General features: G+C 39.6%; 1 protein-coding gene and 1 long non-coding RNA gene across 2 annotated transcripts; both read left to right on the forward strand.

Annotated features, from left to right (window-relative positions):
• The first annotated feature begins 10,647 nt into the window (after positions 1 to 10,647).
• On the forward strand, positions 10,648 to 16,963 carry LOC131496471 (uncharacterized). Its single transcript, XR_009254497.1, has 2 exons — positions 10,648 to 10,760; positions 16,716 to 16,963. It is a non-coding gene; the product is annotated as an uncharacterized LOC131496471 (long non-coding RNA).
• Positions 16,964 to 33,058: 16,095 nt separating this feature from the next.
• Positions 33,059 to 56,088, forward strand: EDNRB (endothelin receptor type B). Its single transcript, XM_058682330.1, has 8 exons — positions 33,059 to 33,244; positions 34,039 to 34,568; positions 50,006 to 50,118; positions 50,253 to 50,457; positions 52,055 to 52,204; positions 52,607 to 52,740; positions 53,268 to 53,376; positions 54,818 to 56,088. Exons 2-8 carry the CDS (start codon positions 34,089 to 34,091, stop codon positions 54,950 to 54,952), a joined length of 1,326 nt encoding a protein of 441 aa, XP_058538313.1. The 5' UTR covers positions 33,059 to 33,244; positions 34,039 to 34,088; the 3' UTR covers positions 54,953 to 56,088.
• The last annotated feature ends 16,001 nt before the right edge of the window (positions 56,089 to 72,089 follow it).

The following is a 72,089-nucleotide window of genomic DNA, read 5'->3' on the forward strand; positions in this document are numbered from 1 at the left end:
TTAATAAATGTAGTAGCACTTAGAAAGCAATCTTTCATCTGAGTTCAGATGCAACTCTTGATGAATGAGGGAATGAACTTGAACTGTTATGGCCCACCATCTTTTTGTCTCAGGTTAATATGAAAATGCATTTGGATGCCTTTTTAGTTCTAAATCAGATATCAAATTTTAATTCAGTATCTCTTTGGAAAGGAAAGACATTTTAAATACAAACCGATATTTTTAAGCCACATTTGTTAGTGGGTGGACTATTTAAAGATATCCTAAGAGTCTTGAATAATAAGGCATGTCATCCAACAAAATCTTTGCTGTCCCTTTGGGACTTCAAGCTATTTAGGGTTACATAATACTACTTCACTACATATGTAGCTGACTGCTAATAAACTGCACAGATGTCACCATTTCAGCTAGACATTCTCAGAAGAAAACATAAATATCAGAGATAGAAAAATAATTTTATTGCCACAACAACCCCGGCCAGATCTATGCTTATCTATGTTGAAAGACCAGTTGTGTAAAGAAGTTCCAAATTTTATTTTTAGGAGGCTATCAGAAAAGTATTCAGAGGGACATCCGTGGGACATTTCTCCCACGTTTTCATTTAAAATGGGCATTTCATTGCTTAAGAGTTTAGTTATTCTGTGCATTCTGCATAATACCATTTTCAGAAACCTTGTTAACATTAGTTGTATTTTGTCATTAAAATCTAGTTTGGATCAGTTCCACTGCATTCGACAGAAACATGTGTTGAGCACTTACTATGTGCTAAGCACTGCTGTAGCCACAGGCTGGGGGTAGCACAAAGAAGCTTGCACCATAGTGGGGAGAAAGACATGCACTTGATGTCGGGACAACATAGTTTGCATAGTTGCATAGTTGCATAGTTTGTGCAACATTCGAAGGATAGAATGCTTCTGGGAGGTGCTGCGGGGGGCCGGGGTGGGGGTGGGTGGGTGGACCACCACTTCAATGCCCTCAAACTGAGCAGATCAAGAAATACTTCCTGGGACAAGTGCACCACGCCTGAATCCTAGAGGGCAGAGTCTTACTGAGTCCTATGTAGTTCTATAATCAAGCCATCCCATTACTTTCCCTACCAAAGCCTTTCTTGATTACCCTTTAAAAACCCATTTTCAATATTTACATCTTTATGTTTCCCCTTCTCACGTTTTCTTTGCCTCGTAATGATTTCAGGCACAATATTTCCAACACCTGCAAACTAACAATCCATGTCCTCACTACTACTTTTCACAAAAGTTGTTGAAAGAACAGATGTTTGGTTTGCCCATGCTCTTCTGATTGTTACTTGGGTTGCTGGAATCTCCAGGACATATTTAAAGGATCCTAGAGTTCTGGAAAATAACAGAATTATATTTACTAAGCCTCCACCCAGTTCTCTGGTTATTCTCATCTCTGCCTTCTTTCTGCACTTGACTGTGTTCTCCTGTTCTAAGCTTTGATCACTCTACCTGCATACAAGTGCAGTATTCTCAGGCATTCTCACCCTCCTCAAGAAACAGTTAATTTAAAAAAAATTTGTAATGTTTATTTTTGAGAGGGAGATAAACAGGCAGCATGAGCGGGGAAGGAGCAGAGAGCGAGGGAGATTTAGAATCCAAAGCAGCTCCAGGCTCTGAGCCATCAGCACAAAGTCCAAACCCAGGCTGGAACTCATGAACCGTAAGATCATGACCTGAATGGAACTTGGATGCTTAACCAACTGAGCCACCCAGGGGCCCCAAGAAGTAATTTATTTAAATGAAACATGAAAACAGTCTTTTTAACTAATGTTCATACTTGTAACGCTTACCTTTCGCAAAAACTAAGATCAAAGTATTTTTTTAATGTTTATTTATTTTTGAGAGAGAGCATGTGAGTCAGCAGGGGAGGGGCAGAGAGAGAGAGAGAGAGAGAGAGAGAGAGAATCCCAAGCAGGCTCCACACTGTGAGCACAGAACCCCACATGGGGCTCTAGCTCCCAGACCAAATCACGAGATCATGACCTGCGCCAAAATCAAGAGTCAGATGCTCAACCGACTAAACCACCAAAATATTCTTGACTCTGGACATTTGGCACAGCAACAGCTTATAGTGAGATGAGGCTGAGAAAAAGTAGCCAGTGATTTGGAGTTGTGAAAATCGGGCAGTCTAGTGATGACTCCAGGAGGACTCTAAAGAAACGTTTTTGTGCCTGAGGGCACATGCAATTTTTGGAGGAAAAATCCAGAGCTCTCATCAGATCCTCAGAGAGGTCCAGGACATGGAAAAATGGTTAAGAGCCAGCTGATGGGAAGTCATGACGTTCATATAATTAAGGGCACTTAATCATCCACATGGTGATTATGGGGATCCATCTGTCATCGAATCTTCCTTTCTCTTTCAATACTTATTTTCCCTTTCTGGTGTTCATTTTTGTCTCCTGCTATTCATGAGAGCATCCCAGGAGCCAAACAGTCGGAAGATCATCAGGCACATAGGTCCTAGCAAATCTGTGTGACTCTCATGTAATGGAGGATGACAGAAAAGAGACTTGACTACAGGAGGACCTGTAGTATCCGTGCTCTTCTTCTGTCCCTTCGTCAATATGGCAAGGTACCTGCACAGGATCATGTACTTCCTCCTCCTTGTCTGAACAATGCTTTGCCTCCACAGAAAGTGCCCTTCGGCTGCAGGCAATGCACAGCCGTCTTGTAAATGCATATCCTATGCTGCATCCCACGCAAAGCACTCAGATCACAGAGGCATAAAGTAAAGATGGTGAACTTCTGGAAAACACACTTGGACATAAACCTTCACATTTACACGAAGCTCTTCTTTCACAGCGCTCATCTCAGGATGGCTCGTTGCTCAAAAGTGCTTTTTTATGACTTTTTTTTAAGTTTATTTATTTATTTTGAGAGAGAGAGAGAGAGACTATGCGCAAACAGGGGAAGGGTAGAGAGAGGGAGAAGCAGAACCCCAAGTAGGTCCCGTGCTGTCAGCACAGTCTGTTATGGGGCTCGAACTCACGAACCATGAGATCATGACCTGAGTCAAGATCAAGAGTCTCACGCTTAACCAACTGAGCCACCCAGGCACCCCTCGTTGCTCAAAAGCTTTGTAGAACATCTTCAGATCTCATTTAAACTTGTTAGTACAAAGCAAAAGTTCTCAACGTTGGTCACACTTTGGAATAACCTAGGGAAACTTAAAAATTGCTGACATCAGTATTCCAACATGAAGATTCTGATTTCACTGGGCTAAAGCATTGATTCTTACTCTAGGTCATGCATCAGAATTACCTGTGGGTAATTTTAAAGATACACATACCTGTTTCCTAATTCCAGAAGTCTGAATATAAATCTCTGGGAATAAGATCTATACACAATTTCCAAAACTTCTCAGGTGATTCTAATATGCAATATGGGGTTGAGATTCGATACTCTGCATACACACATCATCACTGGTCCAAAATATTAATAGCTTGCTCCATTCAAAGAAATGACCTCCACGTGGATCCTGGCTTTTTCCAAAATCTGAATCTACCTCTCAGAAATTTTCTTAAACGTTTTTTTTCTTGCTCTTTTTTTTTTTTTTTTTTAATGTCCATTTACTTTTCAGAGACAGAGAGAGAGCGCACATGCGAGCAAGCAGGGGAGGGGCAGAGAGGGAGGAGGACAGAGGATCTGAAGCAGGCTCTGTACTGACAGCAGAGAGCCAGATGTGGAGCTCGAACTCATGAACCATGAGATCATGTTAAGTTGCACACTTAACCCACTGAGCTACCCAGGAGTCCCTACGTTTCAGATTTTTTTTTTTAAATTTGCCACAGACCCTAACAATATAGCAAAAACAAAAAAGTAGCCTTAGTGTGAATCCATTTGTAACCCTCCCAGGTGATTTCTTTTGAAAGGCCAACACTTCACTGGTTGCAAATAGATATTACTGATCAATATGCCCTGTTTGGAAGCCTTCAAAGTTACCCAAATTCATGGATTCTGCCAAAATATATGGCTTCTTCCATAAAACATAGAATATGAATGAACAACCATAAAGCCATATGAAAGAATACCAAAGGACAGTTAATTCAGGATCTCTCACTTGCCTATAAAAATAATAGTTAATATTTATTGAACAATTACTATGTGCCTAAGGTTCTCTGAGAACTTTACATGCATTCTAAAATTTATTCTCATAACTGCCTTCTGGCATAGATAATATTATTATCCCCAAAGTACACACCAGAAAAATAAGGCTTAGAGATCCAAGTGATGCTTTTGCTTATCAGTTTCATAGAACTTGATGTCTAAATAAAATTATAAATTACTACATGACACTGACTTTCAGGATAAGAAAATAGAATCATCACCCTTATGCCTATAAATGCCAAGATTTAACTGCTTGCATCTAGTGAATATGGTAAAATACCTGTCTGTTAAATCTGTTTTTACATCACATAAACCTATTGCCTTCCAAACCTCAAGCCTATGGTGAGACCTTTCCTTCTCAAAGTCTATTTCTTTCTTAGTTCTCTCAGCAAGGCTAGAGCAGACCACAGCAATTCAAAGGAAATTTACAGTGACTCAAAATTTCCACAGACGAGTAGATTCATATTTAAAGAAAATGCACACAGGGGCACCTGGGTGGCTCTGTTGGTTAAGCGTCTGACTTTGGCCCAGGCCATGATCTCATGGTTCATGAGTTCGAGTCCCACGTTGAGCTGTATGCTGGGCTCTGTGCTGACAGCTTGGAGCCCGGAGCCTTTTTTTTTTTTTTTTTTTTTTATTCTGTGTCTCCTTCTCTCTCTCTGTCCTTCCCCTACCCAAGGTCTGTCTCTCTCTATCTCTCAAAAATAAACATTAAAAAATAAAAATAAAAGAAAACGCACACACATGACCCATTCTCTAGTGACAGAATTCATTGCTTAATGATTTATCAATATTACATTGTTACAATTGAATCCATATTGGCTGGAAACAATGTATTCACTCGAATAATAAAGACACTATTGTCGTAGTCTACAAAGGCGCCATAAAGATATCCACATCTAATCTCTAATACCGATGAATATGTAATCTTGTGAGGCTGAAGAGGCTTTGTAGATGTGATAAGGGTTAAGAACCTTGAGATTGCAAATCATCCTGAATGATCTGGGTGGAATCAATCTAATCACATGACTCATTAAATGTAGAAGAAGAGACAGATAAAGGGGTTAGAGAGATGTGGTTTGAAAAAGAGTCTACTCACCTTTGCTGATTTTGAAGATGGAGGAAATGGATAGGTGGCGAAGAGTGAAGGCAGCCTCTAGAAGCCAGTAAAGGCAAGGAATAGTTTTCTTAGAGCCTCCAGAAAAAAAAACAAAAACAAAAAAAACAGCCCTGCTGTTCCCTTGATTTTAGCCCAGTGTGACATGTGTTGGACTTCTGATTTACTGTACAACAATATTTTTGCTGTTTTAAGCAACCTAAATGTATGGCACTTCATTATGGCAGCAATAAAAATCGAATACAGGGGGGCACCTGGGTGGCTCAGTCAGTTAAATGTCCCACTTCGGCTCAGGTCACGATCTCACAGTTCATGAGTTCCAGCCCCACATTGGGCTCGAAGCCATCAGCTCAGAACCCCCTTTCAGATCCTCTGTCCCCCTCTCTCACTGCCCCTCCCCTTCTCACACTCTCTCTCAAAAATACATAAAACATTAAAATAATTAAAAAATAAATAAATACAGATACAGTCCTAGATCTGCCATGAAATCACCATTTACTGCTAAAGAATTCTTCAGATCCCAATGTCTTCAACTGCAAGTGGAGATAATGTAGCATTTTTCAGAATTAATATACCCCTTTATTAATTCTGGTGATTTTTAGTAATTATATGCTATTCTTCACATTCACCTAAAGTTATCATCAATAGTAACATCAGTTGAGGTACCTGGGTGGCTCAGTTGATTAAGTGTCCAACTCTTGATTTCAGCTCAGGTCTTGATCTCAGGGTCGTGGATCGAGCCCCGAATTGGGCTCCACACTGGGTGTGGAGACTACTTAAAAAAAAAAAAAAGTAATGTCAGTAGTTACACTGTCATTTGTTTAAATTCAGCCACTACTTGAACCCCATTTTTATTGTTATTTCAACAGTCAATTGAATACATGTTTACACAGGGCCTGTACTTGCAAGGCATTTTCATTACATATAGATGGAGGTTTCTAACCTGTAATTACATATCCCATAAAATAGCGATTTTGATCCCAAATAGCAGAAACTTAGGTCATTTTCTTGAATTTTTCTAAATTTCACCTTTGTGGCTAGGACTGTTGAATGCTTATTAGTGTCTTCATCTCATGTTTATTTGAAATGAGAATATGCACCATGAATTAAAACATTGAACATTGAAATAAGCATATTATAAAAGACATATATTTATACATTTTGATATTTAAAAATACTTATGTGCATATTTTTCATCTTAAGAGGTTCATGGTATTTACTTAATTTGACCAATTTGATGGTGCCAATTACTGAGGAATTGGTTATTTGAATATTCAAAATGAAAGATCCTAGTAGAGTTCTTTGTTTTCTTCAATCCACTTTCGGGGACTAAATCTAAACCAAACTTGATAAATTCTATAATTTTGAGGTATTATATAGAGGTAGCGTTTTACGTCTTGGTAGTTTCAAAGTATCTCAAAAGATCAACAAACAAACGATAAAGATGATGAAAAATATAAGCTGGATGTTCTTATTTCTTTCTCTTATAGTTTGGAATCCAGTGGCCTTTGAGATGCTTTTGCCTGTTGAGGGCTAAGGCTGCCTAGAAAGTGGTGAGCTAGCTGACTCCCTAAGCATTTACTCTGGGGCCATTGTCCCTTTTACAGTGCTTTCCATAAAGCCCTACTTGGGTTAACCTCAAAGGAATGCAGTTTGCCTGGGGCCAAGACCTCTACAGCACATCCATGAAAATCAGCAATGTAGCAGGCTGTACAATATCAATCTACAGAGCAATACAAGGGCCCCTTGATACGATAAAAAAAACATCTTCGGTCCAAGGCATCATGAGATTAAGGGCGGATCGCTGTCCTCATTACAAGTTTCGCTTCACGCAGAATATTTCTAACCTAAAAACACTAAATATTATAGAACTTGAATTTATATCAAGTTAAATTGGCTTTTTGCATATGGGCTTTACCATTCTTTTTGCTTTTCTTGAAGACTTGGTTGCTCAAATAGACAGAGAACTAGGAAAATTTGTAAACAACCTTGGAATCTATGTGTTGGTGGGCTACCTTGAAAAACCTTTATGTGGTCTGTGAGCGACTTCTACATGTAATTGAATAAGCCCCCCATAGCCGCCCCTTTTTTTGTAAACTCTTCCTTTAGCATCCCTGACTTTCCTCTTCACGTTCTCCTACCTCTTTGACTTCAAAATGCTTTCTCCATTCATCCATCCATATGGATTGCTACAGACTATAGTCCTAGACACGTGCCCGACAAGCTCTCCCACGCTGTTCACTTTTAACTACCTTTCTGCCTGATGCAGCTACTAAGCCCCGTACTTTTTCTCCTGGTCTCATTGTGCTCGCACACCTCTGAGATATGCTCCCATTCTCACTCTCAATACCGTTTCTTCCTGATGAGGATGTGGAACAACGGGAATTCTCATTTACTGTTGGTGGGAATGCAAAATGGTACAGCCACTTTGGAAGACACTCGGCGATTCTTACAAAACTGAGCATACTCTTACCGTGTGCCCCAGCAATCATACTGTTTGGTAATTACTCAGATAAATAGAAAAGTTGCAAAAAAAAAAAAAAAAGAAAAAAAAAAAAAAAAAAGAAAAGTTGCGTCCACACCAAAGCCTACACATGCGTGTTTATTCATGATTGCCAAAACCTAGAAGCAACCAAGATGTCCTTCGATAGGTGAATGGGTAAACACACTGGCACAATGGATATTATTCATTGATGAAAAAAAATGAACTACCAGGTTGTGTTTGCTAAATAAATGAGGGAACAAATGAATACAATGAATAACAGTGTGGTAAGCACTATGTCTCACCTCCAAAAGTATGCTTTGTCAGCTTTGTGAAAACATTGTAAACGATAAAGAAAGCATAATTTCTACTCTGATTTCCACTTGCATTGATTTCATCTCACCAACTATTTGGCTGTGGTTTTCTTAGGTAAACTGTAGAGTCATGAGTGCCACAAATCCTGAGAAACCAGAGTATCAATAGCCGTATAGTAAAGATACCGAGCTCATGGAGACAGGGGCACGATAGCTATTCTAAACCTTCATTTCAATCTTCATTACACTATACAGTCTTGATAAGCTCCCACTTCACTGAGAAAATAGAAGCTATCTATCCGATGTGAACTCCTTCAAATTCCCTCATTATCGACCACACATTTGAAAAGCTCCTTAAAATCATAGCTTATGAAAAAACAAACAAGCAAAAAGAGCACTATCATATTAAGGCAAGGAGAATTGCAGCACCTTATCATGTACCAAGCACAGCACTATGCAACTGCCCCCAAGTTTCATTAAAACATGGACCTCAAGGGGACGCCTGGGTGGCTCAGTCGGTTGGGCGGCCGACTTCGGCTCAGGTCATGATCTTGCGGTCCGTGAGTTCTAGCCCCGTGTCGGGCTCTGTGCTGACGGCTCGGAGCCTGGAGCCTGCTTCAGATTCTGTATCTCCCTCTCTCTGACCCTCCCCTGTTCATGCTCTGTCTCTCCCTGTCTCAAAAATAAATAAACGTTAAAAAAAAATTTTTTTTTTTAAATAAAACATGGACCTCAGGGAGGCTATGTGCGTGTCCAGACCCAAGGTAAATTTTATTTTTCTTAAGTTTTTAAAAAACATTTTAATGTTTATTTATTCTTGAGAGAGAGACAGAGTATGAGCAGGGGAGGGGCAGAGAGAGAGGGAGGCACAGAATCCACAGCAGGCTCCAGGCGCTGAACTGCCAGCACAGAGCCCGACTCGGGGCTCAAACTCACAAACTGTGAGATCATGACCTGAGCCGAAGTTGGACGCTTAACCAACTGAGCCACTCAGGTGCCCCCAAGTTAAAATATATTTTTAGAGCAGAGATTTAAGCCAAATTTCTCAGACTCCCAAACCCACGTATGTTATTACCACACCATTGACTCTAGTTTAAAAGTTTTTTTTGAACCCAAAAGAAATGTAATTTAATCAAAAGCAAATCTTACTTGCATCTTTCTAGATTTTTATCCAGTACATGAGAAACTTAGGGGAATTAGACTAGTTGATCACTGAAGGCACTGTTGAATATGACTTGCAAGGCACCTTTAAGTAGTTAAGACTGAGATAACTTTAGGACAAAATTAGTTAAGTATTCTCTGGCAACCAGTAACCACTCCTTTCTAATTGCTATTAAGAAGTTCACCACACATGTTTGACAGAGATATGTTTAGAAAGTTTTATAAAACTAAAAATAAATTTGGTTTATCTTAAATTTTTTCAGATGGTTATCTAATAGGAAATCCAATAAAAACCAACCTCTTCATTGTCAGATGAAGGCAAAGACAGTATTAAATCAATTAAATTATCGTTAGTGTTATTACTATGCATGTGGTCATGATAATAAAGGGCTAAAATAAATCCCCAAATTAAACACATATTCTTGGGGGCACCTGGGTGGCTCAGTAGGTTACGTGTCCAACTCTTGGTTTTGTCTCAGGTCATGATCTTACAGTTCATGGGTTTGAGCCCCGTGTTGGGTTCTGTGCTGGCAATACAGAGCCTGCTTCTGAGTCTCTCTCCTTCTCTCTCTGCTTCTCCCTTGTTCACGCTCTCTCTCTCTCAAAATAAATAAATAAAACCTTTAAATAAGTAAATATTCTTTAATTCGTCATACTTGGAGTTGTGAACGATGTTGACTTTAGTAGGATGTCTTTTCATTTAGAAAAGCTTCCATAATTATGTTGAGGCTTTAAAAAATGGTCTTAGAGTGCCTTCTCCATCCTGTATCCCCATAGGACCTGTTTGAAAATTTTTTCAAATAAATGCTTGTTTTAAAGAACTATTTCTCACTCTTGCAAGTGTGGAAGTAAATCATTTGTATAAACTTGAAACAGCCTAGTGTGATTTTTATGGAAATAACAATGGCAGTTCAACAATGGAACCGAGGGTGGGAGTACTGGCTGTTCTAAATACATCGCTAATAACGTCAGTGCATTTCCCTTGTCTTCCACACAAGTATCTCTGGGGAAATAGAAACTCTGTTGCATGCTAACCTGAATTCCTGTCATTGTACTCTGCACATCAGTCTCTTGAGTCTCAGGCTTACAGCCTACAGCTGAAGTTATCATCTAATGAGCCACACACAGCCACTGATATAGAAGGGAAATCAATACAAAGAATTTTTTTTTTCTTATATGGGTGAGACAAATGATTCATGAGCTCAGCAATAAATCAGAGTGAACCAAAACAACTGAGCAATAGGACAAATCTTAGCTGGAAAGGCTGGAAGTTTCCAGGGGAAACAATATTAAATATAAACCCTTTCCTATGTGCTGATAACTATATTGGCTTCAAGTTTCTGAACCATTGAAAGTGATGACAAATCTAGCTTTACAACATGCCAAATGCATCATTTCCTTCCCTTTCCCCTCTACACCACACCCTCCCCCACCCCAACGTTTGAGAAAATAGCTTAGGACAGCAAACTCTACAGGATTATACTCTAGAGCTTTAGTCTGGCTTCTCCGGGGAGATGTTGGCTTTTTCTTCAGATAACAACTGTTCTGCAGGGAAGCAGGTATGTGATTTCTCTGCAGAACGTCTGAATTTGGTTCCTGTGATGTTTCTACATGTGTACATTCATTCATATACTTGTGGCTTTTAAGAGTCTTATTTTGTAATTATTAGTGCTTCAAACATGATTCAGGATTTGTGGTATGTAAACCTCAAGGAATGAGTAATAATGCCAAATAGTGACAAAGCATGACCGACTGTCTTAGTCTGATATTTCCAACAACTGTGTCATATCTGAATCTGGTTCTGATGCTTGCTTTGTCTCTTCAGACTGCATTTTTTTCTTGGGTTTCCCAGGCCTTGTAGTACTTTGTTGTAAACTGGAATAATGTCGGAGATAATAGGCACTGAGAGAAATAGGCCTTTAGTGTGAGATAGTCTATTAATCAATTTAGAAGCTGGGCTCTATTTAACTCTTGCTATTACTGTAGGTACCAGAGGCTTCCAACTCCTCCAGCATCCTTGATTTTTGTGTCCTCTACTGACGTGGGCTTCCCTAAGTATTCTTCCTGAAAGGGAGTCTGACTCTTGCAGCTCTCAGTTATAATTCACTGTTGTTACGAGGACCCCAGTTTATGTGACTCCTGTTCTAGGAAAGCAGATATTGGCTATGTCTCTAGGAAAGCAGATTTGCCTACCTCTCCACATTTTGGTGTGTTTGTCCTGTGATTTTAGTTCTCTGATGGGTTCTAGAAAAGTTGTTGAATTGCAATGTTTGGGGCCTTTTTTTTTTTTTTTTCCTCTCTAAGGATGGGAGTGATGACTTCCAAACTCTTTTCAAAATATTGGAGCTGAAACAATGAGTGCATGGTCTAGTCTTAGAAATCCACAAACAGGTCCATTTGTTTGTTTAATGTGAAAGACCCAAGTGATCGTCCCAAGATCTTCCTAGAGTTTTTTGTCTTTTTTTTTTTTTTTTTTTTTTTTTTTGCTTTTAGCCTCAGCGAGAAGGAGTTATATGTTTTCAGAGCTAAAACTGAAAATTAACTATATAAAATCATATGTACAACCAAGTCAATAAATCCATAAGTCCCTGAGAGCAAAGGTATCAAGACAGGACAACAGCACTACCACAGCCCCTGGTTGTAATTCAACACCCTTCTAAGATAAAGAGCATCGAGTTCACAGTAACCCTAAAGTACACACTCAGTCACGCCACAGCTGTATCCTTTCTAAGATCTCACACTTGGAAATTTCCCAATCAAAACACAGAACCCTTAGCCCGCCAATACTTCCACCTCTGTACCTGAGGCAGCTATAGCAAAAGTATTTTATTACTGGCTTCTTAAATCGACTCCATGGCCTACTAGTTAGGCTAAATTCATTCTAGATACCTAGTTTCAGTGGATGACTGGCTATTCGCTAAAATATGCCTTCGCACTTCTGTTCATGCAGCCTCTGCTGCCTGGAAATCTCTTCCACTCTGCCTTTTGAAATTCGATTCTGCCTTTTAATTAAAACAACTTTATGAATCTACTCAATTCAGTGACTTTGTCTTTAAGCTACATAGCCCTTTATTTACACCTCTATTATGCCCTTAACATACTCTGCCTTTTATTTAAATTCAGGTCCACCAACTTCATCTCCTCTAGAAAGTGAGTTCTAATTTCTTCTTTTTTAAATATTTTTTAATGTTTATTTTATTTTTAAAAGAGAGAGACAGAGGATGAGCAGAGGAGAGGCAGAGAGAGAGAGAGAGACAGAGAGAGACAGAATCCAAGGCAGGCTCCAGGCTCTGAGCTATCAGCACAGAGCCCGACGTGGGGCTCAAACCCATGAAATGTGAGATCATGACCTGAGCTGAAGTTGGACACCTAACCAACTGAGCCACCCAGACCCCCCCTAATTTCTTCTAAGAAGTAGTTTATACATGGTGCCTTATAGATAGTAGGAAAAAATTCATCAGTCTAATGCGTAAAGGAAAGATATCATGTTTGTGCTGGGAAGCTGGGAACAGTGAGTTACTAAGGCTCATTGAGTTATATCATTTCAAAGTTGGGAATTCCAACATGTCGAAAGCAACATGTTAGATGAATACAGACAGGGAATGGATTCTACTGATAATCAGGTCTCTATTGTAGATGGGTTCAACATCCAGAGCCAAGAATTTTCTAACATTCTTTGAGTGATATTACTTTTGGAGTTATTATTACTCATGCTGAGGCTCATTGCTGTCTTCCTATTCAGTCACATAACCTGGTAAATCTTCTCAAAGTTTACTCTCATAAGATTGGCCTTTCAGCATCCAAAGATCAGGGAATTTGAAATATTAGAGATTTCACTTTGTAGTCTGTTTAATTAATGATTAGTAAACAAGACTGGTTGCTTCATGAGCACTGTTTAGATTCTGTTAAGTGGTCATGCAGCCTGAGATTGACCATCTCCAGTGAGTATCAGGATTTCATTTTCTCAGGTTTTCTGAAATTTCCCGTGTCTCCACCAAATTTGTTTCAATGTGAAAGAAAAGAATTACATTACAGAAATTTAGCAGAGTGCTAGTAACTGTCTTTTTAGAAACTTTCTAGAAAAAAATGGAAGGAATATTTCTAGAAGTTTTCTAGAAAAAAACCTATTTGCTTATTCAAAAACAAAAACATATTGTATCATAACCCAGAATATTGGATATATCTCTGATGGCTGGGGTCAACAAACAAACAAACAATGAAGCTGGAAAATTCCATGGAAGAAAAGATAAGATAATGAAGGGGAAATTGAGGCTTCTGTGAGGAAAGGCCAAAAATAATTAGATATCATAAATCCGGAATGATAAAGTCTGAGAAGAGGATGAGAGGATGAGATAAAAATGCTTAAGACCACTAAGTTATTAAACAGAGCAAACATGGCTGAGTGACTAAATTTTAGAACAGTAAAACTAAGAAATATCTTTTGAAGTTTCACTGAAATCAAAAGCAGTACTATTTGGGAAACATTTAAACAGGCAAAAATTACCTCAGTAAACTCACATGAAAAATTAATTAGGCTAAGCAAGAGTTTCAGTAAAGCAATAGATGAGTTCCAAGGATTATAAAGAAAGAGATGAAATCATGAGTGTGTAAGAAGCCTCCATTATGGAGATGACTCCAAACAGATTTCTTTAACGCCATGGATTTTAACAACATTCAAGGCCCTACATAGACATTTAATCTGATGAGAGATGGATAATCTAATAGGTTCAAGTCTGACCGTATACTAGAGATAATTTAGGTAAATCACTGTTCTCAATTACTGTATCCACATGGCAAAATATTGCTGTACAGGACAGAGTGTTATACATTTTCAGGCAAGTTAAATCAAAGAATAGTTTTTGTAAGAGAAGGAGTGTTTAATTTTTTTTTTTAACGTTTATTTATTTTTGAGACAGAGAGAGACAGAGCATGAACAGGGGAGGGGCAGAGAGAGAGGGAGACACAGAATCTGAAACAGGTTCCAGGCTTTGAGCTGCCAGCACAGAGCCCGACACGGGGCTCGAACTCACGGACCGCGAGATCGTGACCTGAGCTGAAGTCGGCCGCTTAACCGACTGAGCCACCCAGGCGCCCCGAGAAGGAGTGTTTAAATAGAATGTAATAACTACAATATGTAGCAGTTGCTCAAGTCAGGAATCAATTTGTATTTTAGACTGATGTTGCCTTAAATGGTAGGCTAACCATTTCCATCAAAGAAAGAACTTCTATGAGAGCAATGACAACTCCTATCAGGCAGATCTTTTGCAATCACATAATACTTGCTCAACTAATATTATCCGTTAATTTAAGCTGTGCAAAATAATTTAAGGGTAATTTAAGAGTCTGTTAAGAAAATGTTTATATGACAGAAAACAAATAATGTGGCTTAATCATAATATTTCTGAAATTGCCTCCATTCTCAATTTCCTTTTTCAATTGGTTTGAGTCAGCATCTTCCCGACTATCTAGATAGCTTCAATAAATAGGAAAAAACTTACCGATATGTCAGTTTTTGTCTGAATGTTAGACATACCTGAAATCTAGTGATTAATCAATAAACATGTCATGAATGCATGAATAAATTAATGAATAAATAGCTGTATGAATGGTCAGTGCCAGCATGTTGTGCATTCTGGAAGAACATAGGTCTGTGAATGAGAATTTTAAGTCCAGTGTGCTATCATAATTTAAAATATCTAGGGAAGAAAAACACATACCTTTGTTGAGTCCTCACTGTGTGCAAATTCGTTAGCATCATTATTCATTTAATTTGCTCAACAGCTTTTTACAAAAGGCATCGTGGAGCATCGACAATGTACAAGGCATTTTTTTATTCATGGCCTCATTCAATCCTCCCAACAAATTTCTGAAGAAGGTATTGTTTCGACAAATATACAAGTGATAACACTAAAGCTCGGAGAGATTAGAAAATTTGCTAAAAGTCACACAAATGAAATGTGCCTAGTTCTCTGCCCACCAGAACAAATGTTCCACAAGTTAAATTTTGAAGTTCAACATTTGCATGATATCATAAGTGTTTTAAAATCAGCATACCAGTTGTTAGCATTTTGAAGTTGCTACAGAAACAAATATTTCCAAAAAAGGATATTGCAGAGCCTTTAAAATAGCCCTGTCATCAACATTTCTTAAATGTACATAATGCAGCACGAGAGAAATTTGCATGTTTTAATGCTTGGCAAAACATGAAAGTTTGCTTCTTTAATGTGCTGTATCCTTTAGTTGGTCATGACAGATTTATGACAACTGGATGTTTTCCAAAAGTCATTATGCTTTCTGATTTATTCATTTGTTTTAATCTTGGAAAAATTTGAACTGAATTCTAAATTTGTGTAATTATAACATTAAAGTTAAGATCTGTCTAAAAAATGATTGAAAAAAAAACCGCTTCGACCAACATCAATCATTGGAAAGATTCACTTAATAATTTTGGTGTTGATTTTATTCATTGTCTTTTCCAATAAGTATGTCAGTGGAAGACAGACAAGGAAGCCGTGAACAGACGTTGACATGTAGTGTCAGTGTGAGTATGATCAAAACATTTGGTTAAGAGCATGGGATTGGAGTCAGACGGGTTTGTTCTCAGGTTCTCAATCTGTCACTTACTTGCCCTATGGCCATAGGCACAGACTTACCCTCTCTGAGCTTCAGTCTCTACATCTTTAATGCTGGGGAAATACCTACTTCATTGTGTTTTTTAAATAAGATTTTAATAAAGCAATACACATAAGGAAATTAAGTGACTGATACATCATTGAGATCCCACTCAATAAATGGAAATATTTCTACTGTTATTTTTAAAAATAAACCTTGTTAAATAAGCAACAGAAATTGGTTGATTGGTGATTCTCATGTCTTTTTCATATGTCAGTATGTAGGTATATTCTGATAAACTGGATCCAGGGAGAGACACTGAAAAGATTGCAAAAGAGGTCAAGCTGTCTCTGATACCACTTTACTGCAGAATCATCTGCATATTTGAGCATCTTTAGTCGCCCCAGTCCTGGCTTCATCCCCTCATGTTTGTACCCTCTTCAGCCTTCCTTTTCTGAGACAGTGTCTAAACTTCAATACTTTAGTCCCTACCTTTGGATCTATTCCTACCCTATTCTCAACTGGCTCTCTCTTCACATTTTTCTGATAATCTAATTCACCAAGATAGTTATGTCTGTATTTTAAAATTGGACACGGATATTATTTTGTCTTATATTTCATAAAGGAAACAATCGAATCTTTCAGGACACAGTTGAATAAAAATTAGTTTGTGATTTAATGTCTCTTAATTAAAGCGAGCTCTTATTGAATGGTCCAAGCTACTACCCTAACCATTATATTTAAAGAGATAACTATTTTTAGATGATGACAGGATATTTAACTCCTAGGTAATAACATGGAAATTACTTCATTTCAATGAGACATAACAAATAATCCTATATTTTCAGGGTAGAGAAAACCCATATGGTTCCTTCCTCTCATTTTCTTCCTTTGTCTCTTAGATACTGAGAAAGCAGCTCTTAGAAGAAAGAACAGAGATGACACTGGGAAAGTACTAAAGATCAGATACCCAGAAGTGCAAACAAATGTCATCTATTTAAGTAACCCAGACAATCCAAGAAGCAGTCTGAAGGGAGTTTGATGCTAAATTGCTCTGAAGACTTGGGAGGTAAATCCTAATCGTGTCAAAGATTTGGCACAAAGACATGTTTCAGGGTGAGTTAATAAACAAACATGCTGATGGATAGTAGTGATAAGATCATGGTGAAGTCTTCTTAATCAGATAGGGATTACTGACCAGATTCCAAATATTTCCTACATGCATATTTCTTTAAATATTTGTTTTATAAGAGGATATTCCATGCCATTTTGTGTTTGTTCTGTTCAGATGTTTCAATAATCTTATTTTCAATGTTTGTAAGTCGAGGACAATTTACTGTTGTATTTTGTGTCTGGGAAAGAATCTAGTTGTATTGTGGGTCATACCTATGTAGTGTGTGATCTGAGAATTCAAAATAAATCCTAAATGATAAGGGATGGGGCACCTGGGTGGCTCAATCAGTTTAGTGTCTGACTCTTGATTTCGGCTCAGGTCATGATCTCATGGGTTTGTGACATCAAGCCCTGTCTTGGGGTCTGTTCTGACAGTGTGGAGACTGCTTGGAATTCTCTCTATGGCCCTCCCCCACTCAGGCTCACTCTGTCTCAAAGTAAATAAACATTTAAAAATTTTTAAAATAAAATAAAATAATGAGGTAAATTCCCATCTGAAAATTACTTAATGTAAGTCTTCGTAGGAATTTTCACAAGAGTTCCATGACAGTAAAATTCTTGGCATCTCTGTTGAAGGCCAGAATCTTCAAGTATCACTTATGTCCTAAAATGTTGTGGCACATCAGGTCTCTGTTCCCTCCTAACACCCTACTTTTTCACAGTGGACCTTGATCAAAGGCACCGCATTTGTGATTGGACATATTTTCCACCACAGGTAAAGAAGAAACAGATAAAAGCTTCAAAATCTAAAAATCCCCCCCAAATTTTATTTATTTTTTTTTAAATTTATTTATTTATTTTAAGAGAGAGCAAGAGCAAGTGTGCAGAGCTCGACATGGAGCTCGATCTCACAAACCGTGTGATTGTGACCTGAGCCAAGATCAAGAGTTGGACCTTTAATCTACTGAGCCACCCAGGAGCCCCTAAAAATCCCAAAAGAAAATTTATTTTATTTTATTATTATTTTTTTTTATTTATTTATTTTTGGGACAGAGAGAGACAGAGCATGAACGGGGGAGGGGCAGAGAGAGAGGGAGACACAGAATCGGAAACAGGCTCCAGGCTCCGAGCCATCAGCCCAGAGCCTGACGCGGGGCTCGAACTCACGGACCGCGAGATCGTGACCTGGCTGAAGTCGGACGCTTAACCGACTGCGCCACCCAGGCACCCCCCAAAAGAAATTTTAAACTATAAGGTATAACAAAGACACTCCCAAATATGAACATAATTAGCACTATGTAAATTGATCGTCTTGGAGATAGATTGACTTTCTAGTAAGTGATCAAAAAATACACATAATTAAGTCCTGGAAAGAAGCATCATCTAATTCAACATGTGTCAAAATCCCACAGCCAACAATAAGAGGCAGAAAAATCCTTGTCAAACCTATGAAATAAACAAGATCTAATGGCTGTGGGAGTCTGGAAGCTTCTAACCAAGAGAGAAGTGTTCCAACATAAAATGTCAGCAGAGATATGAAGATACAGCCAAGGACACATTAGTACGATTGAGCTCCTGAGCAGCCTGGACCATGCCCGCCTCATCATCTTATTCCTATGGGGCATGTGGATAGTTAACACTCATCTACTGAATACATAATTAAAACAAAGAGATGGGGAGGAAGGGTCTACAAGAACTGCATCCATTGATTGGCTAGTCAACCATTGCCCAAGTTCAGAAAACAGAGTGATATTAAAAATAAACAAAAACAAAAACTATCTGTGTGTGGTTCATTAGCTATAATAATTGGAGATCTTTATAACTAGTTACATTTGTTTTATTGGTTTTTTGATTGTGTAAAGCACTTAGGACCAGGTAGAATCTCTTCTCAAGCCGGGTTTTCCCAGATAAGAAATGATCGCCCCAGGGGCTCCTGGATGTCTCAGTCCATTAAGCATCAGACTCCTGATTTTGGCTCAGGTCTTGATCTCATGGTTCATTCTTGAGTTTGAGCCCCATATCAGGCTCCTCACTGACAGTGCAGAGCCTGCTTGGGATTCTCTCTCACTTCCTCTTTCTGCCACTCCTGTGGTCTCTCTCTCTCTCTCTCTCTCTCTGACTCTCTCAAAATAAATAAAATAAACTTTAAAAAAAAGATGAAAGATAATTTCTTAAAAACAAACAAAAAAGAAATGATCACCCCAAATGGCAGGGCATGTTCTCTAACGTAGAGTAGATACAGAGAGAAAGATATGAAAGGAAGCAGGTAAAGAAGTAGCATCTAATCAGGAACAGCTACATGAATAATTATGGGCCCAAGAGACACTCAAAATTGTCTCAGCAGACACTCAGAATAATAAATAAGTGAATGAGTGAAATGAATGCATGAATTAGATCCAATTGGATAAGAATTTTCTTAGGAACTTAAGCATCAAAGAAAATAATTATTAGATAAAGGACAATTACAAAGAAAAAGTGTAACAAACCATTTCTCCCCCAGGTACGAAATGTAATTTAAAAACTGGTAATCAAGCTATCATTCATATGCCACCCCTGCTGTGCTGCCTGTTGGCACTCCCGACTCCCTACTAGGGCAACCCAGCATCACAACAAACACACACATTCGGTTTTAATCCACTAATATTTCTCAGAGATAAATACCTCCTCCCAACCCCCAGAAAAGAGATATGCTAATGGATGCTACCTTTAAATTTAGGCAATTTATTCACTTACCAATATTTACTGAAAGCCTACCATGCACCTGTCACTATTCTAGGCATCATGAATTCGGTGACGAACAAGAAAGAAAAAGCTCTTACCTGTGTAAGGTCGTATTCTAGTGAGTGGGATAGACAATCAAATAGAAGTATAATTAGAGTAAGAGGAGACAAGTATTAGAATAGGATTTATTTTAGATAGGGAGCTATTACAGCTCTTACTCATGATTTTTGCATCAGTCATAACTTTTTGGATTATTATATTTGTTGAATAATAATTAAGCCACGCTGAAACTAATTTTGTAGTTTTGTGATTCTCTACAAAACTGATTTTGAAAGAAGACTTCACTACGCCCAGTCTAAGGAAAGGGAGGGCTATTGCTAGGCTTCAAAAAAGCCAGATGGAAAAACTCAAAGGTAAAAAAGTTCTTCCCCATTGCTCTTGACTAGTTGGCTAGATTATCCTAATTGTGCACTGACTGGTGTCATTTGATGGAAGCTACCAAGGTCTCCTATGAGAAAATTATCTCCCTCATCTATTCGAGACAACAACAACAAACCAAAACAACAACAACAACAACAACAACAACAACAACAACCATGACACTGTGAGAGGCATTGTTAGGACAGCTTAGGTCTTGCTCCTCCCCATCAGTCACCAATGGCCACCAAGGCTGGGCCATATGGTACACAATGGACACTTGGGGGATCTCACCCTGTATGTCCAAGAAAGTTCCCAGAGAGGAAGAAACTCGGATGGCTCAGAAAGCTTCTCCAAGTATGTCAATTATAATCAGGTTGATTAAAAGGTTTTGGGCTTTTTAAGAACAGGACTTGCTATAAAAAATTTGAGAAATTCCTCAACACTGTGAAGAGAGTCGCATTTGGGGTCATGACTTTAAACATAAAGTCTAATGAAACTAGCCACTTCATCAATGTGCTTATGGTACTTAAAATTTCATCTTATTTTAGTCTCAGTTATGCATGTAAGTATTTTAGATGTTGTATTACAAAACAGAAATCTGGCTTTACATAGCGGCTGTAGAAAAACAGGCTGGAATCATCTCAGTCATCAACTACCATGACATTGGGCAGCAACTATTTAGATGCTGCTTGTCAAAAACAGCATCTGGGGGCAGAATTTCTGTTTCTCTTTGGCTTGCAAAAATCATTATTTTGCTGCTAAATATAGGCCTGTGTATAATACACATTTAGAGTTTGGATCTTACCTTATAAGGTAAAAGTAGGTGTGGAAGCGTTATAAAATAGAGAGTGCTACAAATTCCACTGATGCCAATAATAAGACCCAGCTGTGCATGTTAAACTCCGCAAAGACCAAACTTTAGGCACTGCATGTATTTAGCAAAGTCTCATTGTTTCTGAGAACAGCTCGGAATTGCTAAAAGCTCCGTTTTGGCACATAACAGATGAATCAATAAATCCTGGATTTTTAAAAATAGTGTTTTGTATGTACTTTTCAGTCGTTAATGAGTTACAAACTATCAAAATTTCTGACATGATTTTCATCTCTGATATACCCTAATGTGGATGGTCTGTGTCCGCCATTGTGGAAGTTTCTATCTGAAACCATTTCTCCATCACAGCACTATTGTCTTCCTGAGAACAAACATCCAAAGAATGAAGAAATCATTTATACTAATTTCTGGTGCCACACTACAGATATTTAATAATATTAAATATAAAATTAAAAATATTCTGATGTATAAATTGGAACTGATACTGTTGTGTTCCAGTTATCCATATAGTCCTCTCCAAAAGTAGCTTATTGGGATTACACTTCATGCATGATAGTACATTTTAAGAAGTTGCTGAAATTAACAAGGCATCTGAGTCTATGTAGCTCTGTAACTGATGCAAAATATGCTACTTACATAACTGGCTTTCACTGCTTTCCATTTCCTTGGCTTCCTTGGTTATTGTTGAGTTGGTCATAAAGACCTTGACCACATCTTTGAAGACCAGTAGAACATTCACTGAGGTGGTCAGTCTTGCTCATTTCATGATCATTGCATAGTTGCTCATCAAAAGACGGTAACCCGGCACAATGGCCAAAAACGATGGCACAGACTTACCTATCCATCAATTCAAAATACATCATGTCTATTAGAAACAAGCCTTTGCTAAAGAGACTCTATCATGCAGTCTAACAAGTGTACCCACCTTAATATCTACTTTTGAGGAGCCAGAAAATATATTAATAAAAATGATCTCTGATATTTCCTAGACAGTCATTTTATTCCAGGCACTGTACTGAATGTTTACAACCATCGTAGAATTTAAACCTTTCAATGGAGGCACTATCTTATTCTCCCTTTTACCCAAGAGATACATGGAGGTAAAATGAGTCACATGAGGCCTCTCAGCTAAATAAATAACCAAGGTTCGTTCTCTTCTCTTTTCCAGGCCACCTCTTTTGAAAAAGACATGCTCCTCTTCTGTTTTTAGTTCAGAGGTTTAAAAGGAAAGTTGTTATCAGAAATCTTTTAGAGAATTGACCTGCCATGTACAACTCAGTCTTCAGGGCCTTAACAAATATTTAGCCCACATCAGAACTAAGACAATTGATGCCTCATTGCTCCAACATAGATAGGTCTTAGTTTAAAAAATTAATAGCAAATACTAGCCACAGAAGGGAAAGTCTGTTGTAATATGCTTTAAAAAAAATAAAGGTCACTTAAAAAAATGGAAGCTATATTATAAGACCAAGCTGAAGCCAATATAATGCTAAATATCAAAAGAATATTCACACGTATGTGTGGATGGAAAGGTGCATCCTACCATGACCAATCTTTATATGTTTATCTTATTCTCTTCCCCTTGCATCATATTTGTGACTGTCTGGGAAGATAGAGTCCTATATATTTCGGTTCTCTCACTCATATGCTATGAGTGACTTCTATGAGAATTTCTAATAATCAAAACATTTCATGGTATTGGGCCCACATTATATTTACTCATGCCATACAAACAAGACCTTTGCATGATTATTTCCCTTGTCAGTCACTTCCAGAAATCTGTTGTAACAAGCAGCATAGTGACAAGTGCAGGAAATGAATCACTAACTGTTGACCTTCATCAGTGTCTGCACCTAAAATTTAAAGCTGATACATGTTGGAATATAACTGGGTTTTTCAACTGAAAATGCTTATTGTTGAATCAACCATTATGACTTTGGATCCTAGTTCATCTTTTACTAATGGAGTAGGGTCTAAGTAAATTTGATACTTATAGAAATTAATTTAAAAGTTGGAGTTTGGAAAATGGTTGTTATTGTTAAATTAAGCATTAGAAATATTTTAAGAAATCTTTAGGAAATTATACTTAAATAATTTGGTGAAAATGTTACTAAGACAATGACATTTTTGCCTTTGCTTTTTATCCCTAGAGCAAATTCAGCTTTTCCCTGGAGTAAAGGTAAAGACAGCACTATTCTCAGACTTGATTTTTTCTTGACTTCGCAGAAGCTGTGTTGTGTCTGGAATTCCAAAGGAGAAAGGGCATTTTTGTTTTTCAGGCAGATCCATTTGCATTTATATATTTTAGAGTAAATAACTTAAATGTGTGTTTTTCGAGCTAATTTTAAGCCAAACACGTTCTTGATGCCTCCACTGGTAAACATTTTCAGGAAAAGACATTCCCCTTGAAAACAAAGCTCCTTAAAATATCATGTGCTCTAGCTAATTTTATACCAAAAAAAAAAAAAAAACTGTCATGAAAAAAATATATAAAATATTTGGTAACAATACTGAAACCACCCTGTGGTAAACAAAAGAGATGAAACATTTCCTCAGAATATCTCTTGTTGGTAAATGAAGACCACCAAAGATCAGGTCACTTGGTTCTTGACATAAAATGGTGGTTAACATTACAGCTTTGAAAATATGATACGTTTCAGCAATATAGAATATTAAATCCACACACACGTGTATATATATATATATATATATATATATATATACATACATATAATAAAGTGATATCTTACTTACCCTCTAGATTTTTATAAAAGATTAATTCAATTGCTTTTTTATTTGCTTGCAAATAAAAGATTAGATATACCTAAGTAACAGTGTTGCTTTTTTTTAAATAAATACTTGACTTCCTCACAAGATCGGGATTATTCACCATGAATATTTGGATGGATGGATAAAGGTGCTAGAAGAAAAGAAATTGTGACAGTCTTAAGAAATTATAGCTTTTACTGAAGATAAATTCTATCCAGTGCTCCCGTGATAACCATCACATAGTTTTTCAACTAACTTGAAATTGAAAAAAATACCATGAAAACATTTCCATGAAGTTCTTGATTGCCAAATTTACTAAATTCCAAGACTAGTCTCTTACCAAATTCTCAAGAAGGGGGAATTTCTCTTAAATTTGCCTCGAGCACCCCCACCCTTGGTGGCCCTTGACCTAGTTCCTAGACACAGATTTTCCCAATCCTCACCCTTCCCCCACAATGGGTCAGCTAACACCCTTCTTGTGTAATTTCAGGTCTGTCCAGTCCCCACACCAATCCAGAACAAGGCAGGATACAGTTCAAGCGTCTAATCCTCAACCATGCCTCAATGGATACCTCAACCTGGTATCCATACCTTTGTGCAATCTCCTCCCCTGGAGTGTGAGCTAGCTCTAGTGTCTTGCATTAATAAATAGAATACAGAATAAGTGATGAGATGTCACTTCCAATATTAGCTTACAAGAGACAGTGAATTTCATATTGGACACTCTCACTCTCTCGTTTGCTCACTCTGAGGGAAGCCAGGTGCCAGGCCGTGAGCTATGCTCTGGAGCAGCCCACAAGGCAAGAAACTGATGTCTCTGACCAGTGAGGACCTGTGGTCTGCCAAGAGCCACATGAGTGGGCTTGGAAGTGGGTCAGGTGGGGCCTGCCACTGAGTGAGCTGGAAGTACATCCTCCATCAGTCAAACCTTGAGATGGCTACAGTCCCAGGTGATACTTCATTGTGGCCTAGTGGGGGGCTTGGAGCCAGTATGGACCATCCCCAGCTCCCCTCTGCTATATCCTCCCAGCTTGCCTGGTATATGGCACACAGCATCTCAAGGATTCTTCTCAAACTCCATTGTCACATCACCCGGCCACTGTCTGACTGCAGAATGGAATTCGTTTTCTGGCCCTGTCCACCCCACCTCCCACCCAGCAATTTTCCTATTAGGAAAAAACTTGCTCTCAAGAAATGATCATGAGCACATTAGTTCCTGAATGTGGAACTCCAGACCTCAGGAAGCCACAGGGAAAGGTATGCATTTGAGGGGCAGTGAGGACAAGGGGTAAATCTTCCCAGAAGTCCTGATGTCATACCATGTTGTCAAGTCAATCACAGGCCACACTGCCCAAGGGTAAATCCCTTCCTGTTGCCACAATCAAAAGATTTTCTTTTCTCATGTAAGCTCTAGAAGATCAAGGTTTGATGTTGCGATTTACATCGGAAATTAACTTATTTATTTGTTCATTTGCTTGGCATCAATCCTCTCCATTGTATAAGAGTCAAAAATGAGAGGGGGCAAAGAAAACAGCAATTTCAATCCTGACACATTTCGACATAGATTTATTATGTCATTTTATATTTTAACCATTCGTACTTTTCTGTGCAATGATGTTATGAACTGTTTCCTGAAAGGTAGTTTACTTCAATATAGATATGTCATTGTATATGTCATTGTCATCTTTATGACAATATAGATATTGTCATTGTAAAATGGTACACTGCTATGGAAAACAGTAGAGCAGTTCCTCAGAAAATTAAAACTGCTGTACTATCCAGCAATCCCATTTCTGGGCGTACGTCCAAGAGAATAGAAAGCAGGTTCTCAGAAAGATATTTGCACACTCACGTTGGAACTGCTACAACAAGAATACCATGGACTGGGTAGCTTATAAACAATAGACATTCACTTCTCACAGTTCTGGAGGCTGCAACATCTAAGATCAAAGCTTGCAGATTCGATGTCTGGTAAGAGCCCGCCCCCTGCTTCATAGACCACCGTCTTCTTGCTGTGTCCTCCCATGATGGAAGGGGCATGGGAACCCTCTAGAGTCTCTTTTATAAGGACACTACTCTCATTCATGAGGGTTCTACCTCCCAAAGGCCCCAACTCCAAACACCATCACCCTGGGGACTCTACTTCAACATACACCTTTTAGAGGCTCACAATCACCCAGTCTATAGCACACATTCAGTCCAACACTATTCACAATAGCCAAGAGGTGGAAGCAACCCAAATGGCCACAGACGGATGAACGGACCCACAAAACGTAGTGCACACACGTACAATGGAATATTACAGAATATTATCCAGCCTTTAAAAGAGAAGAAGTCCTGTCACATTCTGCCATATGGATGAAGCTCGAGGACATTATGCTAAGTGAAATCCGCCGGTCACAAAAAGACAAATATTGAACGGTTCCACCTGTAGGAACTATCTAAAGTGGTCAAATTCATAGAAACAAAGTAGAATGGTAACTACCAGGGCCTACAGGGAGCACAAAACGGGAGTTGTTTTCTAAGGAGACAGAGTTTGAGCTTTGCAAGATGAAAAAAATATGGAGGCCAGCAGTTTGGATTACACAGCAATATGGATATACTTAATACCATTGAACTGTACACAAGGTGGTACATTTTATGTTCTGTGTGTTTCCACCACAAAAAAACCAAAAACAACGTCGATGTTCAAAGGATTAGCCGCTCTCTGGATTCCCTATTGCTGCATCCTGCCCGCTTCGCTGCCTACTACTGGTACACCCCAACCTCCGCAGTGGTCCCTCAAATGCCAGCCTCGCACCACCTGGCTGCCCTTGAGGGAAGTGTGGCTCCTGTGCATCTCCTGTAAGATTACGTGAACGATTTCATTTGGATAATCCGTGGTTGATAAAGCCATGTCAGAATCCAGCAATCCCACCTCTGAGTGTACGTCCAACAGAATTAAAAGCAGTAGCAATAAGTGTTCTTCCTAGAAGGCCTAAAAGAGAAGAGGCACTTTCCTGTGTATGCGTCTCTAAGAGATGTCCCCAGAAACAGCCCCATAAACATTGGGCACAGCTCTGAAAGCCCCTGATGATCCCCCACCTTGGCAAAGAGATGCCACAGCTGAGCTACTTATTTTAGGTGAGGCTGGAAATCAAAGTATTTGTCTACTGTACAGTAGAGAAGCTTTCAAGAATACCACTGTTTCCCTTGACATTTTGGTTCAAGTAGTTCTATCTTCCTACAACTAGGTTTTTCAAATTAGGAAACTTTTCAAAGATGTCAGCAGATTTTGACTAAAAAGATTTCATCAAATCCAAAGTTTAACTATTAGCAGAAATGAAATAAAAATATCTCACTGATAAAATACAATTGTTTAAAAAGTAAAAGAGACCTGACGTGGAAATTCTTTTCTGTGCCTTCTAGCATATTCTATACGGTACTGCCGAGAACTTTTCCTTTCTTTGAAGAAGTAGCAACTCTCCTTGATTCAACAGCAGATTGTTAAATCTCCAAATTTCTCTTTCTCTTCTATTTCTAACCGCCTTTGACGATTTCACATTCTTTGGGACACTCCATCAGGGTATTGAAAGAGCAGCAATAAGGGGCACCTGGGTGGCTTGGTCGGTTAAGCGTCTGACTTCAGCTCAGGTCATGATCTCACACTCCGTGAGTTCGAGCTCCGCGTCAGGCTCTGTGCTGACGGCTCAGAGCCTGGAGCCTGTTTCAGATTCCGTGTCTCCCTCTCTCTCTGCCCCTCCCCTGTTCATGCTCTGTCTCTCTCCATCTCAAAAATAAATAAACATTTAAAAAAAAATGTTAAAGAAAGAGCAGCAATAAGAAAGATAAAAATTAAAGGAAGGAAAAATCAAAGGTAAAAATGAAAGAAAATAAAGAAAGGTAAAAATGAGAGGTAGAAATGACCCATAAACTCATCATAAACCATTTCCCATCTGAAATAGCAACCATGTAGAGGAGTGCTTTACACCTGCTGGACTTGTTCTAATAAAAAGTAATGATAGTGTTTGGTCCATGATTGAATGGGCTGAAAGTAATTTACCTAATCGCCAAGCGTGCACCGACAGACCGAGAGAGCACGGGTTGGGCTGCGTGCTTGCTCAGATTGGAATTTCTAATACATTTTAAAAGTTGTGCCAAAGAGCTCTTGTGAAGGGGCTTAAAGAGTTCATAGACCACGTTACCCTCATTTTTTCTTTTGCCCATGCTGGTATTTAAAACTACATCAAAGAAAGAAATACAAAAATTACTTAAGCCATAAGCAGGAGAGCAAACTCCTTCATAAAACCTTTAATTAAAGTCGACCACAGTGTGAAGTAGCAAACTATGCTTCTTTCCTCAGATAGAACAAAGGAAGTGTGACCTTCCTGTTTCTCATATTTCTTTTTTTAAAAAAAATTTTTTTTCAACATTTTTTATTTATTTTTGGGACAGAGAGAGACAGAGCATGAACGGGGGAGGGGCAGAGAGAGAGGGAGACACAGAATCCGAAACAGGCTCCAGGCTCCGAGCCATCAGCCCAGAGCCTGACGCGGGGCTCGAACTCACGGACTGCGAGATCGTGACCTGGCTGAAGTCGGACGCTTAACTGACTGCGCCACCCAGGCACCCCTCTCATATTTCTTATAAGCAGAAAAGAACTATGTCTTATTTCTAATTACTACAAGTCTATCAAACTCTCATGACTATGCGGGCATGGACTAGAGCTAGGCACGATCGAGTAACCATGAATAAAGTTTCAAATCTTAGTTTCTTTCATTTATAAGTACGCCTCTACTTTATGAATTTTGTTTCAGTTACGGCAGCCGATAATCTGTATAAAACAAATTGACTCAGCAGGAGAATGTCTTGATAAAAATCTTAATACGAATAGTGTCCAAATCCCAACAATTCAAATTTCACTGCTTTCAAAGAATAAATGAATTTTGAAAAAGGCCCATGAAGTATGGGTCCCAGAGGGGTGAACTTGTCAACACTCTTCGGACTGGGCACTTAGGTCCCATCCAGTTAACTGTATACAAAGTATACCTTAATCGGAAAAGAACTTTTAAAGTATCCTTACCCCTAAGGCCCAAGAGCTATAGTCACGTAATCATAAGAGAAAAATCCGAGAAAAGAAAGGTTCCGACTGTTTGCTATTGATTTGTGCAGCCATTTTAATCTTTATTCCCTTACTTCAACCATTATTTGATCATTGGATCTGTTCCTAGGGGAATGTGTGGAGAAGCAACTGAACCAACTCTTTCTGTGTTTTTCACACACCTTGTCCCTCAGCATTCATGATTTAAGGAATGCAAGGTAGATTTCCAAGGGTACATTCATATCAAGGGGATTACATGAAAGTATTCACTTTTTTGTGGCTAAAAGGGCTTTTCTTTGTTCTTTTACCAGGGGAAAAGGTTTGCTTTGGGCAAGCTCCCCATGGCAAACCTCTTTGAGGAATGAATTCTGAAGTGCATTCAACCATGTCTTCATGACCTTCTAGTTAAAGTAATTTAAAAGGGATAGTGGGACGTGGTCCTTCACCACCTTTTTCTGTCTTTGATGGCTGATCTTAGCCAATATGAGATTTTGATATACTTCCTAGGACACTTGAAAAAGCACCTTTATAAAAGCAACTTTGTAAAAGATTCCACATTTACTAAGTACACAACAACGAGGACAAAAACAACAGAAATCTCTTATAAATGCTAAATTCAAAATCAGTTCACACCCAAAAATTTTCAGGACAGGATTCTTAAAATGTGGTACAATTTTTTTGCATATATTTACAAATTAAATTTACACAGTGCTTTACTGGTAAAGTTATAAGTAAAGTTTATCAGTATGGGATTTTAAGTCATAAGGTGAAAAAACCCTGTATCTGTGATAGTATTGCCCAAGGCACAAGTAGAGAAAATAAAAAGAAGGGGGAAAAAAAGTCTAGCACAAGATTTCACCTTGCTGCACTTCGGGTCCCTTTCCAGAGTCAGTTTGCCCATCAGACTGACATTTTTGAAGAAGTAACTTTAGACATCATCTAATCCTTTCCCTCCATGTTACAAAAGGGGAAACTGAGACTCCATTTCTTGTGACTTAAGGTGTTTCATGAGGATCAAATAATAAATCTTTTACATGGCTATCTTTACATTTTCACTCAACTTCAGGTTAAGCTTCAGTTGGATATTACTGAGGTCGAAAACACTGCTTTCTCAAAATAAGAAAAAAATTTGGGGGGACCCTGGGTGACTCAGTCGGTTAAGTGTCGGATTCGATTTCAGCTCTGTTCCTGATTTCACAGTTCATGAGTTCGAGCCCCGTATCAGGTTCTGTGCTGGCAGCGCTGAGCCTGCTTGGGATTCTTTCTTTTCCATCCCTTCCCTGCTCATGCTCTCTCTCTCTCTTTCTCTTTCTCTCAAAATAAATAAATATTTAAAAAATAAAAAAAAAATCTTTAGACTCTATGTAATTAAATTAATCAAAAGCATAGTGTGTGTAACCAGATTATCTTGTTCAAATCCTAGTTCCACAACTAACCAGCTATGTGGATTGAATGAATTTCTGAGGCTATTTCACTTCCCATATTATCATAAAAAACAATATCTATTTCAAAGACTTTCCTGAGGAAATAAATGAGATCCTATGAAATGAGGTGCCCCGTATATAGGTGGTAGGTAACCAATATCATATTTTAAATCCCAGATGTGGAATATGTATGTTTACCTTAAAATTATTTGGTTTTCTTCCTGAAACCTATGACTAGAGTAGTAAAATATAATTAAATAGCTTAAAATGTAATTATCAGATCCATAAAATTATTTCTTACTCTCAATGGTGGCAGGTATTGTGATGGTACAGAAAGAACCTGTCATTCTATCCTGTCCCGGAAAGCATATCGATTAACATGAACTCAGAAGTGACCCATGGAAGTCTCAATTTGATCAAGTGCTCAGTTGTGTTTAACAGTCTTGAAAGAGAAGGGATGGATTGCAGTGAGGCTTAGATTACCAGCATACCTTGACTTACTGCACCGCACTTTATTGCACTTTGCAGATGCTACATTTTTTACAAATTGAAGGTTTGTGCCAATCCCACGTCAAGAAATCCATTGGCACCATTTCTCCAATGGCGTTTGCTCGCTTCCTGTCTCCCTATCACATTTTGGCAATTCAAACTTTTTCATTATCACGACATTTGAATTGCTGCATTCTCAGGATAAAATTTTTTCAGGTGAAGAGTTGCTTCTTATGGACGAGCAAAATAAGAGGTTTCCTGAAGTGGAATCCACTCCTGGTGAAGACGCTGTGAACTTTGTTGAAATGACAACAGGGCATTTAGAATATTCCATAAACTTAGTTGGTAAAGCAGGGTGTGAGAGGACTGACTCCAATTTTGAAAGAAGTTCTACTGTGGATAAAACGCTAACAAACGATGTCACATGCTACTGAGAAATTGTTCTTGAATAGAAGAGTCCATTGATGTGGCAAACTTTATTGCTGTCTTATTTTTAAAAACTTGCTACAGCCACCGCAGCCTTCAGGAACCACCACCCTGATCAGTCAGCAACCATCGACATCTCCAGCAGCAAAAAGATTACTACTCGATGAAAGCCCAGTGATGACTAGCATTTCTAGCAATAAGGTGTTTTTCAATTAAGGTCTGTACTTTTTTTTTTACATATAGAATATAGTCTATCGCACACTTAATAGACTACAGTATAGTGTAAACATAACTTTCATATACACTGGGAAACTAAAAAAATCCATTTGACTCACTTTGTTGGGGGTATTCACTCTAGTGAAGACCAGGTGGAGCAAATGTGAATGAAGGTGATGGTGAATATGGAAGGAAAGGGGCTTCCCCTGCAGGGACAAGGAAGTATAAGAAGTCTCGGGTAAGAAGGGCAAACCCAAAGCAGCGAATATTCACACTCCCAAATGCACCCATATAATTCTTCATTCGCATAACACTCTTTATTTTTACTCAGCTCAGCTATGAAGCAATTAAATGCTGACATTGTTTTTACCCAGACAGGGAGGATAAGTACTACGCCCAAAATAGCCAGGTTTGGAATTAGCACGCACAACCCTAGACCGCATTTCTCATTCCTTTAGCCTGACGCTTGCTTTTCTTATGTTCTTTAGACCATATTTCACACTTAAGATTCACCCTTTTTAAAAAAATGTTTTTAATGTTTATTTGTTTTTGAGAGAGAGAGAGACAGAGCGCGAGCAGGGGAGGGGTGGAGAGGGAGACACAGAATCCGAAGCAGGCTCTGAGCTGTCAGCACAGAGCCTGATGCCAGGCTCGAACTCACAGACCGCAAGAACATGACCTGAGCCAAAGATAAGCCATCCAGGCGCCCCCCAAAAATTCACCCTTTTAAATAGAAATTGACATCCTATTTCCAGTTCCCCAGGAAGCATTGCATAGACAACAAAAATCTACGTTCCTGCCCCAGCTATGCTATCAATTAGCTGTGAAGCCATGAATGAACCACCTAGTCTCTGCGTGAATCTCTACACGGAATGGTTCCTCCTGGGCATGAAACGTTACAGATTGAACAGGGATTTAGTTGGGTGGAGTCCAGCAGAGGAAGAGCCAGTGTGCATTGCACAGCCTATACCTGAGCTGTTTCATACAATCTTCAGCTAAAACTGCCAGCCACCATTATTTCTCTCTACCCCCATAAAAAGGGAGTTCAAGAATAGATGGGCGGAAAGGATTTTATCGCTCTGCCTGATAAAAGAAATCACCTTGAATTTGAATGGCAGCTTTCTGATTATTTATATGTACCCTATAGGTATCAAATCCCCCGACAGTATAACAGTGGGGTAAGACACCCCACCCCGAGGTGGCCTAACAAAACACTTGAGGGCATAGCAGGAAGAAAGAGTAGCCACTGCTAGAAAAAATGAAGGAGGAATGCCAGTCCTCTCCCAGGGCAGCACCAGGGCTTGAGAACAACGAATAGAGAGCTTTTCTGTGTTGGGAGCGATGTGGACTTGAAATCTGAGGGCAAACCAAAACCAGCAAAGAGCACGGCCCCCAAATCCACCAGGTCCTCTACATCACCGCGGGATAGGTACTTAAAGGCCAGAGAAGTCGCCTTCCGCACTGAAAGTCCTGGTTGACTCGTTCAATACAGAACCCTGTTCTAGTCTGGTGCGTGGAAACTTGTCCTTGGTTTAGGCTGGTGGTTTGGAGAACCCAGAACGCTGACAAGCAGCAGGCTCTCGGACGCGTCCCCGGACGGGGACTGCCCTGGCCAGCGGGCAGCTCCTGCTGATGCTGTCCAGGCGTCGCCCAGGGGGAAAGGTTGCAGAGCGGTCGGAAGGCGCGGGAGGAGTCTGGCGGTGATTGATGGGGAAAGGACGAATGAATAAAAGTACTTGTCTCGGGACGGCAGAGACCTCGAGCAACTGTGGAGGTTACTTGGTCTGGCATTCCCTAGGCGTTTCCTCAGAGCCGGACCGCCCGGCCCTGAAGGGAGGCGTGCTCGCCCCCTAGAGCGGGCTGGAACCGACCTGCGAGCCGAGCGTCCCGGGAAGGAGGTCCCCGCTCATCGCTTTGCTCCCGGTGCTTCCCATTCGCGAGGTAAACATTCTGGCTTGGTGTTGAGTTAAAATTAGTGATTGAACCTTGTCCTGGGGCTTCAGCTTGGGTTGGGAGTTTGGGGATATCTACTTTTAAATCTAATTAAAGAAAAAAAAGACGCATAGATACAATGAATTAAAATGAGGTTGGAGTAAAGGAGAGCAAATAAAAGTTTGAAGCCACTTAGAGGGGACAGACGCTTCGAAGTTCATGCTGACACTCCCCCAAGTCGGACGAGTTGTGTGGGTCAGCCGGCGCACTCCGGCGGGCGCCGGGGCGATCCGAGCGCAGGCGGCTGGGGAGTAGTGGCTTCCACCGCCGGGAGGAGTCTTGACGACGTTCAGACACCGGGTGTCCGCGTTCCCTGCGGAGCAAAATGCAGAGGTTGGCATATGCCCTTGGCCTCTGGGTGCCTTGATGCCCCCAGTCCCCACGCACCCTTAGCCAGAACTTCTGTGCTTCCCCGGGACGCACCAAAGAGCTCAAAGCTAAGCCCTAGACACCCATCCTTCTCTCTCTGGCACACCCCTTCCAGAATGCCCCGCCCCACTGCGAGTCACTAATCCCCCGGGGGAACGCAAGGGAGAAAAAAAGCACAGGGAAAGCTGGTTCGGGAAGGACAGTCGAGCGACTCAGGAGTGTCACGCGCGCCGGTTTAGCACTGGCGCGCAAACTTGAGTTACATTTGCGCGCGGACGCTCGCCGCGCGGCTGCGCTCTGCGCTAGCGGTTTGCAGGGGCGTGGCTGGGGTAGCTGCCCCAAGCTTCCAGTCTTTCTTCCCTGCGGTTCTCCAGACTCAGAGGTGCACAGCGGCCACCCGACGCCCACTGGAGCAGGCAGCAGCATGCGGCCGCCGCCAAGCTTGCGCGGACGCGCCCTGCTGGCGCTGGTCATCGCCTGCGGCGTGGCGGGGGTCCAGGGAGAAGAGAGGGGATTCCCATCGACCAGGGCCACTCTGCCACTTCCGGGACCCGGAGAGATAATGACGCCCCCCGCCGAGGTTTCCTGGCCGAAGGATCCCAACGCCAGCTTGCCGTCGACTTCTGCACCCCCGCAGATGCCTAAAGCAGGGAGAACAACCGGAGCCCGGCCACGCTCGCCTCCTCCGTGCGAGAGATCCATTGAGATCAAGGAGACTTTCAAGTATATCAACACGGTGGTGTCCTGTCTAGTGTTCGTGCTGGGCATCATCGGGAATTCCACACTGCTGAGAATCATTTACAAGAACAAGTGCATGCGAAACGGCCCTAATATCTTGATAGCCAGCCTGGCTCTGGGAGACCTGCTACACATCATCATTGACATCCCCATCACTGTCTACAAGGTAAAGGGCCAATTTTGACGGGAGGGTGCCTAGGTAGGAGGAGGAAGACGGAAGAGCCTTTGGGGGATGCTTACTCTAGAAGATCCATAGCCTCCTAAAAGTCAGCTAGCATTGGAAACAAATTCCCTACTGGTCTTCAGTAACCTTAGGCTAAGCCTCGAGCAAGTATAATCCCCACACCAGCAGGATCAGCATCACTTGGGAGGGAACATGTTAGAAAAGACATTTTATGACCCCACCTCAGACCTACTGATTTCAGAAACTCTGAGATAGAGCCCAGTAGTATGTATTTTTAACAAGCCCTCCATGTGATGAGGATGAACTGTAAACTCTGAGAACCACTGGTCCTGAAGTATTTAGTCCCTAAGCCTAGGTCACTGGGCCCACTGTCTCTAAAAAAAAAAAAAAAAAAAAAATGTGGTCCACAGATTGGCAGGACCTATGTCACCAAAGACCCGGTTAGAACTGCAACTCCAGCTGAGACTTACAAAAGCAGAATCCGCATCTTTAGATACCTAGGCGATTCACATGCACACCAACCTTGGGAAGCATTTTTGTGGAGGGCCCTAAAAGTAGAGGAGCTGGAATTGGGTTTTTTAGGAAACAAATGGGCTAGAAGAAAGAGACCAGATTAGAGAGTACACCAACACGCTTCACCTGCTGTGAATGACTGAACTGCACCTGCTCTTTAGTGCATGTCTAGAGCGGGCCAAGCCCTGGAAAGGATGGGTTACTTCCCTTTACTACTTTTGACAGCCCGCAAGTAGGTATTTCTCCATTTTACAGATGATCGACAAGATGTTCGAGGCCTCACAGTTAGTAAGAGATGGAGGTGGGATTCAAACCCAAATCTGTCAGGTCCAAAGTACAAGCTGTACCCCCATCGATTACCTTGAGAACAAACCAAAGAGCACTCAGCGTGAAGTCTCTAAATGGTTTCAGCTGCTAACGTTAATTGTGATTACCACAGGGAACCGGGCACAGAGAGCTAGGGCAGGACATAAACCCCCGCACTATTTGACTCCAGGTTGTTTTGGAACTCTAGACACATCCCGACATCTCTGGGCCTTAGTTTCCTCAACTCTACAATGAGGCTGTTAGTGCCCAGCTACTGGGGTATTGTGGTGTTAAGAAAAAGAGCCTGGGTGAAAGAGCCAGAAAATTTTTAAAGCCCATGCAAGGATCTAAAACTCTGCTTACCCATCATGATCAGCAGTAGAAAGTCACACATAAGAACAGAACCAAAGTGTAAGGAAAAGGGAATGTGCTTTGGGAATTTGCCTGAAGCTAATCCAGGGCTCAGTACAAGGGGGAAAATGTGGCATGGAGGCTGAGAAGGGGTGATAGGGGATGTTTTGATCTTTGTGGCAGGAAGCACCATGAGACATGCCTTTAATCCTAATCCAAATAACCATACTTTAAGGGAATTCTAGCAATTTCTGAAGTTTAGATATAGGATTCGGATTAAGATCCAGGCTCTGGAAGGAAACACTCCCACAAATGCGGGATAAATAGAAGAAATCCTAAAATGCTGCATGGCAACTTGTTCTCATGAAGTCTGAGTGTTTCCTGGGAGAGGTGCAATCGAAAATGGTCCCTTAGATGCAGTCACAGTTCTGTTAGAGCCAGAAGTGATGCGCTTACTTCTTAAGCAGCCCCAACGACCAACTCTTACTGTTCCAATTTGACAAAAGAATTTCAATTCAATTCATCAAAACTAACTTGAGAAACTGTAGAGTGGATGTTGCAAAATATTTAAATGAGTGAAATAAAAAGCCTTCTGAAAAGGGAGATTACAATCCAGTTTTGCTAGGCTTGCATAGAATTGTGTGAAAGGTCTCCTTGGGGAGGACTTTCTTACTTTCTTACTTTCTCTGATCACATGATTACATTTGATAAACCAGAGAATATCTGACTCCCGGGGTGGGGAGCGTGGAGGGCACACAGTTTCATTTCAATTTTCTTTACGATTTCCCTAGGAAATTACATCATTTTGCCTGAAGCCATTCAATCTGTTAAAACTGTGCTTTTACTTCTGAAGTAAACAGTCATTACAAATCTGGCCCCCCAGTCATCTATATTGGTCATAAACACATCCATCACAAAGAATAAGGTCCCATTGCCAAGTTTGCCAACGTGGAATGCTACATAGTAGCTTTTAGTTTATTTTTATCTTGCGTGTAAACATGTGTCCCTTGAAGCATAATATAATAATAATGGCTGCCATTTATTATGCACTAGGTTCTTGGTCGGTATCACTAAATCACTGCAGCAAACCCCAGGGAGGAGGTACTGTTGTCATCCCTGTTTTACAGGAAAACTCCGTGTTGGACAGGTGAGGAAGTAACTTGCCCAATGTTGCACCACTTGACAGTGGTGAAACCAGGGCTTGGACCCAGGCTATCTGGGCCCTAGAACCCGGAAGGTTCTAAGTCTTCCTAGACCTGGGGCCTTCCCTGTCCCTCTGCACTGAGTGAGCTCAGACCCAGCATTCCCTTCTCTCACATGCAGTATTCTTAGAACCTCATTTGCGTGCCCTGGTGGGATTACAGGACACGCTGCCACACGGCAGGGTGCTTGGTAAACATTTCCAGCTTTAATCTGAGTCATGTGAAGATTTCTATCTCCTGAAATTCCCCTTCAGATGATCTGTAGTACATAATATGGATAATATCACTGTTATTTTAAAGGCTTTATTTTACAAAAAACACCCAATTCAGACTAGTTAAAAGCCATTTATTCTCCTAAATAATTGTGATGCCATATAAGTAAGTTATTTTTTTTTTTAAAGAGAGAAACATAGGGCACAAGTGAGCGAGGGGCAGACAGAGAGAGAGAGAGAGAAGCAGGGCTCACCAGAAGCAGGGCTCAAGCTCACCCGAAGTGAGGTTCGTGCTCCCCTGAGGTGGGAGTCAAACTCACAAACTGTGAGATCATGACCCGAGCCAACATCAAATGCTTAACCAACTGAGCCACCCAGGTGCCCAACCATATAAGTAAGTTTTTAAAAATGCATTTAGAACCTCAGCATAATCAGGTATTATACTTAACACAAAGTAATTTAAGTGAGTTATGAATGCCATTTAAACTTATCCTAAACTGGGAGACTTTACTCTCTAAACCAATGATTTCTAAATTTTTTTTATGTTTATTTATTTTTAAGAGAGAGAGAGAGAGACAGAGAGCACAACCAGGGGAGGGGAAGAGAGAGAGGAAGACAGAATCCAAAGCAGGCTCCAGGCTCTGAGCTGTAGACACAGAACCCGACCTGGGGCTCGAACTCACGAACCCTGAGATCATGACCTGAGCTGAAGTCGGATGCTTAACCAACTGAGCCACCCAGGCACCCCTAAACTAATGATCTCTAATTTTGTTTTTGTGGGATATTACAATTATCTTTCAGGATCCATTTAATTGTATATATTATATACAATTGACATATAATTAATATGATATAATAATTATAATATATTAAAATGCAAAAAAAGTCATTCATGCATACACACACACAACATTTGCAATTTCATAGAGCCCACCTAACCCATCTGTTGGCACACCCAAGGGACATCAATGTGAATCTATTACATTAATCTGGAGGTCAGTAAATCTAGCATTCAAAAAAGTTGACAAACCCAAAATGTCATAGTCTCTGATACTGCTGTAGAATGGGACAGGACTTCACAGGGAGGTGCTGACAACCCTTAGGATATAGATCTGTTCTACCTCAAGAGACAAGGTCTCTGGAAACTTTCAGGTAAAATCAGTCCTCTCACCAGGTATCCTATGGCTGAGAGGAAATCCTATGATGAAGGCCACAGAGGTATCATAGGAAACCCAGACAAAGGAAACTGTTGAAGTACTTCATATATGCATATTCATGTAAATATGCTGAAAAGAAGAGTCTGGCTTATCCTTCCCAGCAGTGTCTGCTAAGGCTCTAACATGTTACATTATGTAAGTCCATCCAGATGAAAATGGAAAAGGCAGTCATCCAAAGCGGATATTTTTACTTCTTATGTTGCTCTATGTGCATAAACCTCCACTTACCGTTCAGAAAATTATAACTTTTATATGTATCTTTATATCTCTGTGCACAGGTGTATACACACATAAACACATATAAATAGACCGGTAAATAGCATTTGGCACAGTGCCTGGCACCTAGTAAGAAAAAAATAAATGTGTGTGTGTGTGTGTGTATGTGTAAGAATGAAAATTTGGGCTTTTTTTTTTTCAGCTTTGCCATTATAAATGTGACTACAAGTAATAGATTCATACAAATGGCTTTGCACACATGTGTGACTATATCTGAAAATTTCTAGAACTACAATTACTAAATCAAAGGGTATGTGCATTTGTGATTTTGATAGATGTCTCTATTTTATGCCCCAAAGTTATGGTTGTACTCTTAGTTTGGGTCACTATTTTATATAACATCTCCATACATATATGCATGTATTAATGTCTATCTCTAGTATATACATGGATCACCATGCCAATATTTACATGGTCTATATACATGTACCTGAACCAAAAGCCAGTATTTATAAGTATATGATGTGAGGATGAACCTCTTCTTATTCACAGGCTAGTTGTGTCCTTCCTTGTATAGACTGCGGTGAATGGGGTAACCAATATGTCTGTTGCCTATGAGAACCTATCTGACTAGTAAGTTGCGGTAGCACTGATGTCAAAGCTGTCCCAGCTGTGTACAAACAGCAAAGCAGGGGTATACTTCTGGATGCCGTGAAGGTTTTATGTTGTTGGTGGCTGATTTGTTGGTTAGTTAGTTCGTTTGGCTTCGTTTGGTTTAGCAGTGATATTTAACAAAGGTTGGTGGCAAGTTCAAGTTAAAATTTACTTAACTTCTTTTAACTTCTCAAGCAATTAAAAATTCTTAAGCAAATAATGAGTTTTTAAATTATCTCTGGATTTCATTTAACAATTTCACTCTCAGTGCTATATGGGCATGGGTAACTGAGCTAATACAGTTAATTCTCAAATGTAACTTCCTTTATGTGTAAGCAAACTGCATTTGCAAACAAATCTGCTTGTGAACTGGAAGACAGGTTATCGGTATGGACATTGGTTTGATAAGGATCCACATGTAATCAGATGTCCAGCGGTGGTGGAGTGCCTTTGAATGGCTTTGCTGTTAAGATTTCGTAAGCTACTATTAGAGGCAAAGAGCCTGCCTTCATAGTTCTGAAAGGCAAAATCGCTGATCTTTAATGTTTAACTAGTTAAGGTAGGGTATACCTGACATTTAAATGCTGGCATGTAAAAATGTGGAGTTGCTTCACTGAACCCACAAATGAGTTTTGAGTGAAGTGACCTTGTCAGGTAATCAGACATTTTCTGCTTATGACACCCTATCTTTCTGAACAAACTTAACCTTCCTCACTTCCAAACATAGACTACTTCTAGTAATTAACAAGTTTATGTGCAATTGACTAGTTTCATAGTTATAAGTAAAAGTTACTGGAACTCCATCAGATTTAACTTTTGAAGTTATAATTGTCTGATCGGTAAGTGGAGGTTTATGCACATAGAGCAACATAAGAAGTAAAAGTATCATTGGATAGGGGAGTCTGATTTCTTCCCAGATAATAATACTCCTCATCTCCAGTTAGGTAACTGAGATATTTTACTAACATTTTATAATATTTAGAGATATTCTAGTGGCAGAAGCTCTTTGAACCCAAAATGGAACCTAGATATGTTGAGATTCATTTATTTAAAGCAAAAAAAAAAAAAAGAAAAAGAAAAAGAAAAAAGAAAAAAAATTAAGGAGCACCAATTAAGCACATGTAAGGTGTTAGCTTTTAAAAAGTATTAATAGGCTATTAGCTCTGAATGACCTAGAATCAACTAACAGATAAAACTAATACCCCAACACCCACCTAGTGTCGTGCCTGCAACAGTCAGTACCAGACAGATGCTTGTGGACAAAAGATGTTACACATAAAACATAAGGACAGTGGGGCTTTGATAATCATAATTTTTATAACTGTTCAGATGAAAAAGAAAGGTGAAGTTGTTCCTCTTCCTGTATGAGAACATTGGCCATAGTTACATAATAGGTCAATAGCATAATTCAAATAATCCAGAAACTCAAGAGTTCACATTCGCAATTTATTGTTCCACACGTGGATTCCTGTGACAAAATGGTTGGTAAACTCTTGGCCTTGGGCAATGAAAGATTCGCTAGGTTAACTCTATAGTCCTTGCGTTTGCTTTTGATCTGCCACTGGCCACTCCATAAATCCAAGCCTCTTAAAATGTCATGGCAATGTTACTTTCAATATGCCCAGGCTTATCTATCAAAGGCTCTACATTTTTTCTTTGCTCACTTTAAATGAGTTGTTCAGGATGAAGATATTTCCATAGGTATACAAGAGGATGACATAGCCAAGACCCTGTTGTCTCAAGGCCAGGGAGCCACGTGCTTCATTTTGCAAAGAAAAACCATATAAGGTGATCTCTGTGTGGCTAATATGCTATAGCTGATTATTTTTAGAGAAACATGACAAATGCTAATAAATGATTAAGTGCTTCAAAGGGTGTTGACAGATAAAGCCTGAGCTTAAATAAGATTCAAGATGTAATTTATGATGTGAAACAATCTCTTTCAAGACTTTGATGAGGTTGGTTACGTTTGGGAGGCAGCTGAGTGTGGTGTATTGGGTACATCTTACCCAACAACTTCTCTAATTTTAGACTTCTGTCCTTTCCTCTTGCCAGTGCTTTTATTTTAGAGATTGATTACTTCTCTTTCCCCCTATAGACCCTCTGGGGAAAATGTAAACGAAGAAAATAGCCCAAGTGTGGTGGTAGAAGAGCAAGAAAGAGGCTCATGCTTGAGTCAGAAATTTATTAGCAAAGTTGACACAGAATTTGTCGAGCAATTCTCTGTCCCTAAGACTCACAGCCACTTTCATGCCCCCTGATTTGTGTCCTCTCTCTACTTCTGTCCTCTTTAGCTCAATTGTAGTTTCCAGAAAGGAGGAAAACTATCCTCTGGATGTTTATGTTGTACATATCTTTCTTCCCCCTCGCTCAGTGTTTTCAAACTATTTTAAAGGGCTTTGAGATTGCATGGTAATCAAATGTCTTCTCATAGTAGCTTACCAGTGTCCCAAAGATATTTTCTGGATAGAATTAGGTTTAGGTAAGACATGAGATGATTTAGTAAGATTTGTTGACTTCATGAAGTTTCAGAGTCTCTTTCTGAGCCGCGAGACCATCGGCTTGTAATTCTGACATTTTTCACGTGTCACAGTGATCATAGAAGATACAGTTCAGCTACATGAATCAAAAAATCTACTAGGTCTGTAAACAGCATTTCTTAATGCTCTTAGTTGGACTCTTCAGAATATGTAACATGTCAGTGAGTTTTTAAGCACAAATTGTGCATGTATTCTTAAATTCGAATAATAGGAGAGTAGCAATCTATTTATTGACCTGTTACAGACTTGGAAATAGATTTCATTGTAACACTAGCAGAGAATATATTTAAAGTAAACTTAAATTTCTCCTAAGATATATTTTTTTAAGCTTTTCTTTTTGCTTCTGGAGATTTTGTTTCAGGAAACTCCATTCACCTTCATGGAGTCAATGTTGTATTTAAGCAAGTCATAGGAATGTTTCCAGAGCAGGAAAAACCCTCTGTTCTGCGGGTGTGCACGCAACAGATTCTTGGAGACAGAACCTCTGTCTCGCCCAACTCCAGGGGGCGTTGTTCACACTGTCGTCTGTTGAAGTGTCACCCCTGGGGTTATGCTGGCATTATTTCTGACCCACATATTTCTAATCCTCACGACCTAATTTTTAGGTGATTAAGTGCATTTTAATGGATGCAGAATGGAACTTGTAATTGATACCTGTCCCCAAGGGCACAGGTACGACATACGTCAAGAAAATATTTTCTGTGTACCTGACCAGCAGCTTACCTTAAATTCTGTCCATACGTACGATTAAAAAAGAAATGAAAATCCCTTAATAAGCATGCTCTATCTTTAAAATGCCAGTTCAAATGCAGAAAAATTCTTATCTGCTGCAGGAAACAGATAAAAACAGAAGAATACACCCTTTCCCAAAGCTGTGAAACACAACCACTCCATATTTCCCTCTTTTGACTCTCACTGTAAAAACATTTCTATAATACCAGTCATTTGAAAGAAAGTTTCACACTTCATCACAGCCGTCTGGCAAAGTAACCCTGGTTGTTGTTGTAAATATATTGCTCACCCAGCCTTTTAAACAATCATGTCCTACAGCATCTCCATGCTTAGGCAGCCATCTCCACCAAATTTACAACTAAAGCTCCTGGTAGGATCCCGTTAGATATTGAGAAACAGTAAGTTCTGTTTTATGTCAGTCATTTCCTTGGCAGCTTTGAGTAGGAGCGACAGGATGGGAGAGGAACTTTTGCTTTTCACTTTTTCTAGCCTGTTCGGAAGGCGGAACTCCAAAAAGAGAAGAGCCAACCATCACCCCGCAATCCCTCAGGGCCCTGGCTCCGTGTGTCAAGAAGATCTGATCCTCTGGAAAGAGGAAGGAAGGGCATGGAATAGACGATACAAAAACAAACAAACAAACAAACAAACAAACAAACAAACAAACAATAAATGCATAGCCATCTCAGTTCTCTAAAGACTTTGTTCCAAATATGAGAACTGAAAGTTCATGACAATAGTTTTATTATAAGATTTCTGCCTTATGATTGCATTCATGCATTCATCCATTGCACACTCATTCACTGTTAATCAACAGGCATTTAATGAGTGACCACTGTGTGCCAGGCACTATGCTGGACATTAAAAATGTGATAGAGTATTCTGAAACAAGTAAATAGTTAAAACTCAGTATATACTCTTGATTTAAAAAATAGGAAAATAAAATGGTATATAAGGTTAATGAAGCGATTGGACATTTATTAGTGCAAGACGGTTAACTTTCAAATTTCCTGACTTTATGGGGCTTAATTCCTTTGGGCATTAACAGTGGTATGTATTAACAAGGTTTTCTCCATTTAATTTCTCAGGAATGTGATTTTTAATTAAAAAGATAAATGAAAAATGTAAATCTCCCAGTTGGAGAGATTTTGTAGGAATCATTAACAATACTTATAAAAAGGGGATATTTATTTCCTATTCATGCTATTTATCCTTTTAGAAATTAAGAAAAAATATATAATATAAAAATAATTGTTAAATGTAATAGAAAAATAATGTATTTGTATGCTATTGCCTTTTTTCTAAATTTTTTTACACTTATTTATTTTTGAGAGACAGAGAGAGACAAAGCACAAGTGGGGGAGGGGCAGAGAGAGAAGGAGACACAGAACCCGAAACAGGCAGCCCGATGCAGGGCTCGAACCCACAAACCATGAGATCGTGACCTGAGCCGAAGTCAGATGCTCAACCGACTGAGCCACCCAGGTGCCCCTGTATGCTATTGCCTTCTTTTCTTTCATAAACGGCCATTCCAACATAAAGTTATGCAGTCATGGTCATCCTTGAGTAGAAATCTTATAATCAGTACGATCACGTCTTTTTTCAGTCTAGTGTTGATTTACTTATTTGTTTTTATTCATACAAAAGAAACGTTCTCGGGAAGCAGTGTAAACCATAAGGGAAGGGAATGAGCACAAGCGTGGGCTATCATTTGTCGAATGGACACCACGCTGTAGGACCTAACAGTGTCAAAAGCTCTTGGTTGGTTGAGTCATCGCAATATGAAAACCAGTAACAGTTATGGGAGTAATTTCTAACTGGTTCACATTTAATTAGTGGTAGGTAATATATATTCAAACTTACTTTTAAGCAGAACCTAGACATTTAATTCCTGTGATAGGGACCAAGAAACAATACAGAACTCTAACATTGATTTTGCAATTAGAGAGACTTGTCTGGTTGCGTGCTTGATTTGTTTTCAGTATTCAGATCTTGCCCTTAAGTTATCTAATTGAATGGAGTGAAGTCCAAAGAAAAAACTCAACATGAGGAATAAGAATGTGTTATTGCTGGGTTTAAAGTTAGAATTACTTCCTCTTGCAATAAAAAGAATCAATTTCCCCTACAAGAGGAAAGCTATACTGTTGTACTTCAAATTAGGTGTTGGATGTCAGGATTTTTGTCAACAAAGAGTGAAATAATTAATTTCCAGTTATCACAAAAATCTATAAGAACATTCTTTCACTGAAATTTAAAGATGGCACCTTGGTTGAGAGTGATGTTTGTTTTTAAATTTTAGTAAATCTTCCTTCACTTCCACTTGGGGTTTTGTTCACCGTTAAGCAAGGGGTTGATGTCTTTGCATTTTAAATAAGCTCCCAGCACTAAATTGCCCAAGACTTACTGGAAGCCATGAAGACCAAGATGAGCATCAGAAGTGGGCATGGTTTCTGCCACTGGGTAGCTGGCTTCTCAGAGTCTCCACAAAGCCTTCTGGTTGGAGAGAGGCAGGGGTTGCCAAAGTCACCCTTCTCATTACAAAATAACAGAAGTGACAGTGGGCACTTTGTCTCTCATCTTTTGTGGCCTTCCAGGACCAGCAGCATTCGGGCCTGAATTAAAAGCCCACAAAGCCAAAAAAGCTGATGAAGGTTAATGCTCCCGGGTTTGCAGTTCCTTTCCCTTTGGAAGGGTAGATTAGAAAATTGTAAGCCCTCAGTTATGATTCGGTTTCTGACTATCTCTGTGTCGAACGTGAAGAGAATGGTTACAATTTTCAGTTTGTGTTTCCCTATCCCCTGTGATAACTTGGGTCAGAGGTTGAGCTGCAGGCCTCCCAGTGGTATGAAGAACAATCCTCCAATTTCTGGGCTGAGCCAAAAACAATAGTAACCTCAAAACAGGGCCTGGATTCAGTACAGGGCTCCTTTCCATTGACCAGACTTCTTTCCCTTCAGTGGCCTGGACGCTCATTCATCTTGATTCATCTGATGCCTGCACCTAGGTGATCCTAATATTTGCATATCTGGAAATAGTTTGAGGCAAATAAGATATTTGGAAATATGTTAATTTTTGGATATTATGTGAATGAAATGGCTACGTGCTTAGGAGAGATTTTATTTTGCATCTAGATATTTTTACCATTGACACATAGGTATGGGTCAAAATGCGAATATTGATTTAATTCTAAACAATCTTTTTTCTATGGTCAGTTTCTCCAAAACGCTATATAGACTCTAAAATCAGACCATGTGGGTTCAAATGTGGATCGGTTACTTCAGTGAGTAATAAACCAAGTTACCAGGACAAGTAACCAAGTGAGTAAAGCAAGGACAGATATATTACTTGTCAAATGATGAATAGTAAATAACCCCAAAACTTAGTGGCTTGAAACAATAAACTTTTATTATCTCACACCTTGTCTGTGGCTCTAGAATTCAGGAACCGCTTAGCTGGGTGCTTCTGGTCCAGCGTCTCTCATGAGGGTGCAGTCAAGGTATTTGCCAAGGGCTTCAGTTTTCTGAAGATTTGCCTAAAGCTGGAGGAATCTCTCATTCATACAGCTGGTAAATTTGTGCTGGTCTCACCTTTTTTTCTTTTCTTTTTTTTTTTTTAACGTTTACTTATTCTCGAGAGAGAGACAGAGACAGAGTGTGAGTGGGGGAGGGTCCGAGAGAGGGGGAGACACAGAATCTGAAGCAGGCTCCAGGCTCTGAGCTGTCAGCACAGAGCCTGATGCGGGCCTCGAACTCACAAACTGTGAGGTCATGACCTGAGCCGAAGTCAGATGCTTAACCGACTGAGCCACCCAGGTGCCCCTGGCAAATTTTTGCTAGTCGTTTGCAGGAGGCCTAAGTTCCTCACCATGCTGGCCTGCCCACAGACACTTGGGTGTCCTCCTGACATGGCACCTGGTCTCCTGAGAATGAGTGATCCACCAGACCACAAGGAGAAAGCCATATGCCTTTTGTGAACTAGTCTCCGACATCACACATCATCCCGTTCACCACATTCTGTTCGTAGAAAGCAAATTGTTAAAGCCAACCCTCATTCAAGGAAAGGGAAACGAGGCTTCTTCACCTTGTGAAGGGAGGAGCAGCAAAGAATTTGTGGACGTATTTAAAACCAACACAGTATGTTAATAACCTTCTAAGTGCCTCAGTTTTCTTATCTGTAAAATGGGGATCAGTAGTACTATGTCCTAGGATTTCTTCAGAGATGTCAACAATATGGTATGTGCAAAGTGCTTAGAATAATGCCTAACCCATTTGCAAGTGCCACCTAACTGTTAGTTTTGTTTTCTTTCTTTTTTTTTTTTTTTTTTCCTGATACCTCTAAGAGCAATCAGAATTAGAAATATTGTCTGGATAATTCATAGGAAGCTGGTCTGGTAGAGTCCTTGGAACTGGTTGGAACTTTTTTATTCTTATGTTTCCAAGGGCAATTGGCGGTTCCTTTAAAGTATCTTAAGTTCATAGCCGGTTCAGACCTAAGGCATCCTGAGTCTGATGAATGAGTCTGAATGGCTCCATCATTCATGTGACAAACCTCTTAGTTCCCTGACTCCTCGTGTCTTATATCCAAACCATAACAAATCCTCCTGGCTCCACCTTCAAATATAAAAATATATTTGGTCTGCAACCCATTCGTTCAGCCCCAGGTTACCACCGGGTCTAGCTGACCACAATCTCTCATCAAAGCTTCCTTTCTCGACCCCACATTCTATTCTACATTGAGCATCCACACTGATCTTTTTACTTATTTTTATTTTTTTAATGTTTACTTATTTTTGAGAGGGAGAGCACAAGCAGGGAGGGGCCGAGAGAAAGAGGGAAACAGAATCCCAAGCAAGCTCACACTGTCAGCACAGAGCTTGATGTGGGGCTCAAACTCACAAACTGTGAGATCACGACCTGAGCCCAAATCAAGAATCAGACGCTTAACTGAACCACCCAGGCTCCCCTGACAGTGATCTTCTTCAACCATAAATAAGACCATGCCATTTCCCTGTTTAAAAACGGACAATGTACTTCCTCGAAAATTATTCAGACGACTCCTTCTACAACATCATCTCTTAGACACTTGGCCTGGGTCTTGATAGACTTCTTTGTGTAAGGTCAGCACACTAGGCTTATTTTCTTACCCCGAGACCTTTGCACTTGCTCCTTCCTCTGCCCTGAATGCACTTTGCATGGCTCACTTTCTTACTGTAGTCAGATCCCTTACTCCTATGTTGCCTCTTCAGAAAGATGTTGCTTGAGAAGCTTATCAAGAAATTACTCCAAATCCCACTATACCCTCTTCATATAATGGCAATAACCATATGACACCATATTAAATATTTGTGTGCGTTTTTTTATATGCCTCCTTCACTAGCCTGTAATCCCTAGGAGAGCAGGGAGTTTGCCTTATTCACTGATATGCACCCTGTACTCAGAATGGTGTCTGGCATATAGTGAATGCTCAATAAATGCTTATTGAATGAATGAATGAATGAATGAACAAGCAGAATTCTGACCCAATTGACTAATCCAGAAGTCACAAGTAGTCTGATCTACAGATATATTTTTTGATACAATGTTATTTGACAGTGTTTTTTAAAAAATATGAGTTAGGGGCGCCTGGGTGGCTCAGTTGGTTAAGCGGCCGACTTTGGCTCAGGTCATGATCTTGCGGTTCGTGAGTTCGAGCCCCGCGTCGGGCTCTGTGCTGACAGCTCAGAGCCTGGAGCCTGTTTCAGATTCTGTGTCTCCCTCTCTCTCTCACCCTCCCCTGTTCATGCTCTGTCTCAAAAATAAATAAACGTTTAAAAAATTTTTTTTAAATGAGTTAAAAACTTTTATAATTATGAGGTTTTATATAAAAATTTGATTTTTTTAGTTAAAATCAAGAGTTGTGTTTTGTTGTTGGTTTTTAATGTGGGATTCCTTGGCAAAAATCATATCATGGTCTTTAAGCAGCTTCCCCTTTTAGATGGGATTTACCCCACACCCTACCACTCTCTATTATCTTCCTGACACCAATGACTTCTTTACACCCGGCTTCTCTACCCCTCTGTGTTACCTGCCTGGCCCTGTAGATCTTCAGGACCTTAGATGAAGCATGTCTGTGGTAAGCTTGTCAACATCTGTCCTACATGTCAGAGTAACTTTTTGTATCTAACTTGGAAATGAAATTGGTCTCGTGTTGGAGCTCGAAGTCATATTCATACTAGACACATATTTCAGCCTTTGGTGCCATTTTGGAACAATCACACATCTTGACAGACTCCACAAAGAAACTTCACTAAAGTGAAAGGACAGAAAGACTCAATTGTGTTTCAAAATAGTTTTCACTTTTGGAAGATTATTTTTTAAAACATTAAAAAAAAAAAACATTGATTTGAAATACTTTTCTTTATTTTCAAAACCTCAGGAACATTCAATCCAGATGTTCACCTAAAGTGATTCATTAACCAGTGTGGGCACACCCAGTTGTCCTAAGAAAGAAATTAACTGGTTTTCACAAGAGATGGTTGTACATCTATTGTGAAAGCTGGAAGGAGAGAAATATATGTATAATAGCAAGAACTTATGTCTTTTTACTCATGGTAGAGCCAGTGCCTATATGTTTTAGGGGTTTGAATATGGCATTCACAACATGGCAGGAACTGAATTAGGCAGTTGCAGAGGCCATATTCTGCCTTATACTCTAGGGATTCAAGAGAGCAAAAACTAAACAAAACAAACAAGTAAATGTTATAATACATGCAATAGTTGTTGACAGGTGCTATGGATAAAAAGGAAAGTCGAGTAGGGTAAGAGAGACAGGAACCCGGCTAGTTACTGTACTAATAATGGGGTTAAAGTAGGTTATGTTGAAAAGATGAGGTTTAAGCAAAATCTGAAGGAGGTAAGGGAGTTAGCCCAGTGGATCTGTGGGGAAAGAGCCTTCCAGAATAAGGAAACACCTAGAGTAAAGCCCTAACACAGCAGTGTGTCTAGGGTGTTCAAGGAGCAGTGTGCGTATTCCCGCTGAGTTTCTGGGCACTCATGTTGACTACAGTAAAGTGGAAATATGCAAATACACATTTGTCATCTGTTTTTAACATTTATCATCTATATTTTGGTTTGGCCATGACCTGAGCATGTGAGACTCCACGACAGTAGAAGAGATGTTTTCATTGCATCACATTCAGTTTTCCAAGGGGAACTTACAAGATCGGCCCCAGTTAGCCCCATGGTGGAGATTCTGATCCTAAGCTACTGTGTATGCATAACAAATTCTCCTGAACTGGCCGCATTTTCATTATTCCCAACCGCTCTCCTGATCCATATATCGAACACTGATGCTTTTCAAAGGAGTAATCCATGAGGAAAAGAAGAAGAACTGGAATTGGTTATCTAACTCTGCATGTTAATTACCGCCCACTAAGTAATGCAGTTCAGAGGGCACCGTGTGAAAATCTTGCTCACAGAGCTTCATGTCTTCTCAATGCAGCTGCTTGCCGAGGACTGGCCCTTTGGAGTTGAGATGTGTAAGCTGGTGCCTTTTATCCAGAAGGCCTCCGTGGGAATCACTGTGTTGAGTCTATGTGCTCTAAGTATTGACAGGTAAGAGCGTATATTTAAGCCAGGTATATCCTGAACACTATACTAGTGATTGCTATGTTACTTAGAAACTAAACTATGTAATTCAATAAAAGCAGGCTCTGCAGCTTGACAAATAATTCTATTTTGTACTTCAGATATCGAGCCGTTGCTTCTTGGAGTCGAATTAAAGGAATCGGGGTTCCAAAATGGACAGCAGTCGAAATTGTTTTAATTTGGGTGGTCTCTGTGGTTCTGGCAGTCCCTGAAGCCGTGGGTTTTGATATGATAACCATTGACTACAAAGGACGTTACCTGCGAATCTGCTTGCTTCGTCCCACTCAGAAAACAGCCTTCATGCAGGTGAATTTTACCTTTTCCTTTCCTTTCCGTTCTTGCCTTATAAATATTTAGCTACTTTCCGCCTGATCTTCCCTTCTTGGGAAGCTATTGATTTATGACTGTCCTTGGCATAAATTAAGAGTGTAAGCCTCTGGACCGGGGGGCTAACGGTGACTAATGACCCATGCTGCGGAAAGCTAGGTCACTACTTCCACAAAAATTCCCTGGTGTTCAGGGATACAGATAAAGCAAGTTCACATGAGAGGATCGATTTGGACGTATAGCTTTTCTACTCATCTCCTCCATAAGGACTGCCAACTACTACATATTCCTCATAAGACAACACAGCAGCCATCAGAGGGAGTGGGTGGTTCAGTGAGTGATCCAGTAGGAGATGCCCGGATGTGGAAGGATTCTGAATGGCAAGCCTGCCCTCTGTCTAAAGGGAAAGCTGCCATTGCAAAGAATTTTTCGTCTTGGCCATTTATTCAAGAACGTTGAATCAGGAAATGGGGGAAAATGGCAATGCTGGTATTTGAAGACAGATCTTGAGTATAAAAGACTCTTCCCAACAGAATGGATTAAGAGGTGTTAATGCAGGTGTCACCAATGGTTATTTTCTATTTCACATATAAGAAGACTATATACAACTTTAGGGATTATATGTATCCCGGTAATTAAAAGAAAAAAGAAGTGGGGCGCCTGGGTGGCTCAGTCGGTTAAGCGTCCGAGTTTGGCTCAGGTCGTGATCTCGTGATTCATGGATTCGAGCCTCCCCCCCCCCGTCAGGCTCCATGCTGACAGCTCAGAGCCTGGAGCCTGCTTCAGATTCTGTGTCTCCTTCTCTCTCTGCCCCTCCCCTGCTCATGCTCTGTCTGTCTCTGTCTCTCAACAATACATAAATGTTAAAAAAAAATTTTTTTAAGAAAAAAGAGGGACATTAATGTGAAATTGAGAATGAGATTGCTATCTTCTTGTGTCTTATTAGTTAAAAGGAAAAAGTTTTCTGCATAGATTACATAAATTCTGCTCCAACACAGTTGGAAAAAAAGATAGAGCAGAAATAAAGTAAAAAAAAAAAAGCCTAAGTCATAAGCAGCTTTGATTTTCTAATTGATAAGTGAGATTCATACATTTCTTAGCTAAATAATTAATGCAGACCTTTCCACATCTATTTTTGTCTGGGAAACACACTTGTTAAAAAGTGAATGCTTCCCTTAAACACTAGGATGTCTTCACATATTCAGATGTGGTATTTCACAGAAAGAGTACCTTAAGAATGTTTTTGCTTAAGGATAATTTGCTTATGTGAAGGCAAAAATATTTGAATTACCAAATATTTTTAATTTTGCCCAACTGCCTAAATTTTTGAGCAGAATTACAGCACACTGCCTTAGAGAATTGAAATGCCCTTTAAGGAATGTTTGTTATACTTAGTATAAGTATTTAGTTATTTGTTCAGTAGATGTGGCCTGAAATATTGTATATAGTGTTTAGGAAATGTATCTACTTTAGAAGTAGATGAGTATGTTGTTGTTTTTTTTTAATTCAACGTGTGGTGTAGAAGATGTTTTTTTACAGAGGAATGTTAACTCATAGAATTTTCTCTTCTCCATAGTTTTACAAGACAGCTAAAGATTGGTGGCTATTTAGTTTCTATTTCTGCTTGCCATTGGCCATCACTGCATTTTTTTATACCCTGATGACCTGTGAAATGTTGAGAAAGAAGAGTGGCATGCAGATTGCTTTAAATGACCACTTAAAGCAGGTAAGAAAATAGAAATATGTGCTGACTCACAATTATAATTATGAATAAGAAAATTATTACAATGACAACAAATTAAAATTATTATACACTAGACCATACTTCCTTTCTCTTGCTTCCAGTATTTTTGAAAATACAAAGAATATTTTTTATATTATCTATCGAGAGATAATTCTGTTCTACGTAATCTAAAAAGATCTAGAAAGATCCATTACCTTTTTAAGGTGAATCTCTAGTCACTTTACTTCTAATTCACATCAACTATTCGACTTAAAGCTTGATGTTCTGAATTTGTACAAATGCCACTGGCTTTTTGTAAACAATATTAAATATTCTGTTTGGGAAGTGGGAACACTGTGATTATCTGAATCCTCTATTTAGTCCCTGACTATGGTTTTATTACAGAGACGGGAAGTGGCCAAAACGGTCTTTTGCCTGGTCCTCGTCTTTGCCCTGTGCTGGCTTCCCCTTCACCTCAGCAGGATTTTGAAGCTCACTCTTTATGATCAGAATGATCCTAATAGATGTGAACTTTTGAGGTAAGAAAAGTAAACTAGACCGATTTTTGTAGGTAAACGCCATTCAGAAGGTTTTTCCACTGGTCCCTTGCAGAGACAGAGTACCATTTTGCTAGTCTTTAGGGAGCAGTTACGATTCTCACTTTTCCCCCTTCACTCCTGTTGTAGAGGAAGGAATAAAGCAGACTAATAAGAACACTGAGAATCGAGAGGCAGAGCTCTCTCCATTCGATCATAAAATGATCAAAATGTTGAGTGGGTGGCACTGTTGAAAATATAAGCTCCAATTCTCCTTGGCACTTTGCAAAGCCTTCTCAGCCAGCCTCAGCACTTCTGAATGAGATTTTATTGTCAAAGAGAGAATTGGGCATGGGAGGGAGGGGCATGATGACAGAGAGAGACAGAGAGAGAGAGAGATCATTATGAGCAAAGACCAGTGATGAAGTCAAACTATTGTATATGAGTAATGTTTTTCCCCCAAAACTCAAGAGTTTGCAAGGAATATAGGCTTAAAGCAACAAAGACATGTTTTGGAATATTTCTTACAGCTTTTTATTGGTGTTGGACTACATTGGCATCAACATGGCCTCCCTGAATTCCTGCATTAATCCTATAGCTCTGTATTTGGTGAGCAAAAGATTCAAAAACTGCTTTAAGGTGAGAGTATTTCAAAATAAAAAAGCTCTTTTTTAGCCTGGCATCAAACATAACCTTTGCAAACAATTCAGATTTATATCTAAAGAGATTTAGTCAATTATTTTACAGTATTCCCTTGCATTACATCACAGATAATTTTTTAAAATATGACTTCTGCTCAAAACTCACTCTACTTGATTTCTGCCTATAAATCCTCATCAACCACTCCCTTCTGCCTCAACCAATCAGTTGTACTTGGAGAAATGCTCAGAAAATTAACAAAAAGGACATGCATTGATGTCTGACAGATGTCATATGGTAAGAGCTAAACATGAGTTAAATGCCTTGTTCCCGTTTTCAGTAGGTTTTGGACTACGGCAGCATGGCTTGGATTATAACTAACTTAGTATCTTTTTCAAATGGGACATGAGAATAGCAAGTCTAGTGGAGACATGTAATTCAGGTTCTACCTCCTCTTTGCCACCTTGCTTGTAGAGCAGAGTTGTGCTACTTGATGTGGAGTACGTGTATTATTCTTCGTTTGGCCACTTGCACTGTAACATCCATCCATTCATTCACTCCTTCGACAATCTAATATGAATGACATATTCCCTTCCCTTATATGGGAATGATCCATTTGTCCCTGGTAGCTCATTACTGGAAAGAACTCAGCTTCCTCAAAACATCTAAATCAGTCTTAAGTTCTTTGCCCACTCATAAGCTCATGAATTGTAGAGCTAGAAGAGAACGTTCATCAAGGTCGACTCCCTCCTTTTAGAGAACAGAAAACAATGGACCTCCCAGTTCCTTATACATACAGATCCTCAGAAAACAAACAGTATGAACAAAGTTTGGGGATTTAAAAAAAATCCAAGAAAAGAAATTGGATGGATCAAACCGAGACATTAATGTACTTTCTAAGTTCATTGTGTGACGGTATTAAAAAGGCCCACGAGCATAACACGTGGCTGACAAAAACATCAATACAACATTAAATTCACTGACATAGAAAGCAGGCTACAGAGTAGTACATATAGTACAATTTTATTAAGATAACACACTCATGCACACATGCACATATACGGTCGTGTGTTTATATGTATGGTGTGTGGTAATATTTCTACTTGCATAGGAAGAAGTCTTGAGTTATATATTTATCAAATATTAAGAGAATTTCTCAAGTAAGCGAGAGTAAATATCAAGAATGAGTGCTTTTCCCTTTTAATTTTAATGAAAAGGTGAGTTTTAGTGATATACATTTCTTTCCCTGTATTTTCTAGTATAAAAAACTATCATGTACTACTTGTGTAATTATATGCTGTTAAAGGGAAAAATAAGACAGCATAGAAGGGAAGTGGCCAAGAACTCCCGATCATGCCCAGACAGTCAGAACCCTAGAAAGTAGGAAGAGTCATGACAGTAACTGATGTGAACGGCTAACGAGTTACTTTGCTCTGTACAGTCATGCCTATGCTGCTGGTGCCAGTCATTTGAAGAAAAACAGTCCTTGGAGGAAAAGCAGTCATGCCTGAAGTTCAAAGCTAATGATCACGGATATGACAACTTCCGCTCCAGTAATAAATACAGCTCATCTTAGGAGAAGGAATAGTCACTTAATTTCATTTTCTTTATTGTGGACAGAAGTCACTAAAACAAGGAGGCGTTTGCCAAAACAAAACAACTGTGTGCTTGCACAAAACAATGTAAAAGTGTGAGAGTGATTATTTTCTTAACACTCACAGTGACCCATGACTCTCTATGAGCTATTTATTGCCTGAGAAAACAAAAGCCTTGAGAATTAAGAAAGCCTCCTCGTGAAAGCACTTACTTTTACACAGCCAGCACTCCAGTGTAGCTCTTAATAACTTCCAGTACATTCCTGCACCGCTTAGGTTTAGGTTGAACTCACTCTGAATTCCTGTTCAAGAGGTTTATGTTTTAAATTCATGTGAATCTGATATAAAGGAAAATTGTGTCACTGTAAAATGGAATCTTTGAATAAAGTTTAAATGACTCAATTTAAAATTTTAAAAAACCCTTTAAAAGAAACTTTTCTTAATTCGTGGTGTCAAACCATTGGCTGGACTATAAAATGTGAAAGCAAGTTTAGCTGGTGTATCTTTTTTTTTTTTTTTTTCACATTAGAAACATAATTAAAGGATCAGGAGGTAGCATCAGAGAGATTGAGGTTTTTGAAAATCATTACTCTTTCTCCATTGAGATAAGGCCAAATGTCACAAAGGGAAGGAGAGAGAAGGTTTGGAATGCTTTCCCAAAAGACTGCTTTGAAGTCTCCTACTCATGTATTCTGCGAAGAAAATGCTACCTATGATTTTTTTTCAAGATTATTAAAATATCCTCCTTTCACTACTATAGTTGAAACACTATTTGTTTATTTTGTCATCTGCAAGGACTTAGCCACAATTATAGGACATGCAGATGATTCAACAAAGGGCCAGCCCCAGCGTTTAGTACCTTTACAATGGAGAGATGCCAGTAACCACCTAAGGGACAGGACGTGAGTTGCCTGGAGCAGGGCCCACAGGGCGCAGGAGAAAGCAGGGTCCTCTCCCACCTGCTGCAGTCAAAATGGTCTCTGGCGTAGGTGTAATATGATAATTAAAACACTGTTTTTTGAAATCACACAAATTAATCAATTTAACAACTACTTGTAAAGCTTATTACTAATTTTTATATCATTTTTATAAATAACTAATAAAAAACAGTTTTTGATGTGGTGCTTTTTTGTCACATACAGGCAAAAGTGCTTTTGGGGACTGTAAGGACCTCTTTCTTTGTGCATTCTTGCCTAATTCTTTCATCTCCCCAGCAAAGCGCCTTAGGTTAACTTGGGATGATATGTGTGTGAAAATATGTACAAGAGAGAACGGAAGAGAGAGGAAATGAGGTGGGGTGGGAGGAAACCCACAGGGACGGATTCCCATTCTTAGCCTGACGTTCGTCATTGCCCCGTCACATCAATGCAAAAGGTCCTGATTCTGTTCCAGCAAAACACAGTGCAATGTTCTCAGAGTGACTGCAGGAATAAATTGGGCCCAAGAGCTTTAACTCTGTCTTAAAATATAGCAGAGTTTCTACTTTTTTTTTTTTTTTTCCTTTAGTAACCCTGGGCCACGTGCTGGAAATGAGCTAGCAATGTTGTTTTCTGCCAGCATCTAATGTGACAATACAGCAAACCAAAACCCCAAGATGTGGCCAAAAAGAAATGACACTAATTAATTCACATGCCACATGGATTCTATTTACAGATCACTCACGGTCTTGTTTATTAGTTTCTTCCCAATCACTTTCTCAGACACTTGTCAACACAAAAGACATTTCAAACTTTGGATTTTAAATTAACTTTGGATAACTAATATATTTTTTATTCCCACTTAAGTTTTAGCTCATTTTTATTCCCATGTACTGAGTTTTGGTTCTTCCTCCTCATTTACATCCCAATACCCTTTCCTTTTCCATATCAGACTGTGGTCTGTAATCATCTTGCCAAATTTTGAAACCGCACGCAAAGAGTATGTACATGGACTATTTATAACGAAATTGCTTTCAGTAGCTTTTCTAAAAATGTTTGATTTGAAAATGTTAACATCTGATAAAAGTTGGTAAGAAGCAAATATGATTTCTGGACATAATTAAAACCAATATGGCCAAAGGAATTCAGGTTGTAGCAAAACATGGGTATGCTGTAGTTAACTCTATAAAATTGTAATATAAACATGTAAAATAATTATGTATTTTGTCTTCTTGTGGTCACTTAAAGTGGCAACTACTGTAGTTGCTGATTTCTTATTATGTAAACAAAATCAATAAAAAGTTAAATTGTTTAAAAAAAAAAGACCAGCTTATTTTTCACTGCGCAGGCAATAATTTATTAAATACCAATTGATTAAGTGTTTAAAGGTTATACAAATGTTATGGGTAGACATTATTTATGTTAAGCATACAGTGATCATGGAAGGATAAGAGTTGTTAAATTTCTGGTCTCCAGGCTGCATTATTGTCGTGTTTTATTGTTGTGAATAACCAGATATACACACAAGACATTCAATTTTCCAAGGCTGATGATCTGGTTGATAGTTTGCGATGGCCCCTCCTGTCTTCCTATCCCTGGTTGCCTGCCTTTGGAGCATTTCACTGGTTACTAATTATTGGACCAAAGGTCAAAGGGGAAAGGTTGAAATGAGCTTTTGGGATTACTCGCTTCATTTCACAAGCTTCTTTTCAGTGTTTGCTATGTGTGAAGTAGGATGAAATTAATAAAATGCAAGTTTCCTATTGATAGGAGACAGAAGTAATAAAAAATTTTAATACAAGGCAAAATGAAATGAGTACTGAGTGACCACAAACTCACTGCCCTCAAGGCTCATGTGTTGTGTCTCTTAGCACATGATCCCTTTCTCTCTCTGACCAAAATAACCAAGAATTAGCATTTACTCTTTTCCCATACAATGATGTTAAACCCAGCCTAGTGTTCCAGACCCTTCTGAGTGATCCCTGACCTTTGCTGGATTTCAGCTGCCTAATCTCAGCTGAGCATTTGAGATATAGGTGTCCAGAGTTCCAGGGGCTGTGTGAGAAGTACAGGAAGAGCAAACATAAGTGTTACTCTCTTTAAGCCGTCACCAACAAGATCCTACCTTCTCTTGAACAGTCACTTGTCAAGTTACAATAATAATAATAACGCATGCACAACTTATTATAGAGAGTAGGCAGAATAAATATAATTTAGATTCTTGGAAGAAAATCAAAAGATGGAAATGGCCAGAAATCCAAACAGCGCAGAGGCCAAGCTCTTTATAAGAGCAATGATTCTGAATGACTTGCTTTCGGTCATTAGTCATCCTCAGAAATGACAACATTAAGTAATCAACAGACTGAATAAATATACCCAAATTGGTAAATCCCACTGGACACTTCCAGGATTCAAGGTTCATGTGAGCACAGGGAATAAGTGCATCATGTTAAGAAGGCAGCATGTGTAATGGAAAAATCACCAAAGGGAAGGAAGGAAGGAAGGAAGGAAGGAAGGAAGGAAGGAGGAGGAGAGGGACAAAGGAAGGAAAGGAGGAAGGAAGGAAGGAAGGAAGGAAGGAAGGAAGGAAAGGAGGGAGGGACAAAGGAAGGAAAGGAGGGAGGAAGGAAGGAAGGAAGGAAGGAAGGAAGGAAGGAAAGGAGGGAGGGACAAAGGAAGGAAAGGAGGAAGGAAGGAAGGAAGGAAGGAAGGAAAGGAGGGAGGGACAAAGGAAGGAAAGGAGAGGAAGGAAGGAAGGAAGGAGGAAGGAAGGAAGGAAGGAAGGAAGGAAGGAAGGAAAGGAGGGAGGGACAAAGGAAGGAAAGGAGGAAGGAAGGAAGGAAGGAAGGAAGGAAGGAAGGAAGGAAGGAAAGGAAGGAAAGGAGGAAGGAAGGAAGGAGGAAGGAAGGAAGGAAGGAAGGAAGGAAGGAAGGAAGGAAGGAGGAGGGACAAAGGAAGGAAAGGAGGGAGGAAGGAAGGAAGGAAAAGAGGGAGGGACAAAGGAAGGAAAGGAGGAAGGAAGGAAGGAAGGAAGGAAGGAAGGAAGGAAAGGAGGGAGGGACAAAGGAAGGAAAGGAGGGAGGAAGGAAGGAAGGAAAGGAGGAAGGAAGGAAGGAAGGAAGGAAGGAAGGAAAGGAGGGAGGGACAAAGGAAGGAAAGGAGGAAGGAAGGAAAGGAGGGAGGGACAAAGGAAGGAAAGGAGGAAGGAAGGAAGGAAGGAAGGAAAGGAGGGAGGGACAAAGGAAGGAAAGGAGGAAGGAAGGAAAGGAGGGAGGGACAAAGGAAGGAAAGGAGGAAGGAAGGAAGGAAGGAAGGAAGGAAGGAAGGAAGGAAGGAAAGGAGGGAGGGACAAAGGAAGGAAAGGAGGGAGGAAGGAAGGAAGGAAGGAAGGAAGGAAGGAAGGAAGGAAGGAAGGAAAAATATGTCTTTAGTTGTTTTGACAATGTGACCTCAAGTCAATGAACATCTCAGAGCCTCAGTTTAATTATCTCAGGTTAATGTTATTAAAAATATATATTAATATCCCCAGTCTAATTCTTTTATCAAATCAACAAATTTCTAGTGTACTTACTATATAATTTCAGTGTAACCTCTAACATATAGGCATACACAAATGCAGAAGACATAATCCCTGCCTTTTAGAAATTTACAGTCTAATAAGGGAGACAAGCAAATAAGGCAGCTAACAAGTTATAGGTACTGGTATATAGATACATGCATGGTAAGAATCTGGAAGTTTAGGGAAACTCACGGGAAGAGTCAGTTACTTGACCTTAAAGGAAGTTTGTTAAACAAAGAGTCCATGGCACAGCTGGCTAAATGTCAAGTGGGAGAACCAAAAGGGGTAAAGCAACATGGCCAGTTCAGGGAAAGGGCCTGAGTCCTAGCAGGCTGAGGGAGAGCCATGAGAGGTAGGGCTGGAGAGATAGGCAAGCCGGGGGGGAGCGGCTGTGTTCTACGCAGTGGGGCTTGCCCTCCCCTGTGACCAGTGTTTCTCAAATGTCTGAGGACTGCACACCACAGGCTCATCTGGGATGTCTTGTTTACAATACAGATTCCTGGCCTCCAACTTGGATTCCTACAATCAGAACCTCTGAGGTGAGGCCCAGAGTATTTAATTTAACAAAGACTTCAAATAGCTCTTATGGACCTAAACTTGGGGAAGTCTAGAGTGTAGATATTTGCAAAGCCCTGAGTATTTTAAACAAGGAATAACAAAATGAGTTCGGTGTTTGTAAGACTACTTTGGAAGCAGTGTGGAGCAGGATCAGAGGACTACAAGGCAGAAAGTAGTGAGACTGGATAAACAGCTCCTGCAACTGACAGGTCAAAAAGCTGAGGGTCTGAGACAGGAAATGTGTGGGGATGGTAGAAACAGGTCTGGTCTGTCGAAAAGATAGTCATCCAGACACACTGACCAGGTTGATGTGGAAATAAAGCTCAATTTAGAGGTTTCTGGCTGGAATGATCATGAACTTAGATCAGAGATCAGCACACTATGGCTCAGGGTCAAATCCAGACTGCTGGCCTGTATTTGTAAGTAAAGTTTTATTGGAACACAGTCACACCCATTTGTTTACATATGGACTATAGTTGCCTTTCACGACAACAGCACAGTTGGGTAGTTGTAGCAGAAACCCTACGGCCCACAAAGGCTAAAATATTTACTCTCTGGCCTTTATAGAAAAAATGTGCTGATCCTTGACTTAGATAAATAATAAGGGAAAAGAGAGACAGCAATTGAACTGCAGAGAAGGAAAGAGTTCTGAGGATAGAAGAGTTTGGGATATAATGAGCTTCAGGTACCATGGAGCATCCGTGGAGAAACTTACGTCTATCTGGGTTAAAGACAAAAGTGTGCTTCGAGTGGTTTAGAGATGCCAATTAAAGGGGATGAATGAAATGCCCAAGGAGAATCAGAAAAAGTAGGGGGAAAAAAGGAAAGAAGAGATGGAGAAATAAAACAACAGGGGTCACCAAGGCAAGAGGAGTGGGCAGAGAAATTCAGGAGGCTGCAGGGAGCAAGAGCAACCCGTCCCACGGAAGTCAGGGGAGCCCAAGCAAAAACATGGATGGGATGCGAATAAGAGGAATGGGAGAATGAGAAGCTACCTTTGAAACTGGTAATTCGAGACGCGTCAGAAACTTCATCCAGAGCAGCTACTGCACGTATGTGTGATGGTGTGATGATGATGTATCTCTATTTCCTCAACTCCTATTCACTCAGTAATGTCTACTATATATACAGTATATCTATATCTCTATATAGATCTATATCTCTATATATAGATATAGAGATATAGATATACTGTATATATATCTCATGTATCATGTTACCTTAACAATAGCGAAGGGTAAAGCTTTTGGTTAAAAATAGTGTATTAAACATATATGCTTTTCTCGTCATCCTTCCAAACACTCCATTAAAATGACAAAAAAAATTATTAAAAAATGGTATAAACCCACGAGGACAGAGATGAAAGGCAGACACAAGATGACTAGAAATGTTACCAACATTGTGTAAGATAAACACCAGATGGTACAGGACAACTTACTCAGATTTCAGTTCTCTTTGCTAAATGTCTGCCAGGGAGGCAGGGTACCATGTTTCACATCTCAGAAGCGACTCAGGAATTGGAGGTGGCAGGTACCTTTGGAGGCCAGGGTCTGAAGTGAGGCCAAAAATAAAAGAATTGATTCAAACTCTAAAAGATTAGACTCTAGCATCCATCTCTAGCCTGTACAATGGGTGGTTGTCCCCTAACCAGCTAAAAGACAGGTGGCTTATTCTCTAGAGCGTTGTGCCAGATTATCCATGGACTTGGTCACAATGAGGATAGGCTGAAGGTGGAAATGAGGTCTCTTACTGGAATCAAAGGATTAAGGAAACATCTGCCTCATAGGCAGTCAGAATTTACCCCTCATCCCACGCTCGGCAACCAAAAAAGCAACTAGCAGCAAAATATTGAAGATTCTGTTCCAGGGAAAAAAATCAGTTCAAGAAGAAGATACCCATAGGTATCAATACAGGGGTGAGGAGGGTTCTCATCAAAATGAGTTGTATGCCTGCTTCATTCTGCCCACATAAGTAGAATTTCCAATTTGCCACACTTTTCAATATGAATTAGCAGACTAAGGCCAGTAGACACTTTAAGAAAACGTCTAACGTTAAAGACAGAACCTGAAACAAATGAACAAACAAACAACAGGAGGAACTTAGGAAACAGAAAAAGCACAGGGGGAACAAGTAAAATGCAAGAAAATTAAAATAAATTTTCCAAGAGCAATAAGAAACAAGAAGCAAAAACAGAATGCTATGTGAACAAAAGAAGCATTCAAAGATTGAGAAAGTGCCTTGGTTAATTGAAAATATGTTCACAGAAATAAAATATAATAACAGAATTTTGAAGGTGACATTGAGGAAAAGTAGAATGTAAAGCTACTCTACCAAAGGATGCTTAAGCAAACTAAGGGAGGAAATTAAGAAAACCAGGAAACAGGTGAATCCAGAACAGGAAAGACTCAAAAACGATTTGCAAGATGATGGCAGGGACAGGTGGCTTATATTCAACCAGTCTACGAGGTGGTCAGTCTGGGTCAGAGCAGAAGAGCAAAGAAAGAATAGTTCCAAGGAAAAAAAAGGAACAGAGACTGACTGCTATCTTACCATATTTATAGGACTTTGACGTTCCAGGAAAGCATAAGGATAAACGAATAACGGTTCCATGGAAAGTCAAACAAAAAGTAACTAAGCAATTATTAATACCCCCCCCACACACACACACATAAAAAGTTTTTCTCTTGTAGGGAAAAAAAAAAAAATATATATATATATATATATATATATATATATATATATAATCATAGATACATGACTTGGATTTAAGCAAATTTTCTTTGCCAGAATAAACATGGAAGTTTGTTTTAACCAGATTTGTTATACAAATAAACTGGAAGAAAAGGGAGAAGGAAAGTGATGCAAGAAAAGGGAATCTTAGTTATCTATGATAAAAATTTAATCTCCACTTTGGAAAACAATTGGGAACCATCTGGGAAAGCTGGAGATATGCTAGCCTAGGACTAAAATTTATGACCAATAAATAGATACCAGAATGTTCATAGAAGTATTGTTTGTTTCCATAAAAAATAGAAAAACTCAAACTCCATCAGTAATCATTTAAAGAGCCAAATTTGGGGATTGATCCACACAATGGCATGCTCTACAACAGGCTTCTCATCCTCAGCACTATTGACATTTTGGGTCAGAAAGTTCTTTATTATTTTGAATATTTCTTTAAGTATACATATCTTACACCCTTTTCTGTATATGTGTTATATTTCACAATTTAAAAAGTATAGAGAGAGGTGCCTGGGTGGTTTAGTAGGTTGAGTGTCTGACTGGCTCAGGTCATGATCTCGCGGTTTGTGAGTTCGAGCCCGGCGTCAGGCTCTGTGCTGACAGCTCAGAGACTGGAGGCTGCTTCAGGTTCTGTGTCTCCTTCTCTTTCTGCCCCTCCCCCACTTGCACGCACGCGTGCTCACGCTCTCTCTCTCTCTCTCTCTCTGAAAAATAAATAAATATTAAAAAATTAAAAAATAAAAATAAAAATAAAAAGTAAAGAGAAACAGGAAGTCTATAGACAGCATCCAATTTAGAAATAAAGAAACAGCAGTAAGCATATATTCTTTAGAAACATGAAGGGAAAACTATTAAAACATGAAAAATAAGAAAAGTCTATGAAAAAATGAGAAAAATGTCATTATTTTAGGGGTGTGGCATTCATGAGACCAAAGGATTTGAGGTAGGGGCAGGAAGCATCTATTATTCATTATAAGCATTATTACAGGAAACTAGATACATATACTAGTTTAATAAATATAAAAATTAATTTTAAAAAATGGAGTAGCAGTACAGTGAAGCATGTGGACACATCTTGAATCATAAGCTCTGTAGCCATTCTGTAGCTTTTTTATGCTTCTTAATCACAGTGATATTTATTAATGCTGAGTATCTGGGTTCTTTGGAGTTGACAGGTTACTTTACTAAACAGGCAATTTGGAAGCATTTTGTCTTGTTGGCTAATCTATTAAGCACATAAATCCCAAAGCAGATTTTAAAACTACAATATGTTCAATATAATAAACAGGCAAATTCAAGTGCCTTCCTAAATTTATTCTTGCAAGTTTAAACTCTTTAGCAAACCAAAGGATATGGGGGAAAAGAAAACTGAAGGGTAGTTGAAACTGAATTTCATCTCAATACATTATAGGTGGTACTACAAAAATGATTTTTCCAAGAGGTTGAAACATAGTATAACCAAGAGTCCATGGATAAGCATAATCCTGGTACACTTTCAGACCAGGAAAGCTTTAATTCAATTGCTTAAATTGATACTGTAGTCAATTTGGAAATTCATTGTCTCAGTACATATTTAAAAGATTGTAGAGAAAACAAAGTAATAAATCTTAAATAAGCGCAGCTGTTCATTTATTTTTGTCCGTAGACCAAAAATCAATCCCATGACATGGAGTTTGGTAAGAACTCTGATAGGAAAACACAGAGGAGCCCAGAATCAATGGCACTTAAGAATGGCTTCCTCGGGTGAGAGACATTTAAGCTGAAGTCTGAGAGTGAGTAGAAGCTAGCCAAAAGAGGGCAAGAACAGGGAAAGGTCTTCCAGGAGAGAGGACACCATGTACATAGCACAGAGATTAAAGAGGATATGACCACTGAAGGGGTGTGTGTGTGTGTGTGTGTCAACAGAGGCAAGGAGAAAATGATAGGTGAGTTTAAAAAAAAAAAGCCACCTCAGAAAGGGATTTATATACTGAAGAGTTCAGACTTGACTTGGGTAGCAATTGGGAGACACTAATGGCTTTTAATCCAGGAGGTGCATTTAGAAAGATCGCCACAGATGCACTGTGGACAATGGAGGGAAAGCGTAAGTGAAATCCAAGAAACCAGTTAAAAGGCCATAGGTGATTAAGGTAAGAGATATTGTGCCCTAGACTAGGGTGATTATTCTGGAAAGATGTAGCTGGACTACAGAGATATAAAGAAGGTAAATAAACTGGACCTAGTGATGAATGAAAGGGAAAAGAGAGTCAGTGCTTTTCTTTTTTTTTTTTCAGTTTATTCATTTATTTTGAGAGAAAGAGAGAGAATGCATGCAAGCAGGGGAAGGGCAGAGAGAGAGGGAGAGCAAGAATCCCAAGCAGTCTTGCAAGGGCCAAACCCATGAACCATGAGATCAGGACCTGAGCCGAAGTCAAGAGTTGGTCGCTTAACGGACAGAGCCACCCAGCCACCCCCATCCTAGGTTTTGAGCACGGGTGATGCCATTCACAAGGAAAACCCAGCCTGTAATTATTTTATTATTTTTCTTTCCAGATTTGTATTTAAATTCCAGTTAGTTAACATACGGTGCAATATTTGTTTCAGGTGTAAAATTTAATGATTCTTTACTTGCATCTAATACCCAGTGCTCATCACAAGTGCCTCCTTAATGCCCATCACCATGTAGCCCATCCCCTCCCCCCCCCCCGCCCACCTCCCCTCCAAACTTAACTGTAGAGCACCAACAGGATTATTGGAGGGCAGCCTGTAATTATTTTAAAGGATGTGCATGTGTGTGTGCCAGAAGTGAAAACAGAAGTATTTACGTGAATTGAACTTGACACTTCTTACGCTTAAGGGACTTGTAAAGCATTCAACTTTTTTTCATCAACACACGAGAGTCTGGAGAGAGTTTACATTAATAATGGAGGCAAATTGCTAGTGAGGGAGAGGTCGGAGATACAGAAGAAGGGAGATATTTGAGAGAATAAAAATCTGAGAAAGTGTGAAGAGATGGAATTGGAGTCATAGGAGAGATGGGGTTTAGACAGGAGGGGAAAGAGATAGACTGAGGAGGAGGAAGGGAGGAGGAGGAGGAAAGAGACAACTCTTGATTAATTTTCATTCCTGTCTGTTTTTTCATCTTGTTGCCTCTGAAAAGTTGTTACTAAGATACATATAATCATATATTTACAAAATATATTTTGGAGTGCTGCAAATACATTCTATTTAATTTGCTGGTTATGCAGAATAGTCTCCTTATATATAATAAACCATGTTAGGGACAACAAGGAATTTGTTGAGATTATTATAAGAATTACCTATAGAATTGCTTTCTATAAATATTGGGTGGCAGCTTGAACTTAGACTGTAAATTCCTTGGAAGTTGGTGATTATGCCTTTGCATCTTTTCTAACCTTACCAGCTTGTAATCACTTAAATGCAGATGTAAATTTTTGTGGGAGATGACTTGGGTAAGGCAGGCAAACTCTACAATTAGTGACTGATGGCAAATTTTAAATTCTAGGTCACATAACATAATTAATATTGGTAGCTTGACTTTCCATTAAGCATTCCAGATACGTCAGGAGCTGAGTACCTTTAAAATGCTTTCAAAAAAAGAGAGTTTACTTTTCTTTTAAAGAGGAAATTGATTTTGACTGTCATAAAATTATTCCATGTATCAAGAACATATCGGGTCTGAAGAGAGTAGGACAGAAGGTTATCTTCCATGACCTTCCTTCCCATTTAATTCTTCAACTTAATGCAAATAGTCTTCTAGACTTACCATTCCACTGAAACACCTATGTCAAGATCACCCAAAACTCAGTGTTGTCAAACTCAATAGTTCTTACTCTGTGCTTGAGACCGCTAACGAGCACCCAGCATGACTGACCAGCTTCCCCTCCTTTAAACTCTCTCCCCGTGGCTCCTGTGCCCCATGTCCTGGTTTTCATTCTGCTTCATTGACCAGCCTGTTTTAGGGTCCTGTGGCTCCTGACCCAGCCTCTATTGTGCTCTATGGAGCCTTGGTCTTTTCCCTCCCTCCTTCTCTTCGTACCTGATGAAATCCAATCCCACAGCACTGAGGCAGCTGCTGACTTCCACATTTATATCATTAACCCAGCCCCCACCCCGGGCCATGCTCCACTTTGCTCTTTTTTTATTTGCCATCTTAACCTTTTCTTAAGTTTATTTATTTATTTTGAAAGAGACAGAGAGAGTGCAAGTGGAAGAGGGGCAGAGAGAGAGAGAGAGAGAGAGAGAGTGAGAATTCTAAGCAGGCTCCACGGTGTCAGCACAGAGCCCAATGCGGGGCTCAAACTCAAACTGTTGAAATCATGACCTGAGCCAAAATCAAGGATTGGAATTCCTAACAGACTGAGGCATCCAGGCGCCCCTCCGTATTTCTCTTTACCACAGCCTATTTGACATCTCTGCGTGGGTGTCCCATGGACATAGAAAACCTGACATATCTAAAATAAAACTTCATTTTCTCACCACACCTGCTTTCCACGCCACCACTCTGAGTATGTCCTGTTATGCAAAGAGTACTACCAGCCCCCAATAACTCAAAAGAACGTTGATTTCTTCCTTCTCCTCACTTCTCATGCCCAATGGAATAGGAAGTTCTACCTCTGGGTTCTACTCCACTGTGTCTCTCAAATCCATGCATCTTCTCCTTTCCATGCCTCTCCCTAGAAGGAGAACTGTTGTCATCTGGATATTGCATCTGCCTATTGATTGGTCTCTCTACTTCCATATTTATAAAATTGTAATATTTTAAATATATGTTGGATGATCATGTCACTACTTGAGTTTAACTCGTCAATAAACTCTCATTATATTTGAAATAAAATCCAAAATCTTTAACATGAGCTATGATGTCTGCATGATGTAGATTTTTTCTATCTTTCCACATCTTGAGTCACTCTCCCTTTTGCTTTCTATCATCTAGGCACGGTAGTTTTCCTATGGGTCTTCAAAGCCAACCACTTTCTTGCCCCGAGGCCTTTGCACATACAGAGAAGTTAGAACGCTTCCTCCCCACCACTCCCTGCCACTTTTTGCATGGCTAGCTCTTTCAGGTCTCAGTTTATTTATTTTTATTTTATTTTCTCTCTCTCTTTTTTTTAATGTTTATTTATTTTTGAGAGAGAGAAGGACAGAGTGCAAGAGGGGCACAGAGAGAGGGAGACACAGAATCCAAAGCAGGCTCCAGGCTCCAAGTTGTCAGTACAGAGCCTGACGCAGGGCTCAAACTCACGAACTGCAAGATCATGACCTGAGCTGAAGTCAGACGTTCAAGCAACCGAGCCACCCAAGAGCCCTTCAGATCCCAGTTTAAATGTTACCTCCTCTAAAGGTGATATCCCATTCTAAAGGGGACATTTTAAGCTGAGACTGAAAAGAAAGGACTCTCCTATTGGACTCTTTCTCTTATTTTCTATCTGAGCCCTTTGCATGCTTCCTTCACAGCCCTTCTCACAATTTGTGATTTATTCATTCCTTATTTGATTTGGGGGTGGGAGGCTCTCCCAGGCAAAACTTTTTCAGGCCAGGGTCCTCGTCTACCTTATTCACCATTGTATGTTTGGCACACGTGGTCAAGTAATGTCTATTGAATGAGTGAAACATCTATAAGACATACTCTCTAAAATAATTTTAAGCAATTGTTTTTTCAGCCTTAAGTTTTCTCTTGTTCTGGATAAATAATCCAACTATCTGGAAGCTTTCAAAAAAATTTTCCCTCTAACAAATTGCGTGGTTTTATAATTCTTTCCTGAATTGATTTCTTTTCTTTTAGCCATAGATTACAGTCAGTGAGAGCAATGAGATGAGATTTTCCAGTAGTGTACTTCTTCATCTTTCCTCAAGCCCGGAGCATATTCTGAGCTCAGTGGTGTAGGGAAACACCACGTCTTACTCGTCATAAATAGAGCAACGTGACCTGAGCTCAGATCACCTAGATGGATAAGTGGCCTTTCTTTTAGGGAAAAGGAAAGTGACTGATATTATAATGAAATTAGATTTATTTTTCTATTTTCTTCTGTAAACGTCGTTTGCCTACTATCCAGACAGATATTGTCGAACAGACATGTACTCTGTCTAACAAAACATTTTGAGTTTGCCTTCACCAAGAAAAGTGTGAGCCAAGAAATCACTTTAGAGGGAAGCATTAGTTTGTTTCCAAGACTACTGCTTGAGAAATTATTTTTTGGATGTCAGCTTTCCGTTTTCAGTCTGATGTAAATCAGTGTCAATAGGTCAAATAGAATAATAAATTCAGATAAACCCCAGTACATCCAAAACGAATTATAAGCTATTCAGCTCACAAAAGCAGTTGGAAACAAATAAATTAGGCTGGTGTTAATCCAGAGAACCCATCACTGTGCGTTATAACTTTCCTCTAATACAACTGACCACTTAAGGACAGCAAGAGAAATGGCCTGCTTTTCTTATCCCTAATGTTCACCCCAAACTGCAGAATCTCTTCAAAAGCACTTCCATGAAGTGATCTGGCCATAACCTTCAACTCAAAAGAGTTATGAATTAGTCAAAAGGATTTCTAGTTTATCTTTTTCCAAATACTGTGATTCCCAAGAAACCAGCTGTGCCAAAATGAGGGGTAAGCAGTAAGACCACACATAGTAAGACCATCAAATCAAAAGGGGAAAACAAAATGAGGATACGGCCTGCTTTTCTTCCTCTTTAGAGGTTGGTAACAAATATGTGGTGTGCAAAGGGACCTGATAAAAAGTGGACGTGAAGAGGGGCGCCTGGGTGGCTCAGTAGGTTAAGCTTCTGACTCTTGATTTCAGCTCAGGTCATGATCTCACCGTTCATGAGTTCAAGCCCCACATGAGGCTCTGGGGTGACGGTGCAGAGCCTGCTTGGGATTCTGTCTGTTCTTCTCTCTCTGCCCTTCCCCTGCTCATGTGCTTACTCTCTCTCTCTCTCTCTCTCTCTCTCAATATTAATAAATAAACCTAAAAAAAAAGTAGATATGAATAAATATGTCCCTTCCATCCTATGTGCTAATATTAATAAGCTGGTCTTACAAAGCTATTAACTACCACCTCCAGCCAGGGGCCACATGTAATCATACCTTTTAAACTGTGATGCTTGTAAATTGAGCACTGAGAGGAATTTTTTAAATCCCCTATACCATCCTGCTTCTACGTCACCACACACACACACACACACACACACACACGCATACATGCACACATACACACATGTACACACATGCACATACAAACAGACTCCATACCTCCAACTCCGTAAAACCCAGCCCTGGATAAGGAAACACTGAAAAACATGAATTTCCTGTAAAGCCCCTAGTATTTGATAAGCAGCAAAATTTCCCTTCTTTCCATTAATTCAGAGTATGGCCCTTCCTTCTGATACAATCCATGAATTTCCAAATGAAACTTGCATAAGAACACATTTAGCTCCAAATCATATAAACAACCTACACTAACCCTGATAGGTGTCATTCAAATTCTTACTGTCCATCTTCCAACCAGGTGTCTCATTTGACATGCCAAACAGTACTGTGCACCCTAGAGTCCTCAGATCACTTCAGCCCCACAGTGATCTATAGAAAGAAGGGCCTTTCAGCTTCACTTTGCAATTTGAATGCCTTGTAACCTAATGTCAATGTCATTAGAAACCATGATTTTTTTTTTCTGGTGAAAAAACAGATATAGATATTAAATCAAAGAAGTTAAGTAGAAACTACATAATCCTATATTAAATTAGAAATAGCGTTATGAACCCACAATGTATTTTCTCTTAAAATATGTATTTTCTAGTTCTTTCCACTAAAAATGCCTCGGAAAAAAATGAGCAAGCATGCTAGCAAGATGGACTCAAGTGTCCACATTATAATTTCTAACTACTATTAGCCACTGGAAAGAGCAGATGCTCGTTGGAGAAATGGATGACCTCAGCTCCGAAGCGGGATATATACAAGGGGAGTCTGGTATTTCTTGTAATACCAGAGTGCAAGGAAATTACCGAAGACTCAGGAGCCACCTTGAAGGGGTTCCCACCAACCGAAGACGTGCCATTTGAACAATAAAAATGACTATAATGGATCAAAGCCCATCAAATATATTAAAAACCAGTATGTCCACAATAATACAATAAACAACCCAAATATCAATGGTTCTATTGCACCTTGTAAATATTTCTATTATATCACCACATAATTGCCTACGGTTGTGGCTCCTGGTGTGATGATGAGCCCCTGAAGTGCAAATAAATACCATGTTACAGTCATTACTGCGTAACTGAAAGAAGGTAAAAAAAAAACCACTGCCCTATAGAGAATGCCATATGTACAGTAGTATCCAGCAGTTTGTTGGAATTTTTCACTTCAGCACTCCACTAAATCCAGCCTTATCAAGTTTACCCATGGCTCCCATGTTGTTAAATCTAACAGTCAGTGTTCTGTCCTTTCTAAATCTGTCAGCAGTATTTGACACATATGATCATTCCTTTCGTCATGAAACACTGTCCTCTCTTGGTTTGGGAGCTATTATTCCCTCTTCCTCTCCTTAGCTCCCTTTGTTGGATGCCCTCCATCTTCCCAAACCCTAAACATTGGAGTACACTAGGGCCCAGTGCTCAGACCTCTTATCTCATCTCTCTATATTCACTCCTGAAATAATGCCATCTGGTCTCGTGGCTTTAAATTTTCTCTGTATGCTGATGCCTCCCAAAGTTACATTGCTTGTCTCGACTTCTTGTATGAACTTCAGATTTGTATAGGCAGCTTCCTACTTGATAAGTCCACTTGGATGTTTAGTGGCTGTCTTCAGGTTAGCATAAACAAAACTAAAGTTCTGATATTGCCGCCTCCACTCCAAACCCTGCCTTTCCCAAAGCTTCCCCATATCAGTTAATGACAAACTCCGTTCTTTCAGTTGCTCACAACAGAAATCTTGAAGCCACCATTGCGTTCTCTCTCTTGCATAACCAACTTCTAACACGTTATCAAATTCTACTGCCTTCAAGATACATGTAGAATCTGACCACTTCTCTCCATATCCAATGCCACTGTCATGGTCTAAACCATTATCATCTCTCCCCTGCATCACTGTAATAACCTGTCTGCTTCTGTCCTTATTTCCTCAGAACCTCTTCTTGGGATAAATCAGATAGATCATTCTTCTCTGCTTAGCTTTGCTCCCAACACCAAAAGCCTTCTATCTAGTTCAGACTAAAGCCAGACTATAATTTTTACTCCCCAGTACCTCACTGAAACCACTCCCATTAAGGTAGTCCAATACCACCATATCATTAAATCTGAAAGTCAGTTTTCTGTCCTACAGGTATTACATCTTGCTACTGACA

This window comes from Neofelis nebulosa, chromosome 1 (genome assembly GCF_028018385.1).
Source record: "Neofelis nebulosa isolate mNeoNeb1 chromosome 1, mNeoNeb1.pri, whole genome shotgun sequence".
Classification (NCBI taxonomy): domain Eukaryota; kingdom Metazoa; phylum Chordata; class Mammalia; order Carnivora; family Felidae; genus Neofelis; species Neofelis nebulosa.

What these genes read in the sequence shown, in the direction of transcription:
- EDNRB (XM_058682330.1), top strand. Translation starts at nt 34,089, where the DNA reads ATGCGGCCGCCGCCAAGCTTGCGCGGACGCGCCCTGCTGGCGCTGGTC. An exon ending in TAAATGACCACTTAAAGCAG is followed by an intron (nt 52,205 to 52,606) that starts GTAAGAAAATAG and finishes GTTTTATTACAG; the next exon opens with AGACGGGAAGTGGCCAAAAC. An exon ending in GATTCAAAAACTGCTTTAAG is followed by an intron (nt 53,377 to 54,817) that starts GTGAGAGTATTT and finishes TGCTCTGTACAG; the next exon opens with TCATGCCTATGCTGCTGGTG.